The sequence below is a fragment of the Alligator mississippiensis genome, chromosome 5, assembly GCF_030867095.1.
Source record: "Alligator mississippiensis isolate rAllMis1 chromosome 5, rAllMis1, whole genome shotgun sequence".
In the NCBI taxonomy this organism is placed as follows: Eukaryota; Metazoa; Chordata; order Crocodylia; family Alligatoridae; genus Alligator; species Alligator mississippiensis.
The window spans coordinates 178,849,864-178,921,952 of NC_081828.1; the positions used below are offsets into that span (position 1 = coordinate 178,849,864).

At 42.6% G+C, this 72,089-nt stretch overlaps 1 protein-coding gene and 1 long non-coding RNA gene across 3 annotated transcripts; both read left to right on the forward strand.

Moving 5' to 3' along the window:
• Positions 1-22,385: 22,385 nt before the first annotated feature.
• Positions 22,386-29,085, forward strand: LOC132250936 (uncharacterized). Of its 2 annotated transcripts, none has more exons than XR_009462658.1 (3): positions 22,386-22,605; positions 24,654-24,787; positions 28,613-29,085. It is a non-coding gene; the product is annotated as an uncharacterized LOC132250936 (long non-coding RNA). The 2 variants fall into 2 exon arrangements; XR_009462657.1 differs by lacking the exon at positions 28,613-29,085 and adding an exon at positions 27,505-27,890.
• Positions 29,086-32,437: 3,352 nt separating this feature from the next.
• On the forward strand, positions 32,438-46,996 carry STEAP4 (STEAP4 metalloreductase). The gene is given in 6 exon segments (XM_059729026.1): positions 32,438-32,456; positions 39,439-39,896; positions 42,374-42,901; positions 43,542-43,622; positions 43,624-43,707; positions 45,953-46,996. Coding segments are annotated over 5 exon segments (1,410 nt in total). The 5' UTR covers positions 32,438-32,456; positions 39,439-39,440; the 3' UTR covers positions 46,214-46,996.
• Positions 46,997-72,089: the final 25,093 nt, after the last annotated feature.

The following is a 72,089-nucleotide window of genomic DNA, read 5'->3' on the forward strand; positions in this document are numbered from 1 at the left end:
TTTAAAATCAGCTATGATGCTTCCTACTGTACATTTAAAGTCAGAGACCATATTTATATCTGGCCTGAAAAGATCAATAAACTTTCCCTTATTGATCCCATGCCTTTATGGAAGAACTATTTATATTACTGTAGACAGATGAGAGATACATTCTGATAGCAGCACTGGATATCAGTACAGTCCTCTACCATACTTTCTTTCTTAATGTACCTGTTTTCTCATTTCCAGAAGTAAGCATATGGCTAGGGATCCAAGGAAGTTCAATAGCAACAATCAATTTCAATTGTTCACACTGGGTGTGTCTACATGTGCACTTGACCCAGGAGCAGTTTACTCACAAGTAAACTCACAAGTAAATGCTCCTGGGCAGGAGCCTACACATGAAGATAGTCAGGAACAGATTTACTGCTCATCGGGACATCCAGACAAGTGCAGTCATGTGGTATGAGGCACTGCAAACACACTTGCAGCGCTACATATTGCACCATCTGGTGTTCTCCACGCTGCAAGGGCTTGCTGCCTGAGCTTGCACTGAGCCAGGATTTTTTTCCCGTGGGTTTTTTGGACCCCTGGATATCCAGGGGTCAAAAAAAAAAAGCCATGGGTAACTTGCCACATGCCAAAGCTCGCATGGCATGGGCACTCCCCAGGGACAAGAAGTGGCAGTGCAAGGCATGCCACTGCTACTTGTCCTCAGGGAACCAAACAGCCACACACATCTGGACGCACCCCATGGTAGCAATCTGCTCTCACTCCTGCCGGCCCTGCACCACCCCCTGCAGCAGTCAGGGGGAGCTCTAGGCTCCCCCTGGATGCTAGCCCAGGGGATGGCAAGAAACATGGGGCCAGGACACAACTGCCTCCTGGCAGGGGCTGAGACATTGCTCCTTGCCCCTGGCAGGCTGCCTGCTGCCAGGGTTGGCTCCACCACCAGAACCTGGGCAGGGACAAAGTCCTCCTACCCCAGCAGCAGGGAGCTCTTGGCCCCCATTCCCCAAATGGGGACAGGGGACTTGGAAAGAGCTGCAGGGGTGGAGCAGGTCCCAGCCCCCTGCTCCGATCCATCGGTGGGGCAGCTAGCAGCAACTCAATTGCCTGATCAAGGCATGGGACTGGGACCTGCTCCTGCCTTGCACAGGCCCCAGCCCCCACTCAATGATCACAACCTATTCCTCACCCAGAGAAGCCTATTTCCCACCCAGCTCTCTGCCTGTTCTCCACCCAGCTCCATGATTATGCAGCTGGGCAGGGAACAGGCTCCCTAGCCCCCACCACTAGGGAGCTTTCAGTTCCTGCTCTGAGATTAGGGAGCAGGGGCTGGGAGATCCTTACCTCCCAGGACCAGCTTTACAGTTGTGGGGCCAGCGCTGGGAGATCCTTATCTCTCAGTCTCAGCTCTGTGGTCACAGGGCCAGTACTGGGAGATCCTTATCTCCCAGCCTGAGCTCCACGGTCACAGGGCTTGGGCTTAGCAATAAAGATCTCCCAGTGCTTGCCCCGTGACCATGGAGTTGGTGCTGGGAGATAAAGGAACTCCCAGCCCCTGGTCCCTGATCGCAATGATGAAGCAGGGGTTGGGAGATAAGAATCTCAAAGCATGGAGCCAGGACCTCCCTGATGCTGGGGCAGAGGGACATAGTCCCCACCTGGGCTCTGGTGACAGAGCCCACCCCAGCAGCAGGCAGCTTCCATTGGCAGGAAGCATCTCCCTCCCCCTGCTGCCCAGGAGCATATTTGCTCTGGGTCAGGTGTCTACATGAGTGCTACTGTGCAGTAACTGATTGCAAGTAAATTTGCTACTTTGCACATGTAGATGCACAGGCTTATTCTGCAGTTAACTGCTCTACTGCACAGTAAAGTGTCTTGTGTAGACGCAACCACTGATACATAACTCAAAAGCATATCCCCGATCCTCTACTTTGGGTTAGTAACAGAGACCTGACAAAATTCTGCAGGATTTTATCTGCTTATGTGTAACTACCTCAAGTGTAATATTAACTTACAAAGTTCCAACTAGGCTAATTACACCCAGGGTACTCAAGGAGCTGGCAAGCATCATAGCTCAGCCCCTAGTATGGATCTTTGAGAACTCCTGGCACTCTGGTGAAGTGCCCGAAGACTGGAAGAAGGCCAATGTGGTGCCTATCTTCAAGAAAGGGAGGCAAGTGGATCTGGCAAACTACAGGCCTATCAGCCTGACCTCTATTCCAGGGAAGGTATTAGAAAAGATGATCAAAGAGGCCATTCTTAACAGACTGGCTGATGGCAGCATCCTGAGGGATAGCCAGCATGGGTTTGTTGTGGGTAGGTCTTGCTTGACCAATCTTATTTCCTTTTACGACCAGGTAACCTATCGCCTGGATAAGGGGGAAGAGATTGATGTCATATATCTTGACTTTAAAAAGCCTTCAATCTGGTATCCCATGATCACCTCTTAGCAAAACTGGTCAACTGAGACCTCGGCTTCACCACGATCCGCTGGCTGGGGAATTGGCTCCATGGTTGGACCCAGAGGGTGGTGGTTGATGGAAGTCAATCATCGTGGTGCCCTGTGACCACTGGAGTCCCTCAAGCCTCTGTTCTTGGGCCAACACTATTCAACAACTTCATTAATAATGTGGATATTGGTGTCAGACGCAGACTGGCCAAGTTCGCCAATGACACCAAACTTTGGGGTAAAGCGTCTACACCTGAGGACAGGAGGGTGATCCAGGCTGACCATGACAGGCTCAGGAAATGGGCAGATGAGAACCTGATGGTGTTTAACACCGAAAAATGCAAGGTTCTCCACCTTGGGAAGAAAAACCTGCAGTGCTACGCTGGCTAGCACTACGGATGAAAAGGACATGGGTGTCATGATTGACCACAAGATGAACATGAGCCTTCAATGTGATCCTGCGGCTAGTAAAGCAAGCAAAATACTGGCTTGCATCCATAGATGCTTCTCAAGCAAATCCCAGAATGTCATTCTCCCATTGTACTTGGTCTTGGTGAGGCCACAACTGGAGTACTGCATCCAGTTTTGGGCTCCACAATTCAAAAAGGATGTGGAGAAGCTTGAAAGAGTCCAGAGAAGAGCCACGCGCATGATCAGAGGTCAGGAAAACAGACCTTAATGATGAGAGGCTGAGAGCTATGGGACTCTTCAGCCTGGAAAAGTGCAGGCTCAGGTGGCCACACTGATCTGGTGGCCACCTATAAGTTTATCAGGTGTGCTCACCAGGATCTAGGGGAACATCTGTTCACCAGAGGACCCCAGGGGATGACAAGGTCAAATGATCACAAACTCCTTCAGAACTGTTTCAGGCTGGACATAAGGAAGGACTTCTTTACAGTCCAAGCCCCCAAGGTCTGGAATAGACTGCTGCCAGAGGTGGTTCAAGCACCTACTTTGAACATCTTCAAGAGAAATTTGGATGTTTATCTTGGTGGGATCCTATGACCCCTGCTAACTTCCAACCCCTGGGGTGGGCGGCTGGACTCGATCATCTTCCGAGGTCCCTTCCAGCCCTAATGTCTATGAAATCTATGAAATCTAATTTAATCACCTAGAACCAGATCATGCAGTCCTAACTCAAGCTGGTGAACACTTACTTATCTAAGTAATGGTAGTGCAAGAACGATGTTGTAGCCATGGCAGTCCAGAAGTTACAAGAATGGCAAGGATTTCTTTGGGTGAGCTAGTTAGAGAAGCTTTTCAGGTCCTTAGGGGCATGATGAAGAATACCTGGCATTCAAAAGCTTGTCTAACTGTAGCCCAGCTATATAGGAACTTGATGAAGAATGTCTTGCATTTGAAAGCTAGTCTAACCCTAACCTAACTTTATAGTTGGGCCAATAAAGGATATCGTTCTAAGAAATCCTTGCCTCCCATCTAAGTAAAACAAACAGGTAGGAGCTCAACAGTTTTAGAAGGGCAGAACAAATTAGTCTTTCTGAACCTGCAGAAAAAAATTGCCTTTGATTTTATGGTACCATAATGGGACCCTTAATTCATTTGTTCCCTTTGCCAAAATTACCTGCATGTTCAATGATAACAGCACTTCCAAACTACTACCCCCTTTAATATGAATTCAGCAAATATCATTGCAATACTCATTTCACAGTTTAAAGGACACAGGTTAATGTCTATGTAGAGATATCTTGTCCATACATACTATCTATAATCATCTTATCAGCACATGCATAAAAACATAGACTGAAGTTATAGTGGTAAAGAAAAGTTATAGTTTCTACTGTTTCCCTCTTTTAATTTAAGAATTTACAATTATATTTACATACATTTCTATGTTTCTTCCAGCTAGACATTAACAAATGAGTTCTTCATTAATATACAATAAAATAGTATTTATCTTCAGCTACTAGGCATTTGTCATTCCTTCAAATAAAATGTGTTTAAGGAAATGGGGCTCTTTTCAGTGTCCTGTTTCTGAGTAGTCTAAAAATGGACTCCGGGTATGTGATACCTTTAGTAATGATTTTAGTAAAGATTTCTATAAAATGATGATTAGGTGGAATTTTCAGGGAAGTAACTTCCACCCACATTATTTCACATTTTACATTTACTTTTTATTAACTACCACTAATGCATGCAGAAAAAATCTGGAGGGAAATGATTACTTTCTAATGGATTGTTCAACAGTATTTCCTATTAGCACTGTAAGCTAGGCCTGCTTAATACAAATCCACATGATACAATGGGTATTACTTAAATGTAACCCTGGTAGCTCAGCTCAGTATATTGTTAGACTGAAGTAATTAGACTCTCCAAACAGTTACCATTATGGTCTAATTTTAAACTATCAGAGATAGAAGTATAATGGCTAAATCTGCATGTATGACAGAGTGCCAACAAATCACTTATGACCTCTCAGCTTTTCTGATTTTAAGCACTGACAAAGATAAAATTGTAATACATTGAGATTTACTATTTCAAGTTGAACCTTACTTACAGTACTCATTATCAGGCTGGAGCTCCTTGTAATACTTTATGGTCCCAATTCTCTATTATAACACATTCTGTTGTTGTCAGTTAAACCAGTGCAAAGTTCTACCACATCAGAATGGTAGTATTTTGCAAACACTCTCTGTTCATGTAAAGGTATAGTTACATGTTACAATTAGCACGTGCTAACTCTAAGGAATGTTAGGCAGCATTAAAGTTTGCACATGTTGTGCGCAGTCACATGTTGGTAATACCCTCTCTAACTTGCAAAGCTCCAACTTACCACTAGGACTAGGGACAGAAATTACACATAAACCAGTATAAATGATTGGAAACCAGTTCAAATCTGTAACACAACAGAAGTTCATTGCACAAACCACTTTCAAAATATCTAAAACTGGTTTAAGATAAACCTGAATAGATGTGGTATCAGACTTAACTGATTTATGTTAAATTGGTTTATTGAACCTCTGTCCCAGATCCTCTCCAGATTCAAGTTAACTCATAGTCCCCAGCATCCCACAATGCTCTGCATCTCCCCCACAAACTCACCCTAACAGGATGGGTGGGGTAGCCTTGGTCCAAGCTGTATACACCAGTGAGCAAGAAAGTATGCTCTAGTTCCCCCTGGCTTGTGGCCTGAGCCACTGCAGGCATGTGGCTGCATTTCTGGAATCAAAAGTGAATGTCTATTCACTTGCTTATCAGCTCAATCTATGCAGTTTAGACTAACCTGCAAAGATTGAATTGATTCAGCCTTGGGCTTTTTGACTGTCTGTACTCAGCCTAGAGGATTACTGAACATGGGCATGGCTAGTCGCTACTAAATTTGCTCCATGACCACGCAGTTCTCTGGCTGACTAGTAGCAGTATAGGTTCTGCTCCAGGATCAAGCCCGTATCTTCCCCACATACCCGGATCTGAGCTGTGCCATCCCAGCCTGGTTGGATCAGGCCTGCATTGCCCTTGCCAGCCAGGATTGGGCCTCTACTAGCTACAGCTCCCCGCTCACCTGCCCTTCTTTCCCTCCCATTCCCCTGCCAGTGACAGCTCCCCACCCCCTTTCCACAGCTCCCCATTCACTCACCCTTCTCCTCTAACAGCTCCCTGCTCCTCACCCTTTGCAACTCCCCATTCACCTGACTTCCCAGTTGTCTGTCATTCTGTCAAAGTAAGATAGTCCACATAGAGAGGGCTGGGAGAGGTGCATCCTGGGATACCAGAGGATTGCAAATTACTGGTATTAGCCTCTTAGCACAGCCTGATGTTACCACACCTGAAGAGGTGTACCCCAGAGATGCTCAGAGGGTCTTTAGCACAAGTTTTCCCACTTTAATATGGGGGTGCTTGTGTTTTAAGCCCCCTTAGTATGGTTTAAGTGTAATGTATAACAACACCATAAGTTATATAAGGTGCAAGGCAACTGAGAATTGAGCTCTTTGTCTCTTATAAAGAAGCATGTCCATTGCCCTAATCATTTACTTCTATTTTTGTGGTATTTTATAGCCTAGAATTTTAAACCAAACTTCATTTTAACCATATATACAAACTACATATGGGTTTCATATTCTCCTACAGAATAGGAAAAACCCTCAATATATAAAATACTGACCATTTAAGATTACATTAAGAACGCTGATTCAATCATTGACTCTCAATCTTTTTACACTTGAGGCACCTGGGGAAAATGCCAGCTCTTTCACTTGTTGTTGACCACAGAAAAATGATAGAGAAATTCTTCATTTGCAAAGAACTCAGGAAGACCACAACAGGACAGAATGTTTTTAACACTACAGATTCCTATCTCTGGTGTTAAATGTCTGGTTTTATCTTGTGAATCATGGTTGTACACCTAGCAGTGTTAACATTGTATGGCACCTCATGGTACGCTTAAAAGGATCTCAAGGCACCCCAGCATGTCACGGCACTCTGGCTGAGACTCACTGGATTAAATACAACCATTCACTATGATGCAAAAAACTCATGTTCATTGTCACTGAAGAAGCAATTTAACGCTAAATGTTTTTCTGTAATTTTAGAGATAATTTTAAGAGTTTCATTCTTTCTGGTGTCAGACAGAACAGCAATAAATTGTGTAAACTGGCTATAATAAACCAGCATGAGTTTCCATTGTGCCTATAATATTTATTAGGACACTATCTGGAATTGTTGCTTTTCTTATTGGCAGATGTTTTATGTTTTATCTAATTTGTTGTGCCAGAATTTCACTGTGTAGTACTACTGTTAATGGTGTAGATCTTCCCCTCCTGCCCCCTGCAGAAAATTCTATGGTATACTTCTCAGTAAATCTTTGTGAGGATTCTCCTGCAGAGATCACATCCTACACATCATTGCATCAGGGCACAGATTTTGCTCTGTCATGAAGAAAAGCTCTGAAGCTTCCCCACAAATGTGGCAGACAGCCACAGGTTAGCATATAGACATTCTGTGCCTAACCAGCACCTCTGGCCCATTGCTATCTCCTCCCACTGCCACCCAGCTCCCTGGGACTGCAACTGTATGTAAGCTATTCTAGCAAGAGCTATATCCTGAGCCAAATTCTGTGTCCCCAGGGAAGAAAACAGCAGCTACTAGATAATGATATAAACCTAGGGCCATATTTGTCTTTTTTTTTCCTTTTTGCTTTCTCATTACATTTACAGAACAGTCCCAGAGAGAATCCAGATAAAATGCCATAGTGCCAAAAGGAAGATAGCTTACATCCCATACCTCCCTGCCGCCAACCCAGTTTCCACCTCCTTATCCAGTACAGACCCCAGAGAAATTGAAAGACAAAGCTGAAGCAGTGAGTATGCAGGTTCATACAAAGTAAATAGTTGGGAGACAAAATGGCACATACACTTATGAAAAACTTTCATTCATTTTACACTCATCCACTGAATCAGCTTCCATATATACAGGTGAACACCTAGAACATAGGACTCAGCAGGATTTAGGCATGAGATGTGCTGAGCTGCTAAAGTAGTTCTAACACTGAGATACACATGTGCAGAAGCACAATTTTATGTGTGCTAACTACAAACAGTCAAAAAGCCTAAGGGTGAATCAATTCAATCTTCGCAGGTTAATCTAAACTGCATAGATTGAACTGATAAGCAAGTAAACAGACACTCATATTTGATTCCAGAAATGCAGCCACATGCCTGTAGTGGCCCAAGCCAGAAACTGCGGGGTGGTAGACCATGCCTCTCTGCTCAGCTAAAGCAGACAGCTTGAGCCAAGGCTAGCACACCCACCCTGCTAAGGGGGAAGGGGAAGTTGTGGAAAAAGGTGTAAAGCATCATGGGATGCTGGGAGACTGAGTTAATATGAATCTGGAGGGGATCTGGGACAGAAGTTCAATAAACAGATTTAACATAAATCAGCTAAGTCTGATACCACATCTATCCAAGTTTATCTCAAACCAGTTTTGGCCATTTTGAAAGTGATTTATGTCAACTGAACTTCTGTCGTGTTACAGATTTGAACCGGTTTCCAATCACTTATACCAGTTTATATGCAATTTCTGTTCCTAGCCATGGGGGTCTAGGGACTACATAATTAGCTAGGGTTTTTGAAGATCTCACTATTGGACATAGGTGCCTAAATTCTTTCTCAGTCCCACTGTAGGTGTCTAAGTCCTTTTGTAGATCTAGCCCTAAGCTGTCACATGAGAGCACCCTCTTTCTAGAATTTCCTATGGATTAGGAGGCTCCATCCTGCTGTAATGAGGCCAGAACAGAACCCTGGACCCAGCCAATACCAATCAGAAGATCAGGACAATTCACCCCCTGAAAAAGCACCACCTGCAGCAAGCCCAGAACAGCATCTTGGTCCCTGCTGGGTTGAATGAGGCAATCAAGGAAACCAATCCCCTGAAGCCACAGGCAACAGGCCCCACCCACTCCAGACCTTAAAAGCCAGCCCTAGCCCACAGTATCTTTATGTAGGCAAAGGTGAACATGTTTGCTCCCGACCCTCTGTACACTTCTTTGCTGGTCCTTTGATTTTTTTACTCCTGGCTCTGTCTCTTGCTTCTGATTCTGGCAGAACCCTTGGCATCCCCTGGTTCCAGTTTTCTGCTCTTGTTTCTGGTTTGATCTCCAGCTCTGGCTTTGGTATCTGATCATGATTAACCCTTGACTTATTCTGTCTCTGGCTTTTGACCCTGGTCTGTCTTGACTGTGGCTACAACAACTTTGGTGCCCCACCCTTAGGTCTAACCACCCACACTCCAGTCCCTAACACTTGCCATGATGGTAGACTGGCCCAGGCAACAGATAATAGTATACCTGGACATGAAGTCATCTGTCTGTAGGAAATGTCAACTTATTCAGCCGTTCATCCCCTTGACTTACTGAGCACATAATACTTGTCTTCTGCTCTCTCCATTGGTTTCCAGCTGAATATGGAGTCAGGTTTGTAGGCTCAGCCCTTAACTTGAAGATGCTTAATGATATGGGCCCAGAATATCTAACAAATTGTTTAATATTCCAGAGTGAAGACCAGGGTCAGCAACTCCATTTCTCAAAAAAAAATGGACATTTCACCAAAAAGGATAAAGCTTGTCCTGATAGAAGACAGACAGCTTTCTCAGTGGTTGATTCCAAACTCACACAGGTTCCAGTACTGTGTACATGATTTTAAAACCCCACCACCAAAATGCTACACAGAACACACAGTTTTCCTTTTAGTGAGAAAATGAGAAAGAAAATAAACTGTTTATAGCTGTCACATCAGTTTATAAACTACCAGAAAGTGCTCAGATATGATGATAATATATATGATGACAAGAATATAGATAGAACAGAATCAGAGAATAACAGTCTTTTCTGTTGCACTGTATTTGTTTTTCATTTTGTGGTTTTGAACTTGATTGTTGTAATAATTGAGGAGGATATATTTGGTTCCAATTTTCTTTGTCACTTACTGATAGATCTGTTAAGAGAAGAATTGACAAATGATTGAGACTGTGTTACAGGAAATCCAGCAGAATTCTAGTCACAAAGAACAGTTATTTGCTCACTTTCCCCGTTTTTGTACTGAATATGGCTTTCTTTGGAAGATGAATGGAACGGTGGTGTCCACTCTGCCCAACCTTTCCCCCTTAGAATTCCTCTGTCCTCATATAACTTAGCAGATTTGACTTTCTCTTCATGGCAAGGAATGACACTTCCACTCAAGCTTCCACCCTTATAGAAGGGCTATAATATCGGGATCTTCCCAGCGTGCATGTTCCCCCAACAGAGACCAGGGAAAGCTACAAAATAGGGTCTGAACCTGGTCAAAAAGATTCAGTGGAGCCACACTCTCTAGAAGCCCATAAACACTATGATCCCACAGTCACAAGACTTCTGTATAGATAGCTTTAGTGTTTATACGAAATGAGAGGCACTATGGAAGTCTATAGGGATCCTCATGATTTTGCTTGGGTCCTATAGCGCTTTCTCTAGGGTGGTGTTACGAGATGATGAATAGGAAATCTCAAAGAAGAGTACAGTGGCACAGGTATCTTCCTAAGAAACCACTCCTTTGGGTTTTATGATTGATAGCTGTGTTTTGGGCTTTCGTCAAAAACTTTTCACTCTCACAATAGTCATACTGTTTGTTATTATTTGTATTGTAGTAGAAACGGAAGGCATTAGTCAAGGATTAGGACTCTGTTGTGCCAGGCAAAAATATATTAAAACAACTCCTAACCCATGAAGGGGGGGGTGGGGCGGCGCGGGGGACCATGAGACAAAATTGGTAAGGAAGTATTGGGTAGGACTAAAATAAGAAGATTATTTAGGCAGAGGTATCAGAACTGCTTAGTTGCTTATTTGTTTGGAAAAATAGACCTGCTTTCTAAAAATGTCCTTGAGTTGGAGAAGATGAGAGCCATTTCTTCACACAGTTCTATTTCAGTAAAGTAACTTCCTATGATGTTACTGGCAGCCTTTTGACCTTGTGTGGTTTTGTGGGAATTTACGTCTATAGGATGTTGTTCTGTCCCTTAGTCCATAATTTTGGTCACAAAGAAAAGTTTTTTTAAGCACTAAAATTAGCCTGGATGGGGATGAAGTTAAAAGGTCTTCCCTGTGTACACATTCAACAAAAGGTAATCTCTCAGGACTGAACCATCTGCTATGACAGGAAACCTTCTGTGACCCAATAATGAGGTTCAGTGCCCGAGTGTAACAGTCAGAGCAGCTAGAGCAAACAGGATTGCTGAGACTTTACAGTAATAATGTCTCAAATGTTTCTAATTCCAAAACTGTCATCCTACCCTCACCCTGAGAATCCTGTGCTCAAATTTACTGAACTGTGTCCTGTTTGAAAAGGTCAGGCAATACAGATGTTGATTCCATTTGCCAGGGGACAGAGTGAATCCTAGCAATTGAGCTGAAGGCACCTTTTCCTCATAAGAATAGTGATAAATATAGGCTATTTTCAGAAACTTTTCCAGAATACGGTTACTAGTCAAATACTAATTGTTCTATCCTAAACATTGGCTCTGCCATTTTCGCTGAACTAATATTAAACAAAACATTGGTTTCAGAAGAAATATATATTTCATGTGACTAGATGCCAGGGAGAGAGAAACGGGAAAGGCTGTCCTTAAAAGTAAAGAGTGGGGAGAGAAATTAAGCAAATAAACCAGGTTAGAAGAGAAAAATGGGGAAAAGAAGGGCATAGCATGGTGGAGAGGAAGAAAGGGAAAAGGAAAAAAGAGGCAAGGAAAAACATTTTCAGGGAATCCATTTTCATGGATTCATTACCATGCAAAGATTAGACCCAGAAGCTTCTGGAAAAAAATATGGCAGAAGTATATCATTGCAGAGGACTTGTCCAAATGCACTGTGCTTTGATCCACATTTAAACTGTGTCAACAGATAAAGCTTGAAACCTTTGCAAATGCATGTCTTTGGTATGACTGCATAGCTGCAGGTGCAGGAAAACGTATTTCAAAAGTCTAACTTTGCAAGACAAGCCTCAGCCCACTTAGGGTTTAACTTCAGTACAAAACTGTTGTAAATGATCAGTACAGGATCTCTGCAGCTAGATTTCCCTAAGCCATGTGTGAGCAGTGATACTATAAAGCCATACTTCAGTCCCTGCACCCTCCCTGGAGTTGCATTCATTCTCCTTAGGCCCCCTAGCAGATGTTACACTTAAGACATGATTAATATGTAGCAAAACCCTCAGTGGTTTTTTTTTTGTGGGGTTTTTTTTTTTTGCATTCCCTTCCCTTCCCCAACCATTTCTGACTTTGTCTCTCCCTCTCTATTCCCTATAGATAAGTATAAGTGAGTTAACACATAGGATAAGCTTCAGCATTTTATTTTGGTAGCAAGTTGTATTTGTTTTGGGTTTTTTCTCCTTCTTTATATTGTATAATTATTATGTTTATATTGATTTTTACTGTTCTATATTACTGTTTTACTGGTATTATGATTTAGGCCTACATATGTAAGTTAGCATAAGTCATGTCAAATTTCCATTTTGTTTGTCAAGTCTCCATCCTGCCACCAGGCTGGGTTGTGTAACCTATGACTCTCACCTACCCCTCCTATGTAACTTGGTTCGTGAATGAATGGGGATGAATGAGGGTACTTGAGAGACAATGGCAGTAGGTCTAAAAATAGCTCCCTATGAATGACCAAACCATCAACACCAATACCTGGACCAAGGACCCAGCCCTTGAAACCACCCTCAGCATACAAGAAACAAAAGATGAGGCAACCCACCATTGTGCCAAGGCTGCACATGCTCAGTAAAAACACCTGGAGCCGGAACAGGACTGACCTTGCCTGGACAGGCCCTCCCACAGGAGACCAGAGGTAGTCTGCCCCATAAAAAGGGGTAGTGAAGACTGACTCCCTGGGACGCCCTCTCCATCTGGACCAGCACCATGCCACACAACCTATCCACCCAGAGGCCCTGCCAGTGACCCCCCTCTGGACAACACCTGCTGGACAAAGACCCCTTTCCAGCCTGGATAGGTAGCTATCACCCCTACCCTCTCTTCAACCAAGGACTTGGACTCTGCTTCTCTTCCCTACCTGGACTCCAGCCCTTTCACTGAGTCTCTTTCTCCTGCTGCCAGTGTGTGTGTGTGTGTGTGTGTGTGTACGTGTGTACCAATAACTTCATGGGGTTGTGTAGCGTGTTGTCTGTTTAATAAACCTGTTATTTGGACCGCTGAGTTGGGTTTTGCTTTACTATGGTTCAACCCTGCTCCAAGCTCTGCTCCTCACCCCTCTAACTTCTGTCTCATTTCTCCCTCTCCTGCTTCTGGCTCACTGTCACATCCAACACCTGTCCTGAGCTCCTCTCTGCCTCCAAACCCCCTGTTTTTTTGCCACTGTCTTATTCCCACTGCCTTTTCCCCTGAGAAACCAGGTTTCTACCTCAGTTTCTTTCCTGGCTGTCTCCTCCTTGCCACCACTTATCTGCCCCCCCCACCCAATATCTCAGCTGTCTGCTTCAGTTTCCAGCCCCAAGCTCCCAGGTTTCTGTCTCTCTCTCTTTCCTGGCTGTCACCTCCTTGCCACCAGGCTTCTTTTTTTTTTCCCCTCCCTTGCACCAGTGACCTCGAGTAACCCTGGGACCACTTGATCTTAAATTAAACCCAAGCCTCAGTTCCTCAGCCAGCTTCTCTCTAAACCACCGGTTCTAATCCTGGTTTTGGCAACTTTCACTCCCTACACTTTAACTCTCTCTCTCTCACTTTAACCTTCCCCCAAGTATCCCAGGTACCCCAAACACACACATACATACCATGCCATCCAAGTTAGGAACCTATCTATGTGTAGGTGGGTTGTATATGTGTGAACTGGTGAGAGAGTGTGTGTGTGTGTGTGTGTGTGTGTGTGTGTGTGTGTGTGTGTGTATATATATATATATATATGTTATTGTGTGCATGATATATAAATTAGTGATCTGTGTATGTGTACTGGGTATGGACAATTGATTTTTGTCTAACTTTTGGGGTGTATAGCGTATGTGCTTGAATTGGTGATAGGTGTGCATGTGCCTAGGCTAGTTTGCATGTGTATGCACCTGAGTTGGCAGTGTGTGTGTGTGTGTGTGTGTGTGTGTGTGTGTGTTTGCATCCAATTGATTTGTGTGTTTGTATATGTGCAATTGTGTCACCCCCTCCTGTCTAACAGCACAATATTAAGATCCTGAGAGTTGGCCTGACCCCAAAGGGCAACAAACCTGTTAAAGCATACCATATATAATGACCCTGAATTAATTCAGGTAGTATTAATGGCATAACAAAATGGGAAACCAGCCACAAACAATGTCTAAATAGAATATGTGACAGGATAGCCCCACTGTGCAGCCCAATACCTGCTGCATTGCAGATCTTGCTTGACAGATCCCCCTGTCAGCAGGCTGACAGCTGTAGGCATCACCCTGCTGTTTTCAGGTGCCAGTTGGAGGGGAATCTATCAGCTGGGCTGGGGTGCTGAGTCAGGGGGATCTACTGGCCTCCCTGTGACCCAGCATGGTGCCTGCCTTGCCCTGAAACTCCTATGGGGCTGAAGAGCAAGGCACATTCTGATGCCGGGTCCTGCTCTAGGACCAGCCCCAGTGGGATCCCAGGGCTGGGACCAACAATTGACAGGGAGCTGCAGGACAAGGACATCAACCTATGAGTTGTGGAGTGCCCCACATCTCACCCCCGCATGACATGGTGCTTGCCTTGCCCTGCAGCTTCCATTAGGGTAGACTAACAGCCCTGGGATTGCAGAGAAAAAGAAAGAGATTGATCAGTTGGACAATGTTTTATTTGATATATTTAAAAATTTAAGGCAATTTGGAAGCCTAACAGTGTCTCTATTATCATAATAAAATAAATTCTAAATATCTATATATTTTGATGTTTGCTTTTGGTTTCCTTATCATAGTACAATTAGAGATGCCCCTGACCCCTTCAACTAGGATGTGGGGACAGCTGCCCCTGCAGCCACAGCTTCTGCCGGCAGGTTTCAATCTGTCTGGAAGCTGGGCATGCTGGGTGTGTGATGAGGGGCTGTGGGGTTTGCAGGGGTGGGGGTGGGAAGGGGTATGGGGGGATGTGGGTGGGTGTGTGTGGAGGCCTGTGGGGGAGCATGGGGTGTGGGTGGATTGTGGAAGGACTGTGGGTATGGGGAAACTGTGGCAGGGAGGCTGCTCAGAAGGGGTGGGTCCCCTGCCCCCCCCATAGGGCACAGCCCCCCAACACAGCACACAGACTGCCCCCCTGCAGGGCCCAAAGCTCATCTTCACAGCAGCAGCGGCTGTGGGGCACTCAGGGTCCACTACAGCCAGCACAGCACAGCCCTGATCACCTCAGAGCCAGCGCTGCCTGTGTCACCTGTTGTGGGGCCCAGCCCCGCTTGCAGGGACTGTGTGTCACACCAGGCCAGGTCCTGCCTCCACGGAACCAGCTTGGCCCAATGGCGCATGGGGCCTGTGGAGGCATGGCCCAGCCCGATGCAACACAGTCCCTGCAAGCAGGGCTGAGCCCCGGGTAACAGCCTGAGCAGCCCCAGTGCTGCCTGAAGCCACATGCCCCCCACACTGCACCAGGCCACATCCGCGACAAGTAGCACAGGCGATGCCAGGTCTGAGGCAATTGGGACTATGCTGTGCCATGGGAGGGCTCTGGCTGCAGTGGGCCCTGAGCGCCCCACAGCTGCTTCTGCTGTGTGGGGGACCCACAGCCCCCAACCAGCCCCCCACACACAACTCCCACACATCTACAGCCCCCTCCCACCCACAATCTCCCCCACCCACAGTACCTACTTACCAGGGACAGCATCCATGTCACAGCCTTGCTCCACTCCTGCTTGCCCTGGCATGTGAACACAGAGTGCTAGGGCAGCAGGGGGTGCCATAGAGATGCTCTGGAGTTCCGAGCCCCAGCTTGCCTCAGGGCACAGTGTGGAACAATGCCCTGTGCTGCATTTTTCCGGGGTATTTTTATTTGATACCTGGAAATCCAGGGCAGGGTAGGGAACATTTTTTCGTTCTCAGCATGCCTCTTGCAGCGTCTCAAACTGGTTTGAGATGCCACAAGAGGCACGTGCACACTCGGCTGGATGCACCCATAGTATCCAAACACAGTGTGCATATATGATTAAAAATAAATTCTGGCCAAAATTCCCAGTCTTTTACCCCATCGTGGGATACTGTTTCCTTCTTAGGTAGATATTTGCCAGGAACATGATGAACTTTCTTATACAGGGAATACCTGTATATAAATCTACCCAGTCCTGCAAACTGTCAAAAGAAAGGGCTGCATCAATAAACCAAGTGAGTCCTATTGCCTTCCTACCTCATTTTTTAAACAATCAACTATTAAGCAATTTTCTAACCTTATCACATGACTAGTATGTAGAGAAACCTTAGCAACTGGCATGAATATGTAACTCTTAAGGTTCAAAGTAAATACAAACAAGGATCTTGGGCCCAGTGTTTACTAAGTACTTTTTAGAAAATCCAAATATAGCTGTTAGGTGTTCAAAGCATCACAGATTTGTGTACACACACACACACACACACACACACACACACACACACACACACACACTTTTTTTTAATTCTAGTAGTGGGACAACATCTTCCATTATGCTTCCCCACTTGAAAACTTGAGTTCCTTATTTATACTTTTCCAATCTTAATGCTGTTTTTTATACAGACATGTCTAGAATTTTTTCCTTTCAAATGTAATAATACTGAGCATAATAGCACTTTTAATTTGCATATCGTTTCATGTGCATTAAATAATTAATCCTTGCAAAACCCCTTTGAACTAGGTATTATTATCCTCACTTACAGATGCGAAGACTAAGATCAAAGAACTTTCTTTTTAGTAGGCAGCTTTCAGTTTTGCATATATAATTCTGTGCAAGGATATGCCCATATTGCACTTTGTTTATTAGCATGCACCAGAATTTCCAGCATACAACCCATTTCTCCAAATACATCTTGCAGCTGCATCCTGCCCTCATTGGTGATTTCTACTTCACATGAAATTTTAGCCATGAAAGCATAAGTCCAAATTGTAGGTGATCCTCTGAAACACCCTGAGCACCTCAATGTTCAGCGAACAAAACTGACTACATCTCCTAATTAATTGAATCGCATCTACTGGCATAAACATGGTAGTAAGTGTTGGTCTTGAAATTAAACTTAAACCTAAAAAAAGCCTCAGATGGATTTCTCCAACATCCTGAACCTAATTTCAAAAAGTTAGTATTCACCAAGATAGACAAGTTTGTAGATTATAATAAACATATATTTGTAACAACCCTCACTTATATAATACTAGCCACTCAATAACCCAGAATAAGGTAAGACATATCTCAGAGGTCTCATGACATTACAAATCACTCAGGCACTACACTTGTGGTTGTCATGCTGTCATCAGAAATTATTTACCCATCTTAGTATAATCCATTCATTTTGGTTTAGTCTTATTATAGCTGGCAGTTACCTATACAAAATAACATGTCCATCCAATTAGTTGTATTATCAAAAACTTAACATTATATATCAACATAAGTCCTGTTGAAGCTAGCTCAGCTCTAATTATATGAAAGGAATTATACTAAGGTTCAATTTGGGCCTATGTCTTTGTTTTAACTTATTCCTTACTTGAAAATAAAGATCCTGTTTTCAACATTAAACAAAGGAAAAGGAAATGCCAAAAAGATGCTGTCTTGAAAAATTAGCCTCCAAATAGGATGCTTTTCAAATTTTTCAAGAAACCTTCAAGTCAGCTTGGAGCTTCTTAATGCCAGAAGTTCTTGATAAGAAGTCAGTAACGGGAAATGAATTTTCTAGGAACTGACAGCAGGAAGGATTAAAACATATACATTGTACACTACATGAACAGTAGCGTAGATTCACAAAAATAACTTACATGCTGCTGCATCATTCCACCTTGTGGAATTCACAGACCTACATAAGACATCTAAATGCCTAGTGCATGGCGAGACTCAGACCCCCAAGAATGTAAGTCTCCATGGCCAGCCTAAACAAGCCAAGAGGAAACATTTGGAGAGATATGAGGCCTAAAACCTGGCTCTCTCAGGGAATCAGAGACCTAACTCTGGATGGAGTGAAGTGCTCTATCCCTACTTGGAATTCACAACCATCCTGTGAATCCTTTCCTATAACTCAGTGTCTAGGTCCTTCACTCAAAGCTGAAGAACCAATCAGTCTTTCCTTTCAAAAGGTTTTGGTCTTCTCCCACACAAAGCCTGCTGTTAGGGGAACTTACCCTAGATCTAGAAGCCATAGGTCCATCCACCTTCTCTAACAAAGGGGATTTGAACCACATGTCACATTCCAGGTAAGTTCTCTAGCTCATGACTAGAGGATATGCAGAGCTGGGACACTTTCAGTTGCTCCTGTCACAGATAGTTCCACTTGGCATAAAATACTTAAAATTCACTGAAGCCAGGACTGGGACACAGGTCTGTTCCAACCCCCAGGAGCATGTCCTAACTGCTGAGATAAAGTCCTTCATGTTCCCATTTTGATCCAATGAAAAATTCTTCTATACAAAGTGCAACAGCTTCAGCAAGATGTATACAAAGCAGCCTACCCCTGAATGACAAATAGCTTGGTGGTTAGAGCCTTTCCCTATGAGGTGGGAAACATGGGGACAAATCTACTCAGAAGAGGGCATTGAACTTGGGTTTCCCAGGTAAGTGTCTTAGTCAGCTAGCTATTACGAAAAGGAAAGCACATCATAAATGCTAGTAGAACAAATGATTGGATGATACCCAGTTCCAAAGCTTTCACATCCCAGCAGCCATGTTACATGAATAATTTGAAAACACAGGTCAGCAGGATCTTACAATCATTCTCCCTCCTTACAATGGCCCTAATATATTTACTGCATTGTGTTTTTACTAACTATATTTAATACCCATGAAAAACCATTGGGAAGCTGAGAAATTGGCTAAAGGCCAAGTAATGAAAAGAGCAATGGAAGTAATGGAAAGGCATACGCTGTTGCATTTTCCTATCCATGTGCTGATGTAACATGATCTCCTCCATTGGCCATTTATGTAGGTTTACGGTTCTGGACATAGTATGTCACCCTGTGACACCACACAGATACAAATGAACAAGTGATTATGATCCCACCTGCTTTCCAGGAATTACCATACCTGCTGTCCCCAAGGTCTATAACCTCAAATAAACAACATTGTAACTGGCTCCATAAGCATACCAACAAGAGCAGTTTCTTTAGTATGAGGCACTAGTCGGCAGTGTTTGGAATGCTTGGTTTTCTTTTTCCTTTCTAATTCATTGCCTTATAATCAGCATGCAACCCAAGGGAGCTAGCTTTGGCAAAGCCTGGGACTTCAAAGTCCTGTACAACAGCAAATAGAGAAGTATTCAAACATTATTGACTTCTTTTCCCTTACTGTGTCAATTTGATTTAAAGAAAAAAAGGATTGTTTCCCCCACCCCCTCACTTCTTAAACACTTCGTCCAAGAGAGAACCACAGTGACACCCTAGATATTCCGGATCAGTGAACAGGTTGGGCAAGACCCATGATTGATATAGACGAGCATAGCTAGGAAAAAAAATCACTTCACTGCTCAAAAGAACAAGATATTCCCTGCTTTTTAACATTTGATAGTTCCCCAGCCTCCGTTTATATTTTTTCTGGCCAGGATTAACATTTGTTAAACATATTACGAAATGCTGTTTAGTTTGTTCTACAGCTTCGAGACATTTTGTGCTGCTCACCCACTCAGTAATGGTCTCTCAGTAGGAGTTCTGCAAATAAATCACTGGGGAAAAAAAACAAAGCACAACAAAATGATTAAATTTTCTCGAGTTTGTATATAGTGGTAAGTCAGAAATTTCATTGCTGTAGCTTCTGTTGGCACCCCAAAGCATCAATGTACACAAACATACGGTACACAAACAACAGCAGAAAATAATTAAGGGGATTATAATATGCATTAAGGGGATTATAATATGCATTTAGAACAGGGGTGGACAAAATATCTGCAGGCTGGATCTAGCCCATCAAGGGATTTTGTCTGACACTTGCTAGGTCCCTTGGTCTTGCTTCCTGGAAGCCCAGCCTGTCCACCCCACACACACCACTAAGGGTAGGACCCACACAGACACAGTGTGCAGACAGACAGATAGGATGGGGCTGCAAGTGGGCAGTGAGCGGCATCTGGGAGCATGAGAGGTAGGTGGGGCTGGGATCACAGAGCAGGATCACAGAACAGTGGCAGTGTGGGGCCAGGGCACAGAGAAGCGCTGTTATCTGCTGCCCACACATCCCTGCAGCAGACACCAGTTCCGCAGGCAGGGGTGTACAGTACTACAGGAAGTGGATCACGGCATACAGTCATGAGCAAGGGTGCAAGAAGGTACTTCTACTACCTTACAACCAGGGCTAGCCATCCAAGAATCCTGCCACATTATGGGACCCTTAGGGAGTTACAGTGAGAATAAATACTGTGAATTTGTAAAGGCTACAAGGACCCCAGTTTTATTGTTCTTAGGGACTAGATCTTAGCTTGCCCCTATTTCTAAAGGCAAAGGCCCCGATTCTCTTCCTGCCAGTTATGCCTGATAACGTGAATTTTGTGGGAGATGGTAAAGAAGATAGGACACAGCCATTTTTAAGCTACTGTTCCACAAGCCTTATTTTGGACCTATACAGAAACTTACTCCAACCTGGCAAAACCTAGAAGAGATTCAAGGGCAGCTCTGTGCTTCATGGCATTCAGTTAACATTCAGGAACAGATCCTGAAAGGTAGGCCCTTAAGAGACTAATGTCTACAGATGCTAGATGCCTAAAAAGAAGTTAGGTACCTAGGAACCTTTGAGGATCTCATCCTTGGTATTTATTATGCTTACAAGATATCTGTATTATACAATATCTAGTTCAACTGACTGTGCATTGCAACAAACAGTGCACCGTAGTACCCACATGGGCCCCGTCTGGGAAGATTAGCCACTAAAGGCACAATCCCACATCTTTCCTTCCTACCCAGAACTTAATGATAAAACACTCAAAAACCCACCAAATACTTATAAGCAACCAACTAAGCAACTACATGTATTAATGTTCAGTTAGGTTTTGAGGTGTTTGCAACTGCCTCTTCGGACATGCAGACTCCATAGAAAACCAGCACTACTGATATCCAGTAAATTTGTAACTGTTGTTCCACATCCTGGGGCCATGTCTGCTTGTCCTGTTATGGATGATGCCTGAGACCCTCTTGGGCAAAATGGCAGGCTCAGTGTCCTTGTCTCCTGCCCTTATGGGACGTCACCTGCAGGGGGGAGCAAACTCAGCACTGTAAGTCTGGAGTGTTACTCATTTGCCCTCCATTGTCTGTGGATTTTAAATGACAAGAGTGTTACTGACACCAAACCAACTTGTATGTTAATATCCAACTGTCAGAGCACTGGCCACCTATCTAGCCTGGGTGACTTCCACTGCTTGGAAAAGTCTAACTACTTTGGCAAGGATCCTCTAGGAGACTGACCCTAAGATTTTTGTTCCACTCCCTAATCACAAGTCCCTTATCAGAGATGCAGCTCCTCAAAGACTGGCTTCTCAACCTTAGACCTCAGTCATAATTTATATGATTTCAACTCCTGCTCTCTATTTGAAAACATATCACTCGTGTTCATGTTTATACAGAAAACACTACTCCTCAAATTCTTTAATACAACTTCATAGTTAGTCTCCTTTACCTGAGTTAACTGACAGGGCAGGATAGAACTTTAGAGATTAACCCATTTAGGAAGGCATAAGCTTTTGTAGGCAGTAGTCTTCTTCATCAGATGCTAATAGTCCATTCTTGCACTCAGGGAATTTTCTTAGTTCTTTCTTACTCCTGGAGCCAGGTAGTATTCAATGATTGCTCAATGCTTAAGGTGCCTGTAAAAGATCTGTTTCATTTTGCTTGCATTTCAGATCTGCTACACAGAACAAGAAGAGCTTTATAGTCATCAACCCATACTCCCAGTCATTAAACTCACAGTCTCCAGTACCTCCTGTGTGGCTGCTTCTAGTTCCCTAGGACTGTTCTGGCAAGCGAGAATAGCTAGGGGACAGGAACATGCCAACCCTACCCTTTTTTTTCTAACCACTCTCTCCTCACAAGACTGACAAGTCTCATCACATGCCTGGAATGGCACAAAATGGCTGTAATACAAAGGAGAATCTGGCCCTACATACTTGGAGTGGTTATGTCCTAAAAAATTCCTGTCTTACACAACTGCATCCAGTGACTTAAGACTGAAGGTGAGCAGCCAGACCATAATACTGGCTGACAGGCAAGAGGTATGTATGTCGATGCCAGCATAACAAAAGCAACCTCAACTTCTCCTCAGCCTGTAAATACTAGGTCTGGGGCTTTCCCAGAGCCTCTGACAGGAAATTCTTTCACTCTTCTCAGACAGTCTTGCAACATCAGCTGATATCCCCCACCCCTTCTCCCCTCGTGTTTCCCTCTGCTTCATAAATGGTTGGGAGGCTCCTAGGAATCTTTTACTCTGCTTCAAGCAATAAGACGTGTGTGGCTCCTCAACCCAGCTGCTACTGCTGCAGCACACCCAGCCTCTCAGCAGCTGAGGAAGCGCTGATTTGCCTAAGGGCATCACTTTAAGTTGGGTGTGTAGGTAAGTTTTTTTAAACACATTTCTCAGGTTTGCTACTGCTAAGAGATGGAAAGTGTTTGTGAACCTGCTTGCCTACCCATTACTCTCACTGAACTAAAGTAATTCTTTTGCCAACCTTCTTTGCATAGTTTAGATGGACAAGGACTCAAATTTTGTATCTCCTGCATGATTTTGCTTTAGCTTCACTCACTACTATAAATACAGAAAGATCTCTTATTCCCTGTCTTTTTAGTTATTTACTACTCAAAGAAGATGGTGAAAAGGGGTATTGAGATGCAAGCACATCTTTATGACTTTGTTATCTAGAAATTAATGAAGAACAGGAAATCAGATACACCTGTTAGTGCTCAGAGGTTTTACACAGTCTGATACCAAAGTGTATTTAGATTTTAAGTCACGTGCCATATTTAAAGGATGTGAACAAATCTCCTGCAATAAAGTCAGTTAAAAAATAAAAGATGAGACTGAAAAGCAGATTTTCCAAAATACAGCACCAAAAGTTTTGGTTTGGATTTTGGTAAATAAAATAGAGAAATGCAAGTGATATTTGTTTCTTCCCAAAATTATAACTCATCAACTGTTCAAATGAAAGCTAGAAACAGGCCTTTTTTTTTAGATTTATACCAGATTGCATTTTTATCCTTCTCTGTTGAGAGAAATCTCAATAATAATCTTGTTTAAAAAATAAATTTTGTAGGTGGATAGGAAAGGGTCTCTATTGATGCAGATGAGAAAGGATTTGTCTTTTTTATTGTCTTGTATGGTATCACATTATTCATTCAGAAAACACAGCTGTCAGAATTGTCCTTTGGCTTTGATATATGAAAATTTCATATTCCCTGTAAGCCTTCAACATAAAATGTCACTCACACTGCTGCACATTTGTTCAGACTGTTGTAATTTTATAAAACAGTGCACTTAGCTGAAGCTGTAGCATTTTTTTTAAAGATACAGCCTTTCTGAAGCTTCCAGATTTGTTGACATCTGTGATTTCTTACAGTGGAAAAATGTAATAGCTAAGTGCTTTAATGGATCAACAACATATTCAAACAGTCCATGTGAAATCAAAACACATATCATCACTTTCTCCTCCCAGATTAAGAAACACTTTAATGCTTGTTCATCCTAGGGGCAGCCACATGTTCCTAAATTATTTTTGTTTTTAAAAAAGATGGATAATAGGTAATTGGCTAAAGTACTATCTTTGGGTACCACCCTAGTGTTATATAAGAACATTATGGGGTCACTGAGACTTCACAGGCACAAGACTGTAGACGAGAACAGTACAAAGCCTCTTGCATTAACTCTTAGTCTGTTTTTACACATCCAGTTTATTAATTAATATTTATATTGTTTCTGAGGTACTCCTACTACTTTGTTCCAGGCACACTCACTAATAAAAGTTGTAGGAAAAAATGTATTGCATAATTTTCGGTGTTTTTGCAGAAATTTTTCCAGGTATCCTCAAAGTTCTCACTTCACATTGGTTTTGAAAATTATTTTTGATTTTCTATTGTATTTCTAAATTTCTTTCTCCCCCCCCCCCGCCCCCCCACACTTTCCCCTTGGCTTTCCCTTTTTGCTTCTGAGAGCACAAAAATGAATACATGTCCAGGAACCATTCCCCCATGGTTTGAATTATACTTTGACTCTTGGGTCTGCAAAAAAAATTGGGCTGCCCATCATGATGCCCGAATAAAATCAGAGGGCCTCCCCCCAGGTTAGGATTTTCAAATCTTATAGGAGGGCTTGCATCTCTTGGGGGGGGGAAGTCAGCCCCCCTGAGCTCCCCATAATTCAAACCCTTCACTCCCCTGATTCCTACCTTCTAGCTGCACTTCTTCCTTTTCCACACTAATTTTTCAAGGCATTTCCAACTTTGGAAAAGTCACCCAGTATAAAGAAAAAAAAATATGAAAATCTAGCATGGTATCCTTCATCAATGAGACCTTTTTCACCCTTTCCCTTTTGGATTCAGGTTCTGGCCCCATCCTGTTGGCCACACAGCTGATAACTCCAGTTCTCATTCTTGTTGCAACTTTCTATAGGCAGCAACCCAGACCCCTTGTGTGGGTGGCACTCCCAAATAAGAACAAATTACAGTTATGCTTCCTGGTAGCAGAGGAGGAAAGGAAATAGCTACCGATGAAGAAATAAAATGACTAACAAACTACAGTATCTTGTAAGTAATCTGACACCCTCGCCTAAAGAATGTACCGTGTAGGCCAGTAGATGGAACTTAAGGCCAGGAGATCACTTTTTCTTTCTAGATTCCTGACAGCTATATGCTGGTCTAGTTGCCTGAGGACAGCTCTAAGTTTTGCCAGGTATCAGTACTTCAGCTCTAAGTCTCAGGAGAGAAGAAAGGAAAGAGTCATATCTGCTTCCTCGCTCCCTAATATTGCTATGCCAGATCAGCTATCCTGCAGTGTGCTGCTCTTTCAGGTTAAGAACAGACAGTCAAAAAACACAAAGCTGAATCAATTCAATCTTCGCAGGTTAGTCTAAACTACATAAATTTAACCGATAAGCAATTGAAAAGACATTAACTTTTGATTCAAGAAATGTAGCCACATGCCTGCATGGCCCAGGCCAAAAGCTGGGGATGCTAGAGCATGCCTCCTTACTCAGCTGGAGCAGACAGCTTGGGCTAAAGCTAGCTTACCCACTCACCCTGCCAGGTGGGGTTTGCAGGGAAGATGCAAAGCATTGTGGGATGCTAAGGGATCATGAGTTAACTTGAATCTGGAGGGAATCGGTAGATGTTCAATAAACAGATTTTACCTAAATCAGTTAAGCCTGATATTACATCCATCCAGGTTTATCTTAAACCAGTTTGGGCCATTTTGAAAGAGAATCTAGCCCTTAATCCTTAGATGTGGAATTGTATAACTCAGAGATTGCTTTGGAATTCATAGTGTCTCAAGGTTAAATCAACTCTGAGGCCTTATATAGCAAATTCTAATGTTTTCCTAGAATACTTTTTCCTAATGCAGAGTAGAAACATTGGCAAATATTAAGTGTACAGAAACCAATCAACATGTTTAGTCTCAATGCACAGCATGACACTCTGAAAAAAGAGAAATGACTAATACTAAATATATTTGTAAATGTAAGAAACCCGAACCTTATTGTAGCTTCCTATTATTCAACACTTTAAAATAACAGTAATTATAATGTGATAGATCATACGAGATCAGCCACTAAATACTGGTTGAAAAATGGCATCAGCAATTAAAGCAGATCCTCATCTTATTTCCACCAGTTTTAATTCCAGACAAATTATTATAGTCTATCTTTTAATCATATGTGATATCAGCTTTATAAATAAGTTTCTTTAAGAAGAACTCTAGTTATGCTGTCCTAAACATGGAGAAACTCCTTGGAGAGGTTATCTGCTAGACATTTAAACACTTGCTAGCATCATTCTATTTTAAGGATATTTTAACAGGGAGATTATGAAGGAACAGCACTACAATCTTAGAACCAAAAGAGCAGGATTGGGCATTAAGTGAAGCTAGGATTATTCACAACAGCTTGGTAATTATGCAATGAAGTAATAAGACTATTAATAAGGAAAGCATTTATCAAAACAAGTCAGACATGAAGATGTCTTGCATTTGAAAGTTTGTCTAATTCTCTCTCAACTATGCAGTTGGTTCAATAAAAGATGTCACCCAAAGAAATCCTTGCCTCACACAAACGTTATGAACATTTAGCCAAGTTAACAGCCTGGTATCCTTGGATTTTTTCCAATTCCAACCCTATTTATAATACAAAGTAGGTAACAGTAATGGCATGAACCTATCAGCAGGACATGTACAACTCTGGCTGAAGTCAGTGGGAGTTCAGACCCTTAAATATGGCCTTATGGCATTTAGATTTTTATTTGCTCTCTACTAGTGTTGCAGATTTTCAAGCCTCTTAGCAACTAAACTAAACCATGTTTTTGTGTGCACAGCTGCTTTTAAATCCAGCCTGTTAATTCCATTTTGAAAGAGAATTTGCAACACTCCTGGCTTCACTGCATTTCTGAGACCAGGAGTCTCTCATATGCTGGTGGTGGAACTGCTTCAGAATTTTTACAGAAAACTTTTCTCCACTAAGTTTCAAGGAAAACAGAAAATGTTATTCTGATGCTTTTTAATGGGAAACCTTACATTAGGCACAAGTCCAGCACTGTGTTTTGTAGGTGCAACTTGACCTTGTTATGTTCTCTTCTCTGCAAGGGAAAACAAATGAGATGTTCAGGGTCATAGCAGAGACAAAGAAAATGAACAAAAGGGGGTGGGGGGGAAATACACTAGTGCAGGGGTTCTCAATCCCTGAGCCACAGCCCGGTGCCAGGCCACAGTGGGTCGGCTGCTGGACTGGAAGTGGCCACGGACTGGCAAACCATGGCTCCCCAGAGCTGGGTGGGGAGGCCTCAGCTCCTTCCTCAGGGCCCATGGCAGCGCAGGGTTTGGCCCACTCCACCCCGCCTGGGGGGTGGGATATCTTTACCTGTCTACTGGCTGGAAATTCTGGCCATGGTCAGCTGTGACTGCTGAGCCGCGGTTTGCTGGGTCACAGCCACATCCAGGCTGTGGTTTGCTGAGCCACAGCATAAAACTTTGGGAACCCCTGCACTAGTGTGTTTTATTTCAGAGAGTCAAAGATGCTGATAAAGTGTGCTGTTGAAACAAATATCTTCAAAAACAGTATCTTCTTAGCATTCCCATGCACACCACTGTCAAACAAAAGTACAAACAAAACAAAATGCTGTATAAGCAGTTCTGGACTGTATCCAGATCAAAACCAGATCACATGGTCAATTTGTTTTGGCAAGCCCACCACTTGTTTGTGCCATTTCTCTTTTAAAAACTCTAAATTGTTCTCCCTTTTCTTCCCACTCCCCAGCTTGAGAGAGAACCAAGAAACCTGGGTGAAACCTCTCTGAAGCAGCAGGTAGCCTACCCTTTGACTTAGCTGTTCATCTCCACATGAAAAGTAGTATGCAACAAGTCAGAATAGGTTTGATTTTCCCCTTGTTTATGCAAGCCAAAGCTGCTTTGAAATCAACAGTTACACTTATATAAAAGGGAGAAGAGAAATCCAGCCCAGACTTTTTGGAGCTCAATCTGAATAAACTGGTTTAACTCTTTGCTTTTTATTGTTTGCAGTGTCTGGTTTTGCACCTGTGAGTACTTATTTGATTGTAAGAATATACCCAACCACCTTATATTTTATGAATGTGCCTAACAGAGTCCTTCTGAGAGAGTGCCAATAAATACATTGTAAATGAACCACTCCTGTATCATTCTTAGCATTTTCTTGCGAGGCCAAAAGGATATGAGTCATAATTCAAATTCACTTTGCTTTTAATGAGTAGAGAATACAATATAAACACATACAATAGGCATTTTTAGGTTGTCCCACCATTATACTATCACTAACTAAAAATTACTTTATAGGTCTAGCCCCATATTAAGGAAAATGCAGAGCTTCACAGGCCTGACCAAAACCCCTAAGACTTCTGTTTACCAATACACAGGTAATTTGAAAATGTAGGTTTAAGTGCCTAAGGTCCCAGAGCAAATTACTGGCCTAGCTGAGCTAAATCCCATGCCACATAGCCCTGTAGTTTAAGTAGGCCTCTCTCATCTCTGAAGCCTTAAAAAAGAAGATTCCACAAAATGCCCATTCAGCATGCAGTTGACTAGACTGGATGAATGCTTGATGCCTTTAAACACAGAATGGGTCAACACCCTGAAAACGCAGAGAAAATTACTTGACTTTTAGCTGGATCTTATGTATTTATGGGAAAGTCTGAGATGGTGAGATTTGCAGCTCTCTCAATACTTTGTTATGATTTGGACAACATTAAGCACATCTATTTAGGCCTATGCTTCATATGTTTCAAGAGCCTCCAGGCAGCTTTAGTGTTCTCCTGATAAAAGAAGAGATGTAGGAAGCAGAATATCCTCAGAAGTAGGATTTATTATCTCAAACAATTTGTTTTTATCAGTTTTGTCACAGCTCAGGACCTTTTTGCTGAGAGAAGCTGCTCAGAAGAGAACCTCATTTACTTAGAAGTAGGTTGGCCAATAATTTGTTGCAACATGTTCTTAAGCACTTGATCCCTGTCACTTTGCTCTTTTCTTTGGGGCCTAATAGGAGAAACAGTATAAATCATGGTACAATAATGCAGTTTAGCTGTGTATGTCTCCCAGCTATTGACAAACTAGAAGACAGAAAAAGCAGTTTATAAGTGAAGGCAGGATTTGTTTTCACATTTTTGTATCAGTAAGTAACTTACTGTGTATTATTGTGTTTTCATCTGTGACAGCCACAGAAGTAATATAATTTCTAAGTGAAATTAGCTCTAAGTGAAACTATATCTGAGGTGACAGGTTAAAATCGGAATTTCCGCCTTCTCCAAAAAAACATGAAAATGCCCTGATTAAAATACACATGAGAAAATTCTTAATACAGATACATGAATATGACAGTAATCATCACTGAGTACAGGTATAGTCTCTTTTTCAAGTTGTTGCTAGAACATTTGGCTTTAAGTAGGTTTGGTGAGGCAGTTTGTCAGACTGGCATCTCCAGATTTCCAGTTCCTTTTGAAAATGAATTGGAAATGACTTAGGTCTCAGACATTCCAGGAAAAAGACAGGCATCTACAAAAGCAGTCCAGGATTACTGCTGCTTGCGAATAACCTACCTACAAAGTGATGAGGGCAGAGACTGTAGGGCTCGGAAGGATAGAAAGACACAAAAACTGCCAGCCAATATTGGATGAATTCCCAAATAGAAATGTGTAATCCATTGCTCAGAAGACCAAGTCAGGGTTTATCCAAACACCACACAGATGACAGGCACGTGGAGGGAAGAATGCAAAAGGTACACTCCACACAGAAGCCAGGTACAAGCACAGCCCCTGTTCTGCCTAGCTATAGGAAGTGTCCTTTTCTAGACACACATAATATACTGGATGAAATAAGTGAAAACCTTCAGGAGATACAGGCAGCAGGTGTAGTGAGCTCATGGAGCTGCTGGGGCAGGGAGTGTTTTTTGCTGTAGACCATGGGCTTCGATAATGCAGCAGCAGCCCTATGGGACTATGGAGCAGGCTCCCTAGGTGCCATCCCCCGTGCTCCGTTCACGTCCCCTGCTAAATACATACATATTAGATGCAGGGCTGTACCTCCTCTGGCAAAGGCTCCCCAGGGTGGGAGGACAGCACCATTTTACTCACCTCACTTTCCACCTGCTCCCCACCCCTAGCTGGCAGTGACCCTTGGAGGGATTCTGATGTTCCCTCTTAGTCTGTGCCCAGGGCTGGTGCTCCACTTGCCCCCCAAGTTACACTACTGGCTGTCAAGAAGCTAACTTGAATGTGTTGCTTAATAGGAAGATCACAGTTTTTTCTTATTTGAACACAAGGTGACATTTATTTAGATCAAAATGAATGTTGGGGTAGGGATAGATGTAACAGTCACCAATGAACAAAAGTATGACCTTGAATGCGGGCTTCCTTCCTTGAAAAAACAAAACAGGTTGCTCCTTAACTTATGCTGGCTAACCTGAGCTACACAACCCTGGTTCAAATCATAGCGAGGACAAGGCAATAAAAAACCATGTTAACATATTGAGAGAAACTGTAGTGGAGCCCAGAACCTCAAGCCAATAATGCAAATTGAAACTCCATTTACCTAATCTTCACTGCTCTTTTATTTGTAGTTAGCCAGCTTGGTAATGCTAACTCAAGGTGGCTTTATTTCTTCCCAGTGTAGACATACCCCATAGTAGAGATCAGTAGTTTAGTAGCCACACAGCAGCAGCGCAATAAATTAAACTCAGTGAGAGCACTTAGTTCCAAGGTGACCTCAAGAGATTTTTCCCTGTGCTGCTAGGCATAGGGGAATAAAAATAACCCTTTTTTAAATATGAGGAAACAAGTTTGAGTGACAAAAGCAAACTCAGCATACAGGGGCACAGACAGAAGTGACATTTTCCACACAATCAGGCCCCTGAAAGCACTCTAGAGCTGTGACCTAACATGCGCACAGCTGCAGAGCACTTCTAAAATGGCCAATTGTGTGAAAAATTAACTCTTATCTAATCAGGTAACACATTAAGGTGCTCTGCTTTAGAGTGCCTTAGGGAATTTGTATGCCCTTGAGAGTTAATTTTTCATGCAGCCCCCTCACTTGCCCCCCAGGGCTGTCAGCAGAGAGGGAGTGAAGGGAGCAGTAGTAGCTGCAGGGCTGAGTCCCTCACCTCGTGGGCCCCACTCACGATCTCTGCTGAGGTACTGGGGGGAGCTGGGCTGGGACCCTGAGGCGAGGGGCTCCATTCCATCCATCCCCCCCCAGTTCCAGCTGGACTTCTTGAGAGCTGCAGAAGCAACTGCTGGGCAAGCCTGGCCTGAGCTGGATGGGGCAGGGTGGGTAGAACAGAGCCCCCTCATCACAAAGGTCCAGCCCAGCTCCCCCCCCAATACCGCAGCTGGGGTAGCTTGTGGGAACCATGAGGCAAAGGGCTCTGTTCCACACCCCCTTGGCTGGGGGGGGCTCTAACTCATGATGCTTTCTGTAAAGCACTATGGGTTAGAGCAGGGCCCTGAACATCCGTCAGTGTCCCAGGTCTGTTGTTGTTGGCCTGTTTACCATGACTCCTGTGTGACTTCCTATGTATTTACCCTGGCAAACCTCAAGCCCTGAATGTTACAATATTGTTGCAATAATTTATACAGGTCTTTGCTTCCTTCTGAGGTATCACTACTAAAATGACCAACAAAGCTATTCCGATGTGGTGCCTCTGTGGTTTAGCACTGTTTGTTATTAAGCAGACCCCTATCATTCATACCTAGATGGTCTGTGACCCATGCAATTCTCAGTGGGTTGCTGAATTCTGAATTAAGGATGAGCCGCTCAGCTGTTCCTGAGGGTTTTATTTCAAAGGTCTCACTTCCCCAGTCAGCTAGAGCTCATCATTTGCTCCACACAGCTGTTTGCTGCAGCTCTGTAAACCTCCAGATATTTTGAAAGTCTCGTCTTCGTGGGGGGTTAGGAACTTAGGAATTCTACTGTATCACAGAACGGCAGTAGCCCTCCTCTAGCTGCTTACAAGAACATGGAAATAGAATTCATAGCTTGGGTAGAATAAGTTCCCCATGATCTTTGATGTACTTGACACCTCTTCTTTTGTAAATACTAGAGTTCTCTTTTTGCCACTCTAAGCATATCACTTCACTTTCTGAATCATTGTACTGCTTTCATCGGATATTCTGTAACAAAATACAGCTGTCTCCTCTTCACCATCAAGGTTGTACACAATTCCCTCCCAGCCTTCATCTCAACCCTCAGTTCTGTACTTTCTCCAATTGGTTCTGCTCTTACCTTCACTACTTCTTCCGAACCAATACTCATAAAGAAACTCCCTATTTTTCTTATATGCCAACAACCTTCTTTCCATTCAGAACCTTCCATAAAACATAATTCTCCTATGATGCCTTTCAATGTGAATTGACCAAAAATATAAAATAAAATACTTTATTAAAACAAAAATAACTGAAGATCTAAATTGTTGAATGAAAGGTTGTACCTTCATCCCATGCATCATATAGGTATGTACTTGGTGATTGCTATCAAATGTATATTGTTAGCATTTTGGGTCAAGAATAGCATGTTCCTATGATTTTAGTTCCTATACAGAGTAGTGGAACTTAATGAAAAGCATCTTCCCACCAACATCATAGGACAAAAATAATAAGCAGCACATCATTTTGGAGCCCACATATGGATAGAGGCAAAGAAGTCATATGAGTTCAAGCTCCACAGAAAAAAAATACAGAAATGGAGGTGAGACGAAGTGTATATATTGATGTGAGATTCTTTGGCATTTGTCTGTATAGGGTCTGAACACTTACATTAAAGAACCAAAAAAAATTTTCTTGGATCACTTTTTCAGGAAAATATTGTGAACTGTTTCACACATCGAGGGAAAACAGGGTTCTGCTGCCATCTTCTGGTTAAAAATAAAAATGAGGCTTCCCTAAATGGAATCTAAAACTTAACAACACACCACAATCTCAGTCACACAGGGTAATGAGGGTTTGGCATTTCTTTTTAAAAGAAACGATCACAAGCATAAGATAAAGATCAATGCAAGTAAAAAGTTCAGGATTCAGCTGAACTATTCACCTTCCTCTTCCTGTAACTGAAACCATGCCTGTTTGCTTAGAAATAGCTGGGTGAAGAAAGGGCTTTATCATCCCTTCCTCTTTTTACTATCTGTTGTTGGTTTACACATGAGCCTGGGATCACAGCATGTTGAGCAGGGGCGGTGGAGCCCTGGCTGGCAGGAGGTCCAGGGGGGTTAGCCTACCAGCTCAGAACTGCTCCACCCCAGCTCAGTGTGCTGCAGTGGGGCTGGCTGGGCACAAGGGTGCTACAGTGCAACGCTAGCTGGCAGGCAGCCCTGCACTGTAGCACCCTTGCAGCCTAGCCAGCTCCAGTCACCATCTACACATATGTTGTGGTGGAGTAAATAACTCCACTGTAGGCTAGTACTTGTGTCAGGCAGTACTATCCTATGGTGGAGTTAATTAGTTTACTCCAGCCTAATAACACCACATGCGTAGACAGTGATACTTTAGAGCTGATTAGTCAATTCCACAGTAAAGCACGTGTAGATGCCCCCCACAGTAGATCTTATTCACTGGTCTATGTGCATCCATCATTAACATTGTGGAAACCAAAGTGATGTAGTGTCAGAACCGGTTTAAAAAGGAAAAACTATGCAGTGAAAAATTTCAGGAAGTTGAAGTAATTTCCATCTTGAAGGTTTCAAAACGAACTGTATTTTCCATTTTGAAATGTATTGTTTCCCTTCTCTCCCCTTCTCCTTTCCTTCTCACTTCCATTATTCCTTCATGATTACCACTGAAAAAGGGAAGGCAGAAGGAGATAAAGGGTGGGATTGAAAATAAATCAATAATATTTTTTAAATTGTTCATTAAAAATTGCAATTTTGAAAGAAGTTCACTTAAACTTTTTCAAAAAATTTCAGTCAACCGTATGTACTTTTCCTGAGCTTGAGTTCTTAATAGCTATAGAGGTCTAGAAGAGCTGGCTCCTTCTGCTGTTCATAACCTTAAACAATTGGACTAAATTCCCTTCTGGTTTTCTTCTAATTCTGTTTATAAAAAGAAAAGACACCAAGGGATGTTTCACATGGAATTACTTTCCTTAGCATTTTTCTCAGAATAGGAGAAAGTAGACACCACTTATTGAAATACTGAACTAGACCTGGAGATACATATATACTGAGTTTAGAGTCCAAGAAACAAAAGAATAAAATAATTCCCCAGACAACTGTAAGATCACCAACCCATGTAAGCATGTTTAGAGCAATTAAATAACATCTTCACATGCATTTCTGTAATCCAGGCAACATAAGTGATATGATTCACAAATACACCTGAGGAATTGCGTGCAGTTAAGTCTGTGTATGTAATAGCACTCAATCACTTTGCCTTTAACTCCATTACATAACCAACTACTATTAGGAAAAATTTAGAGAAGATTTGATTTGTTCCAGAACAAGGTAATCTTTCCACAATTACTGGCAGGGTAACATATAAGGCAAGAGTTATAAGGTAGCATGAGTATCCTGATGTAATAGCCAATCCTCAAAAAACCCATTGCAGGGATCAGGGTGTGAGATCATCATATCAATTCTTCTTTATAACATAACAGGGCATTCCATATTAAGTCCTAATTCTAATATCCTTATTATTTTTTCATATCAAGTTTTAAAACAGCATGTCATACACAAGCTTCCATGCTTCAAGGCAAAATGTCTTGAATTATTTACTATCAAAAGTAGAGTGTAGATCCAAAACAAGATGTAATAGTGCTACATTTAACATTAGTTTGCAAAACTCTCCTGCAAAGCTGTCTCCCTGATAAAGTATCTGTAATTTAGTAAGCATCTATAATATATCATAATGGCATACGTTTAAAGGCAAGTAACTCTAAATCTATTACCATGAGCTTTTTTTCATGGCTTCCTCCTTTGCTGAAGCTATTTAATAAGACTGCAATTCATTTTAATTGAATGCTTATTAAAGGATGCACACATTTCTAGAAGGCTCAGAAGAAAGCTTAATTTAAAATGTGTATTTTTTTCTATCTAAATTGTGGAATAAATGATAATGTGAAATCTGTAGCATTAACTAGATATTAATTATGCCTCTTTTATGGCTATTTTGAAAGATTCCATAATATAATATTTCAGAAAGCCCACTATTAATATAACAAACTTTGTGTTCATCTTTTTTCTTTTTTTAATATATCACTATAGCTCTTAGAGGCTGCAGCAAAGATTAGAGGTTCTGTGATGCAAAGAGATGTACATGCTTATGGCACAAAATAGATCCTGCTGGGTGGGAAAAACACCTTACAATTTAAATAGATAAGATAAACAGAGGATAGAAGAAAGGAAATACTATTTTCCATACAATAACCCAGGAACTGAGGCAAAGAGACATTCAGTGAATTGGCCAAGGTCAGACTGGACCAGTATTACTGGTTAGATTGAACCAGTGGGCAAGTGGGGCACCAGCCCTGAGCAATACTTTAGATGGGAGGCAAAAAACAGCAGCCCCAGGGAAATCTACACAGCAGCAGTGGTTGTGGCAGCAGCAACCCATGTGTGGAGAGCTAATGACACCACAGCAGTAGCAGCCACAGCTGGGTCAGGTAAGGCTTCACTTGCATCCCCAGCAGCCAAGGTCAAGTAAGATTCTGGCATTTGGCACACCACCCCCATCCTCTGTCCCCACTCCCTGGCACCTCTGCCCAGAGTGCCAACATTTCTAGTTATGCCTCATTTTGAAGCACAGGGATGCTGATACACAAGACACTGCAATGCTTTGATTAAAGCAGTTCTCGAAGCTGCTCTAATTAAAGTGCTGCCTAGAGCACATGTAAAAGTGCCCTTATTTAGTACTAGCTTATACATGCACAGTAAGCACTGCACAGTAGTGTCTCGTGTAGATGGCGCCCTCTTTTTATATTCATACCAATACTCTAATTGGCTACAACAGAACTCATTGTGAGAGCATGACAGCAGAATTTGACCCGTGTTTATTAAGGCGTGATCCTACAAGGTAGGAAACAGCTTCAATTCCCATTAACTTAATTGGGAATTGAAGATGCTCAGAAATTTATAGAAAGTTCCTAAATTCTTTATACATACTGCAGGCATAGGGCCCTAAACTATGACAAAAGGAGGAGCATTGAGGGTTCTTTTTTTCTTCTTTTTCCAGCACTCTCCATTCCCTAGGGCTGTGCGAAACACCATCATTTTGTTTCAACGTCCATTTCACCATTTCGAAGGGACAGTGTTTAGTTTCATCCTTTTGTTTTGTTTTGAAGCACTGTCCTGTTTTGTTTAGTCAAAACTGTTTTGCTGTTTCGATGTGTTTCAACATTTCGCCCATAGGCTATAATGGGAAATCATGAAAATGCTGAAAACTTTGTCATTTCTTGCCTTGTCATTTCTTGCCTTGGACAAAAATTACAGGGATGGTAGCCCCTTCTGAGGGCATGAAGCCTGCCAAGTTTCAAGGAGATAGGTGCAGAGGTTTCTGAGAACCTGCACCTCAAACTTCAAAAAGCAAAACTCATGATGCTTTCCAACAGCGGCAGCCTCCTGTCATCCGGCACACAGATCCAGAAGCCCACACCCCAGGGCTGCGGGGCTGTGCTGGACTCCTCCCGGGGATGCAGGCCCCTGGATCTGTGGCAGATGACAGGAGGCTGCCACTGCTGCCTTGGACCGGCACTGCACGCAGCCTGCACACAGGAAGATTGCTGCTGCCGCTGGCCCCAGGCAGCATCCTGTCATCTGGCACACAAATCCAGGGGCCCGCACCCCTGGGAGGGCTGCAGGGCAATGCCAGACTCCTCCCAGGGGTGCAGACCCCTGGATCTGCGCCAGATGACAAGAGGCTGCCGCAGCTGCCTGGGACCGGCACTGGAAGACTGATGTTGCCTCTGGCCCCAGGCAGCAGCGCCAGCCTCCTGTCATCTGGCCTGGTGGCAGGAGGCAGGAGGGAGCCAGGGCTGCTCTCCGAGCAGCTCCGCAGCCCCACAGAGCTCAGCTCGGCAGTGGGAGGTGGAGCACAGCCCTGGCTCTGCCCACCTCCCGCCACCAGGCTGAGCTCCGTGGGGCTGCAGAGCCGCTCGGAGCACAGCCCAGCGGTGAGAGGCAAGGACAGCCAGAGCTGCACTCTGATTGACTCTGCCAGCCCTGCGGAGCTCAGCCCACCAGCAGGAGGCGGGCAGAGCCAGGGCTGCGCTCCACCTCCCACCGCCAGGCTGAGCTCCATGGGGCTGCAGAGCTGCTTGGAGTGCAGCCCTGGCTCTCCCCTGCCTCCCACCACCAGGCTGCTTTGAAACTCAAAACGTTTCCAGTGCCCTCATTTCATTTTGAAGCTGTTTCAAGGCTTTCTGTTTTGTTTTGATTTCATTGTTTTGAGCTCTAAACACATTGAAACAGCTTCAAAACAAAACATTCGGTGAAATTTGCATAGCCATACCGTTCCCCTACCCTGGACAAAAGAGTTCAAGGCATTTTGGTGGAGAAAATAGAAATAATCTTCCTGCTCCTGAACATAATGAAAATTAAGAAAAAACACCTATTGACGTCACTGCAAGTAGGATTGGCGCTGTAGTAACACAGTCACTTCACCATCCTTGCCAGTTAATCAGTTATAAGCCTAATAAACATCTATTATACATTTGACACTACAAAATATCTTATTGTCATTTTCTGTGCTAGTGTCCAATTGCAGCTAATGGTATCCTGCAGATTTAGAAAAGATTAGATTCTCTTAATTCATTTATATCATCCCTCTGACTCCAGTTCTCAAGAATCCTATGACAATGCCTCTGTGAGGAACTTTCAGCTTTGTATGTGCTTGGCCTGTAATTGGAGGCATTTACAACAGAAAATGTTTACACTTTCTAAGGCCAGGTACAGACAAGTACACTTTTTCTGGTAGAAGTGATTGGAAACTGGTCTATACCTATAAGAGAAAAGAAGTTTGGTGTATAGGCTGGTTTAAAAATGGTGGAACCTGGTCTAAGATAGACCTGGATTGATACGAACTCAAATTAATCAATTTAGGTGAGACCAGTGAGTCAAACTTCTGTACCAGATACCCTAGCAATTCATATTAAGTTACATCCAGGCTTCTTTGCGGTTCCCTGCTAGCCCACCCCTACAGGAAGGCATGTTAACGCTTGCCCCATGCTCAGCAGCTCCAGTCGAGTAACCAGTGGACCCTGCACCCAAGCTCTCACAGAGCCGAGTCAGCGCAGACCCTTTCTACAGCCCTGCCTCCTGCCTCTGCCCAGTGGTCAGCTGCAGGAAGCACAGGAGGGAAGGGAAAGGCATCTATGTCCCTGCATGAACCCTATCATGAAGCACCCCACACAAACCTGACACTGAGCCCAAGATAACCCCTGCAAACGGGTACAGCACCACAGAGCCCAATTGGCTGCCGGGCATGAGTGAGCCCATGGCTAACAGATGACATGGCAGGAGGAGGGGGTGTGCTCACCCATGCCCAGCAGCCAATCAGTGGTGGCCTGGGCACTCAGCTGTACTTGGAAGTCTCTGGAAGGCTGGGGAGCCTGCGAGGCATGCAGGAGTGCCTGTAGCCTGCTGGCCTCAGCCACTGCAGGCAGTCTGCATGCTCTTCTCCCAAAGAGCAAACATGTGTTCTGTTCGCTACCGATCTAACCTATCCCACTTACAGAAAACTGCATAACTTAGAGTGATTCTGACTCAGGCTTTTAAAATGTCCGTGCTTAGCCAAAAACTCAAATGTCAAATCATTACTTGCTGGATAAATTGGTCAGACACTTTCCCCCAAATCATCAGTAATTAGATGCATGATATGCTGTTTTAAAAAAACAGAGAAAACAACGTGTAAATTTACTTTTTACTTCTGAATCCTTGATTAAATTAAATACATTTATAATTTTAAACAATTCTGCATAACACACAGTGAGTATGATTTGGTTTCCATTCAAGTCACAGTTAGGAGGGCCATGTTTTACAAGTCAGAACTGGCTTTCTGACCTCTTAAGGTCCAATTCAGAGATTTCTACTAGATTATTCCATATTGCAAGAAAGGTTCATACCCATTGTAGTGGATAATGTGCAAAAAATGGAAAGTAGATCCTTATTAGGTAATGACTGAGAGTTATTTATGAGTATTACACATACATCTCTTCTGTTCTCCTTTCAAATAAGAAAAACTAGAAAAAAAAAATCAAACCTATCAGAGTTATTTTAAACATGTCAAAAGATGTAATCTCACAAACCAGAGCATGCAAATAGGTCAAATAAATTCTTACAGTCCTCTGCTGATGGGTTGCTATCCCTTACTGTTATGCCCAATAGGTTATTTTTATGGATTACTTTTAGAGGAATGATTTGCTAGTGGTAGGCTGAGCTTGTGACTTAAGACTAGGAGTGAATTCTCTAGTTTTTCATAGATTTTCTGTGTGACCTTAGATAAGTCATTTTGTTTCAGATCCTGAAAGAAATATAAGCTCCTTTGTGTTCCAGCCAAGATGCCCCCTAAACTATAAGCAGTGATGCATCAGTTGGGTGACTTGGGGACAAGGGGAATATGCAGCTAAAGTTTTTAAGTAGCAAAGATAACTCAACTATACATTCTGGGTGCACTCAGAGTATTCTGATAGTTTGACAGTTTCAAAGTATTCACACTTGTTTTGTTTTTTCCTCATTATTTTTTAGAAATGGAGAAAAACTCTTCCAACATGATCCATCTTACTGCAGACTCTCCAAATAAACCAGAAACTGTGTGTATTTTTGGAACAGGAGATTTTGGAAGATCCCTGGGACATAAGATGCTCCAGTGTGGTTACTCTATAGTGTTTGGAAGCCGAAAGGCACAGACTTCTAGCCTGATTCCCAAAGGTATAGAGGTGTTGAGCCATGCAGAAGCTGCGAAAAAGTCCAACATAATTATTGTAGCAATCCAAAGAGACCATTACAACTTTCTGTCAGAGCTAACTGAAGTTCTCCATGGAAAAGTATTGGTGGATGTAAGCAACAACCTAAAAATAAACCAATATCCTGAATCCAATGCAGAGCACCTTGCTCAACTGGTGCCAGGTGCAAAGGTGGTAAAAGCCTTCAACACTGTGTCAGCCTGGGCCCTGCAGTCAGGAACACTAGATGCAAGCCGACAGGTAAAACTAAGCAACAGGAGTTTCTTGTAAAATATATCATTGGGCAAACACATATCAATGAGACAGAAAAGAATCTAAGACTGATATGGAACTTTCACGATAATCTGCTGTTTAAGTCAAATAAACTGAACTAAAATTTACCTTTAGGCAGAAACATGATATGATTGAGCTTAGCCCAGAAACAAATCTCTATCTGTTAACAGATCAGAGGAAGGAACCTGCTCCTAGATACCAACAATGTTGGGAGGATTTTTAAAATTCACTAAAATGCTTTGAGCTAGAAAAATAAGAAACAGCTTTAGGGAAAGAGGATTATGGGGGGGGGGGGGGGGGGGAAATGAGCAAGAATTGGGAAAGATAGCCTGAGAAGCAAAGAAAAGGGAAGGAAAAGGCTGGAAGATGAATGAAGAGATGACAGAAAGAAAAGAGAAGAGAATCAAAATGAGATAATAGAATGGACATGGATGATAGGAGGAGAAATGAGATGAAAGGGGAAGACATGAACCAGGTTGTCTAAATCAAGTTTCCATTCTGGCTAGTATGAGGTAAGGGGTATCTACAGGAGCAGAGAGGTGCTCACTGAATATAAATGCATGACCTAACTTATCCAGAGTGTTTACCTGGGGTGAGAGGTTTCTGGGCCAGGTCTTTAGTGCCCACTACTTAGGGAAACAGACAGAGCAGCAATGTCTGAAAGCCGTCCTGGTCGTTCTCTGACCTTTGGCTCCTGAATGCTAGACAGCATTCAAGAGCAAGCAACTGAGTTGCAAAGGAGAAGCAAATGAGTTGCCCCTATAAGGCTGTTCTAGCCTCAGGAACCATGGTAAAGCCCTTACTCCAAGGGCGGGTAATTATTTTGGGTGGAGGGCCACTTACTGAGTTTTGGCAAGCTGTTGAGGGCCACATGGGTAGCCCCGCCCCTTGACAGGTGCCCCGCCCCCAGGTTGCCATCTTGGGACCTGAAGTCCTGCCCCCTAACCTCTGACCTTTGCCACTGGAAGTCCCTCCCCTTGGCCCTGGAAGTACTCCTTTGGGGAAGAGGGTTTGCCATCTTTGGGGGGAAAAAAACACATTACATACTAACAATCAAATTACATACTAACAATATATTTTAATTTAACTAAAAATATTTTTTTTGTCCTGATTTGTGTGCGTTTGTGTTGTATATGCAGAAATGATCACATATGGGGGTTTGTGGGGATGTGTGGATGTGTGTGGGGGTATGGATGTGGGTATGGGAGCCATGTAGCACACAGTGGCTGGTCGGTGGGTGGGCAGGAAAGAGGGAAAAGCAGCAGGGGGGGAATGGAAGTAAGCAGGAGCATGAGGCTTGCCCCAATGTCGCAGGGCCCAGAGCAGGGCGATAGGAGCACAGGGTGTGGGCTGGCAGGGCTCTGTGGAGCCAGGCTAGGCTGCACCAGCACTGAGAGGGGGGAGCTGACCCGGCTCCATAGAGCCCCTGTTGTCTGGGACCCTCTGACCCAGCCCTGTAGTACAAGAGGGGACGGGCACACAGCCCCAATCCTGCACGCCCGACGCTGCCCGTCTGGACTGAGCAGTGGCAGTGGGGAATGAACTGGGGTTTCAGCATAGGGAAAAAGCATTCCACCCCACCCCCGTGGCCAGCACTTCCTGCTGCAGCCACTCGCAGCCCCCACGGGGTTATCCTGCCTCTCTGCCGCGTCATCTGGCAGAGGTAGCAATGGAAAGCAGACACAGGCTGCCCCACGTGGACTCTGAGTGGCTGCAGCATGAGGCGCCAGCTACGGGAAGGGGGAGCAGCCACTTTTCCCCCGCGCTGAGCACCAGTTCGTTCCCCACCACCAATTAGGCTTAACAGAGACAAGATTGCTAGCTCCACAAGTCGTCATACTGAGTTAATAAAAACACAAGTTGATTCTTTCCTCAGACTCTGAAATGAGTACCTACTACTCTCCTGTCTGCCCTGTGCTCCTGATAAATGCCCGATGGTGAGGGAGCTTTTGTATTACCCTGAACACCTGTTTGAGAGATGTTCCTCCACTGTGTTACCTCAAAGGCAAATATGCATTTATTTTAATAAAAGGTGGTCTATGCTCCTATGACTTGTGTCTTTGTTGCTCTAGGAACCTTGTGAACTGTTGTGAGGTAGCAATGGAGGATTGTGACCATTTATGTAAAGTCCAATCATCCTTTAACAACACAATACTAATATGTCTACAAACCGCTTGATGGAGTTATCTTCCAAAGTGGTTGTTAAAATCCAACCATTCCAGCTAAATGCTTATATCCAGCATATTTAATTTTGCTGTTTTCATATATATGATAGTACTACTTTAAGTTATAAACTTTCCTTAGGAAAGATTTTACTTCTGAAATCTGTTTCAGAACATATTACCTTTCACTATTGTATAGATAGCAAAAAAGCCAGTAGAAGTTTGTGGTACTGTTATACAGGTCAGTAATAATGATTGTCACAATGATTTCTGTCACTACAGGTGTTTGTTTGTGGAGATGACAGCAAAGCTAAAGAAATGGTGATGGGTATTGTTCGGACTCTTGGTCTTACACCACTGGATCAAGGCTCTCTTCTGGCAGCCAAAGAGATAGAGAATTACCCACTACAGCTCTTTCCAATGTGGAAGTTTCCCATCTACTTGTCTCTTGGCCTAAGTGCATTCCTCTTTTTCTACTGTTTGATCCGTGTAGTAATCTACCCTTATGTTTATGAAAACAAAAACTTTTCATTTTTTGTTGTAATTTCCATTCCTAATAGGATCTGCCCAATAGTGGCACTCATCCTTCTTGCCTTGGTTTATCTTCCTGGAGTAATAGCTGCAATTATCCAGCTACATAGAGGAACAAAATACAGCCGTTTCCCAGACTGGCTGGACAAATGGATGCTCTGTAGGAAGCAGCTTGGACTAGTGGCCTTGGCTTATGCTTTTTTACATGTTTTGTACACCCTTGTTATACCTATTCGCTATTACGTAAGATGGAAACTAAATTCGTATACCATCTCTCAGGTAGGTTTCTCCATTTTTTTCTTCCTTCTCCTCACTCTCCACTTTATATGCACTATTGTGTAAGTGGAGTTTCAGAAATTCATGTTGAAAGTCTTATTTTTTAACCTTATGCTAATTATGCTACTGAATTTATTTTTCATTGATTTAGTTGTGTTTCCCTTATGCCTCTATTTTTCATAAGTCATTGATGTGGTCAGATGGGGGAGTTCTGATCACATCTTATTTCTAATCTTAACAAAGTCTTAACAAAATAGAATAATTAGTTGATAGGAATAATTTAAAGAAATATTTTTCCTTAATTCTGCACATCCCTTTACAAGTTGGACATTCACTAATGTCAGGAAATCACACATTATAGAAAAAGAATCTCCTTCCTGTCATTTTCAATGTGTCTACAGTATTGTACAGTGTACATTAAAGTGCAGTTAATGCTACTTTAACACTCCCATCTCAGTAAGCTACACATAATGGCAGTTTAATACATATTACACTGTTCAGGAAACAGTCTGCTCTTTTTGATTGTCTTAATATATTTACAGAAAACCTTTCCCATTTATCGTAAAGTAATCCAAAAGTTAGAAAATATTTTTCTACTCATTGACACTGCAATTCTAATGTTTATCTGATGTTTTTTCTTCAGATACAGAACAACAGAACAGATCCATTTAACTACTCTATGGGCTGGCATAGTGACTCTTATTTGGCACTGGGGATCCTGGGATTTTTTTCTGTTCATCTTGCTAGGAATAACTTCCTTGCCCTCAGTCAGCAACAATGTCAACTGGAGGGAATTTCGATTTGTACAGGTAAGAAATAGACCTTTTTCAACTTAAAAACTATCCTTATGTCCCTTTTCTTTCCTGAGTTCCTGGTAACTTCTGTGCTCCCTTGTAGTCTATGAAAGAAGCATTGGGCTTACCAACTGAATAAATTAAAATTAGGGAAGTTGAGCTAGTGGGCTAGGGACAGAAATTATACATAAACCAGTAGAAGTGATCAGAAACTGGTTCAAATCTGTAACACAGCAGAAGTTTAGTGCACATAAACTGCTTTCAAAATGGCCAAAATCAATTTAAGATAAACCTGGATGGATATAGTTTCAGACTTAACTGATTTAGGTTAAATCAGTTTATTGAACTTCCATCCCAGATCCTCTCCAGATTCAACTTAATTTACAGTCCCCCAGCATCCCAGGATGCTTTGCATCTTCCCTGAAAACCTGCCCTTGCAGGATGGGTGGGCTAGTCTTGGCCCAAGCTGTCTGCTCCTGCTGAGCAAGGAAGCATGCTCTAGCACCTCCCAGCTTCTGGCCTGGGCCACTGCAGGCATGTGGCTACATTTCCGGAATCAAAAGTGAATGTCTGATCACTTGCTTATTGGGTCAATCTATACAGTTTAGACTAATTTGTGAAGCTTGAATCCATTCCGCCTCAGGCTTTTTGACTGTTTGTACTCAGCCCTAAAGGGCAAATGAAAAGCTGCAGTAGCTAAAGGTAGCCCATAAATCAGAGCAATTGGTTATATCAAGCAAGCCCCCAGAATTTTCAACTATTTAATAAAAGACCATGTTATTTAACTAATTACAAGGTTCATAAATCCAGTTTGACATTTCTGTTACAATATGGATGGAAAAGGGCTGTCACATAAAATAACAGTTGTTGTCACTTTTAAGTGCAAACAATATGTAGGCAACATACAAACAACTGTGCTGCCACCTTTTGATATTTCATGAAAGAAAGGTCAGTATTAACAACTCAGCTTCCAGCTTGGAATAATGGATAATAATGTCTGACAGCCATAGGAAAAGGCCTTTCTTCAGAACCTCCACTTTGAGAGCTTATAAGCATTTCAGAAAAGGAGTTGAGAAAAAAAGGGTCCTATCTTTAGAACAAGAAACCACCATAAAATTTGAGGTATTCATTAAAAGTAGCTTCACATGCCCATAGACAGGTGAAAGTGTTAGATTTTTCTGAGATTCATTTATCCTATTATCAGATACTCAATTTGGACATGCTGCAAAGGCAGTGCTGTTTTAAAATCAAGACAGTTGCATGTAGCAGTACTGATGCTACAGTGTACTTTAGTCAGATAAGACTTCTGTGTTCCATTTTTGGAAGAGAATTTAAATTTTAGTTATAAACTGTAAAATGGTTAATCCTTCAGGGTCAATGGCAGAGAACATCTTTGAGTGCAAGGTACTGACATAATTTGGAATAGTCATTAAATAGAAATATTAACAAGTCTGAAATTGCCTCTTTTCTCTCTCTCTGCTTCTTCCTGCCATTCAACTTCTTTATCCTTCTTCTCCATCTTTAATTATTTCTGTCCTTTTCACTGTCTGAATTTTCTTTCAAGTCTATCAGTAAAGGCACATCTCATCAGGCACTCAACTGCATTATCTGCCTTTGCGGCCCCTTCATCATAATATGGTATTGTAGTTCCCATCTACTCAAGTCTAGACACCTATAAAAATAATCCTTCTTCAGTGGGTCTCATCTATTCCATGGTGCTACTCATGTGTAAGGAAAATAGAATTTGAATCTGAATTTCTGGCAGATTGCATCATTATGACTATCGACAGTATAATCTTGGTAATAGGACACCACCCTTTGTTTATATAGAACACTTAAATCATTCATTGGTTTAGTCTTCAGAACACTCTTCAGAACTAGAGGTGGGGTGAGAGTGAGTGGTCTATTATCAAGAAAGGTTTTAGACACTGAAAAAGACTGAAATGGTATGATTTTTTTCTGGACTAGCTCTAAAGCCTGTTAAAAATTATTCACCAATTTTCCTGTAGTTTCATGAAAATTCCAGGCAGATGGAAGTATGTGTTTCAGAAAAACATTATCAGGATACCCAAGAAACAAAGAGGTGTTTTCTCAGTCTCCATTTGAACTAAGCTTTGGTTAAGAACATGAGCCTTATATAAAGCAACTTTACCTAAATGGTTTCAGATCAGATCCAACACATAAATAGGTTGTAAATAGTATTTACTAGGAAGTTTAACTGACAATCTTAAATTTATACTACTTTTTTCTTTTCCCATAGTCCAAACTGGGATACCTGACACTGATTTTATGTACTGCACATACACTGGGCTATGGTGGGAAGAGGTTCCTCAGCGCTTCATTTTACAGATGGTATCTTCCAGAAGCATATACGCTTTCACTCATTGTTCCTTGCATTGTACTGATCATTAAATTTGTTATTATATTCCCATGTTTAGACAGACCCCTCACACGAATTAGGCAAGGCTGGGAGAGGAACCCACAAGAGTTCAAAAATTCAAACTACAACTCTGCTGTATAACCATATAGTAAACACCCAAGCTGTATCTCATTGCAATGTCTAAACCATTTAAACTTCTATACTAAATCAATGCCTTTTTCTACCTTGCCTGAAAGAAAAGGAGCAAGGGGAAAATTTAGCTAGGCCCTGACCATATGTATCCAAGGCTAAATTTAAATGTTAATCAAGAGGCCACTTGGGATGCTGCATACCATGCATGCTCTGAAGTCATGCGTTCACTGGATTTGCCTCTCATGGTATCAAGTTACCACAAACCTTTCCCTCTTGCTCTCCTGGCTGAGAACCGGAGAAGGAAAAGATGTCTAATTTCCCTCCTTTGATGGTAAGGAGCCCCAGTCTGAATAAAGTACCACCACTTGTAAGGTTAACCCTGACTTGATCCTTGGCAAAGAAGAGCTCAGCTCTTTCAAGACTTTGTTTGCCCCACATTAACCTTGGCAGAGGAGATCAATAGCTACACCCAACTCATACCTTAGAGTTGACTGAGGTCTTCCATTGTTAGAAATGGCTAGGCCATGATCGTTGTCATACTGAACTACTAGAAACTCAGCAAGCAGGCAAGAAGAGTATTTCCAAAATTCAGCTTTGGCAAAGAGGCCTGGCTCAGGAAAAGACTTTGGTCATTGCAGTCACAAATATAAGCTTTTCTACAAGTACAGATGAAGGGTGACCAGTAATTCTATGCTTGTAATATGTTATAATTACTTATGGAATATGCTATTGTACTGGAATTTTTGTTTAATATGTTCAATAAAAATAAAGACTTTTTCTTTCCAAAATATACTTTCCTGAGTTTGAGATGACCATGTATTGCCCAGCAGTTATATTATGTGTATTTTAGTAACAGTAAAGAAAGTCCTTTCTGTTAGGAAAATAGTTCTTTCTTTGGGATCTCAAAATGTGGATATAGCTGCTGCTGTTCTACAGATTTCTACTGAGCCCCTGAAGTTTTCCACAACTAAATATGTGACAGGTGGACAGGGAGGAGGTGGCATACGATGACTTGTTGAAAAAACAAACAAACAACTGATTTAAAAAAAACAAAAAAGAAACCAACCCCTCTACTTGAATTGGAAGTTTGTTTTTATAGAAATGTATTGGCTCACTGGATCATCTCTTTGTTCTTCTCTCCACTGTCCCACCAGACAAATAATTCATTTTAACCCATTTCCTCCATACAAAAAAAGGATATGCACTAGGATCTCAAGAACCTGTACAACAGGTGGTGTAAAAGAGCCACGTGATTTGGCCCAGCCATATTCCTTGCATTTAGTTTCACAACAATGTTTCTGCTACCTACAGCTACCAGTACACATTTGGCACTCAAAGTATCTTAAACTACATGTACACTAAGTGCAATTAGCTTTTCTTTTACCTTCTAATATATAGGATAGGGTGAAAGGATGTTTCATTTCATATTAAGTTAATGTTTAAGGAATGAGTGATTGAAGGAGATGGTCACAGGCAATGTTCTTTTTTAAATAAGGTAATCCCTAAACTTTTATCCTCAGAGTAATGTTTGGATGAGGAGAGGTAGAGAGGATAATGGACATGAAAAAAAGTAGTGGATTAAGTAGAAATCTTTACCATATGGAGCTAAATTCTACTCTCAGTAATATCTGGTTTAGAGTTACTTCACACTTACTGATGGAGTTAAGAACAGAAATTGTTCCAAGACACATCTAATGATAACTTGTTAGTTCAGGAATTTACTTATAAAAGCTCTGAAAATTTGGGTGTATTTCCATGAAGGCCTTTATCTTTCACAGCACAGTGCTTAGAAAATTATCACTGGGTTAGAGCATAAACTCCAATAACATACATACATGCCAATAACTTTGCTTTATCAAATAAAACAATGCTGGGTTGCATTATTTTATTTGATAAAGCAAACATTGCCTGTTGTTCTTGAGAACATCATTTTTATTTCAAAGCCCTTCTGTTGGGGTATAAAAATCAAATCCTTCAATCTTTATTCCCATCATGAGGTAACCCCCTTTTAGTACAAAAGAAGGCTCCCTGGCTGCATACAATCTTTATGCTCAGTGGGTGCATCTACACAAGATGCTCCATCACTGTAGCAATGCGCTGGTTGCTATGGCAACATAGCATCAGCAGGCATGAACTGTGATGCTGCCACTACTGCGCAGTAGCAACGAGCTACTGCACAGAAACAACCCATGCAGTGCTGGGGACTGCACAGTACCAGCGCTTACTGCTCAGTCATTTAGTACTTGCTAAATAACTGTGCAGTAACAACTGCGCAGTCAGGTGCATGTGTAGATGCACCCAGGAAGGACCAAGTTGTCCTTTCAGATGTATGTAGAATCATAGTGTATATATTTATTTCATCTCACTGAAGTAAGGGCTCTTTGCTGGAAGAATGATATTGGATTGGTTTTCTGAATCTTAATACATGAAACAAAACAATTCAGTTATTTTTAGGAGTAAATATTTTTGCTGAAATGTTAGGTAGCTTTTGTTTTCAATTTTCAGTTTAGTCTGAATTGTATTGAATTACTCGCACAGGAATAAGTATAAAGAAATAAAGTGCCAGTACCTGGTGTGCATATGCCAGTAAACGACTACATTTTGTTCACATCAGTGGAAAGTAATGTCAATGAGGCAAGCCCTAGGGGCCTGATCCAAAAACGACTTTCAAGTCCGAAGTAGTCTTCATGGAGAGGTAACAGGTCAACCTTCCATCAAGAGAGTTTCCCAGGTTGATGGAGTGGAATAATGTTTATATTTTCTTGATCTTGGGCAATTGTGGAATGTTTCAAGAACTACTGTAACAATTTATTCCTTATATTACAGAAAGGATAATATAAATGTCTTACACTTACTTGCTATACATTTATTTGCAATATACTTACATGTTCCCTTAGTAATCTGTACATGATATTTACCAGTCATTTGTTTGATATCAAGTATAAAGTTCAACTTTATAAAACTATATTTGGCCAATAATCATGTACATACATGATAACTGGCCAAATTTTTGTATATTTTAAATAGGTTTCTCAAACCACCTATTACATTTTTAAAATAAAACTCAGAAGTATTGGTAAATAAAATACTTAAGAGAGTTTGAGCATGTGCTGTGGGTATCTAGAATTATTTTAAGACTGTCTACTGCAGCATTACATTAGCTATCAAAATACAGCATTAAATGGAAGCTAATAATTAGGCACTTATGTGAAATGAAGCCATTTAAACAAATATTAAAATAAAACACGTGGACATTAGTGTAAGTTTTATGTTTTAAAAATATGGTGTTAAAAGAAACTCAACTTGGATTTCATACCATAGAAATGGTTCATACTGATGCACAACATATCAGCATAATCTGTTAAAGTCAAGGTTAATGACTCTGGCTCCCCTCTCTCTTCCTCCCTCTTTTGCTCCACCCCTTTTAACCTTTAACTTGTTTACCACTAAATGTAAAGGGTAAGTTTAGGGAATGTTTACTGATTGAACCAGAAAAATAATATTTTATCTACTCATGAAAATAGGTGAGAACATTTTTAATTAACTCAATTATTCCTGGGCTTAACACTGTAGCTATGGTGGTTCAATAAAAGATACAACCCAAAAAATCCTTGCTTAGGTCTTAAGTTATTTTTGGTTTGTAACACATGCATCAGTGCCCAGGTCCTGCTGTTAACAAGCAGTTATCACTGGGGGAACCTAGCCGAGTCAATTGCTGGTTACATTTGGTTCCATTACCATTCCACAGCAGCAGTTTGCACCTTCTGTGATCCTCAAACAAGGCTCCATGCTGGCTACGCACTGACTTAGCCAAAATTCTCCCTAGCTTTTCCATTCCCTTGCCATAGCTTACCTACTCTTTCTTTCGTGCTCAAACTATCCATCCAAATCCAAGCAGTAACTTCCTGCAGTCCTATGCATGCAGAACCCTCCTCGCCAACTTCTCAGGGTTTTCTTAAAGCTCCGCTGTTATCATTTCCAGTAGATCAGGCACATTAGAAAATTCCCAAATAGGAGTGGCATTTTCAAAACCAACAGCCTAAACCATAAAGACATAATGGTATGAATAAAAATACAGGTAAGATAATCATTAAAACTGCTCTTCAACACTCCCAGAGTAACATAGGATGAACAGATTTTTCTTAATACTGCCCCTCATAGCAAATTTTTTACTCACCAGCTGCCTTCCTTGAAGAGTTTCAAGAATATAATACTCTAGATAACCTTCTATCTGGGATGGTTATAGAAACACCAAATCCTGCATTTGTGCAGAGGATTATACAGCATAACCTCATAAATCAGATATCAAAAATCCGGCGCTTTTTAAAACTACATTCCATCAGGGAGTAGCAGTGGCCAGTCCCAGAGCAGAGGAGGGGGAAGCTTGCACGCGGCAGCTGCTGCCACCATCCACCACCCCTGCTCTGAGTGTGGCCACTGCTCCGGGACCAGCCGCTCCTACCCTCTCCCTCCCTCCCCCCGCTCCTGCTCCAGGACGGGCCACCACTCCGGTTTCAAAAATCCAGAATTTTCACATTTCCAGCAGGTTTTCAGTCCCGATCATGCCGGATTTATGAGGTTGTACTTTACTAGATGACCCTTGTAGTCCATTCTAACACTAAGATTCCATAGAACAGCCCCAAAGAGGGTTTCATATTCTATTAACAAGTTTAATGTCTCTTATTTACCTCTATTAACTCTCTGGGTATTTTATTTTTCTCTCACTGCTAAAGCTTTTCTTGAAGTAACTTTCCCCTACTCCCTCCCAGTTTAAACACTTCTTCTATGAGCAGCCACTTGCTTCTAATTCCCATTGATAAACTAAACAAACTCACTTAAGAAAGGCTATATCTCACTAGGGCCAGTTGGCATCTTATAAGGCAAATAGTACATACCTTACAGTTGCAGTTTATCCTAATTTAACTGTTCTCAGTTTTGGGCCCAGAGTTGGCATGTGGAAGTTGTACAGACATTTTCACATAAATGGTACTCTTGAGAAAACTGGATCATTGAAATATTGATTTCTGAGGAGGACTATGTGAGCTACAAAGAATAGTACTTTTGGCCAGTGTGTCGGTATTTCCTATGGGTACAATTTACTGAAAACCAGACAACTGTAGGTCTGCTTTTTGTTTCCAGTCCTGAAGAATATTGTTACCATCTGTCTGGAAAAGGACCAAGAGTGCTGGAAACAGTAAAGAAGAATCTCTTTAAACCCATGAAGAAAGCAAAGCTTTTACATGTGCATAGGAGCCTGACTAGCCTATGACAACAATTTGTTTCTAGCCTTAAACCAAAAAACAATCAACCAGAACTGCACTTTAAAGTTGAAATCTGCCTCCATGAATGCCATGGGAATATAGTTATATAGGCCCCTGACAGAGTTTCAATTTAAAATGTGATGGGGTCTAATCTACAATCCCAACAATTGTGCCTCCTGCAACACTACGTATGCATTACAGGAGTTGTGATTTTGGGATTGTGCTTTACCTGCTGATGGAGGGGGAGCCCAGGATCATGAACCTGGGCTCCTCCTGCACCAGCAAGAAGAAACAAGGGTGCCTATAATCAGCTGATTGTCAATCAGAGCTGAAAACCAAACTGATCCCCAGGCCTGGCCAACTATCACCTGATTGTCAAAACCCCAGTTGGGGTCATAGAAACCCTGGGATCAAGCTGCCACAGGATCCCTATGTGCTGGAAGCTATAAAACCACATATGCCACCCAGATAAGCAGCACATGGGATTTTGACAGGTCCTGGTGAATGGGGAGACAAACATCAGACTGCCACAGCCCAATGCTAGGCTTCCCATGCACCTGGAGCTATAAAACCCCATGTGCTCCCCAGCTGGATGGCACACAGAGTTTTGACAAGTCCTGTGCACAGGTTGCCAAACGTTTAATTTAAGGCATGATACAAATGAGAAACAAAGTTATTATACGTTAAATATGAAATAACTTTCTGGCTCATTTAGTCTGTTATCATGCCTTAAATTGACTTGTACACGTGGCCAGGTGTGATAAGTGGGACTCCTCCAACCAGTCACAGTACTGGCCACCCACCTGCCTATGGGCATACCACCCGTCCACTCGCCTTGTTCATAAATAATTAAACTGTTAATTAGGCAGGAGGCTGACCTTGGAATGTCCAACTGATATAGGTGGTGTGTACATGCTCCTACCTCCTCTTACACGTGTCCCATGCCTCACAGATGTGCAGATGTCACGCTGTGTAATGCCTCTCCGGCCCAAGGGCGGGTCAAACTAGGCACACATTGGGTCTTTTACATGCTGCCCTTACGGGCCACACACACACCACCTCCCTCTCACTGAGGCCTCTTGCACTCCACCGGCTCTCACCTGGTCTCTTTCACATGGCCCTATCCCAGGCTGCACTCATGCCACCCTACTCCCATAAGCGAGCCTGGAGGCCCATTAGGCTTCACTTTCCCCTCTTTGGACAGCCCAGGCATAGTCTTTTGGGCCTCCCCTGTGACCCTCACCTGAACAGAACTGAGCGATTACTCAACTATGGGCCTACTTCCCCCCTGGCCAGACCACTCTGCCCTTCTCTCAGGCTAATATTTCACCCCTATACTGGGGCCTGGGGTCTTCCACCCCAACAGGTTCAGGTGCTTCTTCCTCTAAGCTTGCCTGACCTCCACTCTGCCCTCTCTACAGGGCCGCAACTTACTCGCCCCACTCTCAGGGTGCAGAGTCTTACACCCAACAGACTCAGGTGCCCCATATGGGCATGCCTGGCCCTATCTCCCTCCCATGTTATTGCAACCCACCAGGTGGTGGGGGCAGGGGTTTAGGCACCTCAACCTGCCTTACACCTGGGAGGTTCTCAGTCCTGGTATTTAAGTGGCCCTTCCCTGCCACAGGCAGGTCCACCATGCCTCCCTATCGTGGCAGGGTGCAGTTTTCGGTCGTGCCGAGGACCATGAGGCCTCCTCCTTCCCCAAAGCCTCACCCTTACCTCTGAGGTGTCCCTGAGCAGCAAGGGAGCTGGGTGGTGCTGCTCCCTCAGCTACTGGAAGCAGACTGCTCTCCCAGCCCTGGGAACTGGCTCTAAAATGGCCACCTTCATCAGCTACCTGCTGATTGCCTGCTTGAGCTCTTAAAATGGCAGACACGAGTGATGCGCTGCCATTCACTTTCCCCTTAAACCGGTTCTTCTGGGTTTTTCCCTGCTGCTCCTCCAGCAGTCTCCCTCTGAGCCGGCTGCCACCCCTACGTGGCAAGCACTTCCACTCTGCTCTGCCACACCAGGTTACTGTTTATGGCACGATTAACCACATCTAAAATGTTAAGTGTGTCAGAACCATAGTTCCTTGATTAGACTCCTTTGGGGAGTTATGATGTAAGGATATTGGTAAGGAAGATTTTAATTATCAATGGGTACGTTAATAGAGAGAGCTAAAAGGAAGTATGAGTAAAATAAAAAATGCTGTGAATTTTGCTATTTCCTGCTGTTTTATGGCCTCCAATTTTTTCCCAACCCCAAAATCATTTTACCCTTGTTTATATAATTGAAATAGTAGGTTATTATTTCTTTCCCTTTATCTAGTTATAAACTTGAGGGTCTCCTGATAATCAGAGAAAACACTTCTTAGGGAAGAGGGAAAGTTTAGGATTCTGCACGAAAAATGCCATTAGTTTTTTAGAACGAGGACCTGGTTTGTTCTGTACCTGAGATAGGTTCTTTGCTTATTTTTCTTTGATCTTGTCTTTCTTTGATCTTGTGATCTCCCTCTGGACATTAGTTAAAGCTTACCACAATGCTTTTTATTCTTCACTACACTCAGCAACTCAGGTAAGCTCTGGCCAAATAATTGTTCATTGGCCTGTGAAATAAATTTGAAGATCTCCGTTAAGTTTCAATGAACAGTCTTCCTGTGGGAAATGTGAGTTTGGCCAAGTAGGCTCCTAAACCCAGATGACTGACTGCGCCTCCATGAGCAATCTTGGAGGTTTGTAGCTCAGCAGATTAAGCCTTCCCCTAAAAGTGTAGCTCACAAAATCATCAACATAAGTTTGGCATTTTTGGCCAAGCAGGGAGCTCAAGGACTGTGCGAATAAACACAGAGACTGTACTTACAATTAGCATTCCATGGATTTAAGTAGTGAAACTACTATGTTTTCACATTTTAAAAAAATGTAACAAGAAATATGCAGGATATGTGTATTTCACAAATGCACATGAAACCAGATAATATTAAAACAGTCACTAGGTTTTTTTCCCAGATTGCACCAAAAGGTAAAGAAAGCTATCATTGTTAAAATGCAAGCTATGGATGAATTGCATCATGATATTTCCTCTAACAGTAGTTAACATCAATTGCTTATTTGCTTTAGAGAAATAAAAGCTAAGTTTAGTATGTTACAAAATCAAACTCGAGCACTTCCTGTTATGTACCCAGAGGCAAATACAGCTTTGTTACCTTTGTTACTATTTAGCAGTGAAGGCAAATCTTACATTGGTCCACTGTACAATAAAATTTAATTCAAATATGTACCTTTGAGACAGTAAAGTACTAGCAGACAGGTAGAAGAGAGAATATGGGTTATATATAAAGAATGTTTCTGGGGGGGAAAATGTGTGGGAAAGGAAGTAAAATAAAGACTAAATCAAAAAACATAAAAAAAAAGAATTGAAGTGGTTAAAGACCAGTGAATTCAAAGTAAAAATGAGGTTTGAATAGTGAGGATGATTACCCCACAATAGGACTGATGGAGAATTCATCTCCAGACAACTTAAAAAAATAATCAGTCTCTGTATGCTTTTATGGAAAATATACTTTAATCAAACACATGTGATTGAGCTTAATACAGCAGTGACCAGATGTTACTTAGCCTGGTCTATACAGGTCATGCTAGATGCTTTAATGGCTGTTTTGGGCCTTACAATCTATGAAAGAATCTAACTGCACTGCGCATAAACAAAGACCTGGATAAATGCTGAATTTGCTACAAATTAAGATGTTCTGCCTGTCTTAAAAAAAGAAAGAAGGAAAACTGAAAATGGCCAAAAATCTGGTTTTCAGCCATGCTATTCCAGCATATGCTTTCTTCCCCACATGCAGCTAAATAAAAATAAAAAAACCTTTCTCAAATAGTCCATTTTGCCACAAGTGTACATTATGCATAAACCAAACTGACATGGATTTCCTCCTTAGCTCTTCAGAAGAAAAAGCTTCAGGGATCAATCCAGAATTCTCTCTTGCTGCCAGAGCTATGTTAATAAAAGTATTTACTCAAAATAAGCCTTTTAACAAACAAACAAAAGCATAGTCTTCTAAAAGCAAAGCAGTATTTTTTACAAAATAAGACTGGAATTATTTCAGACTCTTATCTATGGGTGAAGAAGGAAACAAAAGGATCTGAGATGCCTGTGAAGAGCAGTCTTGTAACAATGTGATTTTAAATGCATTTATGTCTTAAAACATAAAGTTTGATTACTTCTGCTAAACATTCATTATTCCTAGTAGATGTGTTAATAAAATTGTACTAAGTGCTGAACATTTAGGGCACTTTTACATGTGCTCTGTGGGCAGTGCTTTAATTAGAATGGCTCCAAGAGCTGCTCTTATTAAAACACACTGCATCTTGTACATCAGTGTCCCCATGCTTAAAAATGGTGGCAGAGACACTTGCACTAAAGCTTATTCAGTGAGTTTTAATTCAAGTGCCTCTGACACCATTTTTAAGCGTGGGGACGCTGATACACAAGATGCAGGAGGCTGCTGGCACGCAGTAATTGCCATGCTCCAGCAGACTCAATTAAATCAAGGCTGCTCCAACAGGCTGGAATACTCTGCACTCGTGTATAGGCACCCAAAGATTTTACCAGCCAAATAAATAGTGTGAAAAATGAAAAGTTGCTATTTCCATTAGCACAAAGTTAGCTTTCACTTACTTCAGTATAATGTACATATGAGTAGGGGTTTTTTTTATTATTTCATGTGATGAAAATCACCACTCTTATTTATACCATTTTTTAAATGGTTCAAGTTCAAAATCCTTTTTCCTTGTAGATCTTAATTATGGTAGCATCTTTGAGTTCTTGAGAGACAAAATTTTATCTCAGTATTTGACACATGTAGACTCTCAGTCAAAATTATACACCCTTACTGCTGAAATACCATTTGATTCTAGAGCTTAGCAATTCTTTAACTTCTGCACGGCAGTTAGGATTTCCTGTAAAGTAGGTTTGTGGTCTAAAACATTGTTAAAACTTGTCTGGGGCACAGTGAGCAGATACTTTAGATAGAGTATTCAAAATCCTTGAAATGCTGCTGCCACCACAATGGGATGCTGATGGGATCAGTAAACCACACTTTACCTGGTTTACCATAACCATCTTCCACTTGTGTTGCTATGTCACAAGCAGGACCATCACATTCATTAGCCCTGCATAGAACTGCTGCATGCTACGCACATCAGCATGCTGTTGCAATTTATTTGCTTTAGCACACTACTGTTTGACAATATTGAGCAAATCCTGATCAATTCCTGACCATTCCTTTTGTAATCCTGTTGATAGACAAAGGAATCAGGATTGTCAAGAAGTTTTCAACTCACTATTCTCTTTTTGTCTATTTATGCCTTTTGGATAATGTCATTTTTGTTGAACTAGTCATGATGCATCAAGTCATAGACCATGTACCATCACTGGATTAAATGTAGCATTGTACAGAAGGATTAAAGCTTTGTGTAGCAAAGTAGTGTATGGAGTCATATTCATAATCACTGCACTGATAAGAAACCTTTGATTGATGTATTCTTTGGCTGAGATGGCAAGATTGATTGGCCTGCTATGGCTTGGCTAGGTCATTCCTGAATCACGAAACTTCTAACAATGAATTGGTTTGTGTGTCCATTACTCAGACTTGTCTGGTGTTTGGAAATATTTAATCTCTCCTTGCCTTGGTTCCCTCATAAATTGGGGACAACAAGTCTTGATTCCTTACACTCAGCCCATCCTAAAAATCTTACTATCCAAACAGACAGCCTCAGATGCATGTTCAACATTTAATATTTTTGCATTTTACCAAACTACAACCAGTAATATAAGTGTGCGTTTAAAAGAAGCAATCCAATTTGAACATGTGCATGCACATTTGTGCATGCATGTTCATGTGTTGCATGCATTTAAGGCCTTATTACACCCAAGATGAGGTCATTTTTTTACCAGGTTGGTCTTTCCAAACAAGGATAAATTACCATGAATTATCTTTCATTTACTGCAGAGAAAGAGCCATGTTGCACATTACACTGATGATGTGTTATCTGCACTTAAAATGCAAGCATCTGTGCATTCAAGCAGTAAAACACATGCTAAGTGTGACTGTATAGTAGTAAAGTTACAATTTTTCATGGGAGGAGTATCTCAAGATTAGATTAACTAACATATGTTCAGGAATTGTCAGACTGCTTCATGGAAATAGAACAAGTTCAAGACTCCAGGTAGGTATGGGGGCTGGAACCAACAATCAACTGATTTTTGGTCCCAGGTCTGGCACTTCATTGGAGCCTTTGCAAGACTGCTAGCACTAGAGACCCAGCTCACCCCAGCGTGCCTAGGGCAGGCATTCCCAGGCTGGGCAGTGCTGGGCACACAGCGGGGAGGGTGCAGGCATTGGGCATGGGGGGTTGTATTTCCTCATGTGTAGACAGTGCGAGTCCTTGCCAGGTCACACATGTTTAAGATGACTAGAGGTTGGAAGTCTCTGGAATATCTAAATTTCTGACCTTGATGATAATATTACCTACTTTTGAGAACACAGCATGCACAGTTCAGACATAGTTATGTAACCAAAGAGTGGGAACTTTATGTTCATGAGTTCTGTGATAGTGATAGATGTGAGTGGTCCACGCAAAAGATACTATTGATTGACACTGATGGACTGAGGTATGTAAGCAATGACTGGACCAGTGTGATTGCTGGTGGCATGAGGCAGCCACTGCAAAACCAGTGTGAGCCAATAACTCAGCATGCGATTGGTCTGTGGTGTCTGAGCATGACTGATTGTATCGAGGTGCTTGTGCGTTGTGTTAGATGACGTGTGTGTGAGATCGAGTTTATGAGTGAAATCCAATAGAGAGTCCAATTGTGTTGTTGTCTGAGAGACTGTGGACAGTGGTAGTTGAGCGTATCAAGTGTAGTGTGTGGGAAGCAACCTACAACGGATATGCTCCACTCAGGGACTTACCTGTGAACCTACCTGCCTCATCCTCACGAGTAGGGTAACGTATCACCCACCCTTTTCTGAAGTGCTTAGTATCCACTGAGTGAGGGGACAGCTAGAAATCCTCAGCATGTCAGAGGCTGTGTAACAGGCTGGTATTGATTACTTCTTGTAGATATTATGAATAGTGTTTTACCAATTGCCATATTGTGGATTTGTTATTGTTCTGTTGTGATACTGACTTTATACCATACACTCTTGTTAATCTTAATCTTGTGTGGAGTATTCATTGGTGTTTTACTTCTCTGGATGGGGCCAGGCTGCAAGTCGATCTCCGGACAAAATTAACCCCAGGGTGCCTTCCAATCATCTACAGGTAGCTGGCAGGCTATAGAGGCCTAACAAACCTCTGGACATATAATAAGATTTCTCCTGCCAGGCCTGTCTTCTCATGGACAGACTGCTAGCTGTACCACCTGGTGCCAAGGTCAGTGCTGGGGGAGGGAACAACACAGCCAGCTCCAGCCCTGTCCAGAGTTGGCTGGGATCATGGGAAGCATTACAGTGCAACCGCTCTGAACACATTCTAACTTTTAATATGGGACAATTGTTCTGTTAGTACAACTGTTCTGTTAGGACAGGGATAGGGTTGCAATGCTTGCTGTCTGTAAAGAATCAGGCCCCTTAAGTCTAGATCACCTGTTACTGCCTCAGGATTTGGCTCTTTGCAAGTGCACCAGTGCTCCTGTTATTTCATGACCTTTATTATTTTCCTGTGGATTTAATCCTGGAAGGTGCTGTGCACTCTAGTCCTGATGCAGCCACAATCTTAAATACAGAAGATACAAACCTTGAGTTAAAAAAATCAAAAGATTTGCACTGCATATTGGGGAATGTAAATGGAAAACAGAGACAAAAATAGAGGAATGGGAACCAAGACACACAACCTGTGAAGGTGAAACAAAGAAAAGGAGATGACAAGAAAAAAAACAAACCAACAGTTTGATGAATGATGATTTAGCGTAATTAAAATCAGTAAGTGATATTTACATTATGGAAATAGCTCATGATTTTTAAATCAGTGACTTATTCAAATGTGTTTGCTGGACTCATGGATATGATGTGATGAAGGATGGATTCCATAACAAAGGAGGAATGTGTACCTGGAAATTTGGATGCCTGCAGCAAAGAAAAACAATGCAGCTGGAATATACATGGGAATTGCGGAAGAAATCAAACTTCATGTTGTGGTTGTATTAGAATTGGCAGAGCCATCTAGGTTTATTTAAAGCTATACAAGTGATCACAGGGAGAGTTCTCAAAGGAACTCTGACCTCTACAAATTTACAAGCATATTTATACTGTAGACAGCGAGAAAAAATGCAGGGTTCAGACAAAGCAACCTTGACAGAAACAAAGATGTTGATCATTCGTTTGTCACACGTAAGCAGTTTACTTATTTTAAAAAAACACTATGTTTTGGGAACAGTTATCAGCTTCTGGTTCGGCAGAAAGGAGGTTAACATCTGCACACAGACAAAACAAGGCATGAAGGTTTTTCCTTATCTTAGAACATTTTAAAACACATAAAAAAGATGCTGATGCTCTCTTCTTTCTCTCTCTTCTTAGTCAAGTAAGAGGCCTGGTTAGACTTATTTCCACATTCCCCGCTTTTGGGCCTTTTTGGCCCAACATATTAGATATTTATAGCCATGAGCTTTTTAACTTCTAATTTTTCTTTTTTTTTACCTTTTCACTATTTTAACATACATATCACAAAAGTTGTCCAATTAAGGGATAGAACAATCATGGGCACCCCTGCCATTGTACTAGGAGGCAAGTGGGAACATACCCAACGTTTAGAAACATTTAAATTCTTTGCATATTGATAAGACAGTTGAAGAAAAGCATTTTGGTGAGCATGCCAGTGTGGGAGTGATCTTTTTGACCTGTTTTGAAGTCTAGTCTGATTTACAAAGTTTCTTTTAGCTGCTGAGTCTTTAAGTTCATATAAGATGATCCAAAAGGAAAGACTGAGAAGTACTCAAGTCATGACTAACCAACCCCACCTCAGGAACCATGAACTAGGTAGAGGCCTTTTTCCTTTCCCAAAGGGCATAGTGGTGTCGTTGGGGTACATTTTCTTCATTCTGTAGTGGCAAATCCTCTTCGCCAGTAGGCACTTGGCTCACTACTGGTCTTGAGCTCTCCTGTTGGCAGGCGCTATAGGCTCACTACCAGTCTGTGGAGGCTGCTTACAAGGTTGATATGGAGGAGACTCTAAATTCTAACGGGGCTGATGTTTTCTTAGTGTGTGAAGCATGGATGCACGGTTGGAGTCCTTGACATTTTATTGCAGTGTTGGTTGTCAGGAGTACCTGGAATGGGCCTTTCCAGCGGGATTCCAGCGATGACTTCCATTGGTGGACTTTTACATGAACCCAATCACTAGGCAGGATGGAATGGCATGGCTCATCTGGTTCCTTGGGGAGAGTTGCTTGTACCCGTGAATGAAAAGCCTTAAAACACTTCATTAGTGCTGTACAGTAGTCTAGAATAGTATCATCAAGTAAATGTATATGGCAAAAGTGGGAGGCAACAGGTGGCGAGGCAGGGAGCCTCATGGGTTTTCCCATCAGGATTTCATGTGGGCTAAGTCCGGTCTTTCGATTGACAGTAGATCTCATACTCATAAGGGCTATGGGAAGTGCATCTGGCCATTTCAAGTGAGTTTCAGCACAAATTTTGGCCAGTTTATTCTTTAAAATGCCATTTTGGTGTTCTACTTGGCCCGAGGCCTGTGGATGATACGGGCAATGAAAGTTCTGCTGGATTTGCAGGACTTTGCAGACTTCTTTCTTTATCTGCCCAGTAAAATGAGTTCCTCTATTGGAGTTTATGGATAAAGGAATACCAAACCTTGGAATAAAGTCTCTGAGCAACTTTTTGCTCACAGTGATGGTATCAGCTTTTGCACATGGGTAAGCTTCTACCCATTCAGAGAACATACATACAATAACAAGAACCTATTCATAAGAACAACATTTCTGCATTTGAATAAAATCTATTTGTAAATTTACAAATGGCCCCCAAGGTGGGGGATGTGCTGCCTTTTTTGTTTTTACAGGTTTTCCCACATTATGGGCTTGACAAATAGGGCAGGTATAACAGTATTGTTGAGCTACAGATGAAAAAGTTGGAGCAAACCAATCAAGCTTAACAGCTTCCATCATCCCCCATTTGCTCACGTGTGTTATGCCGTGGTGTATGCGAGCAAGATAGGGAAGGACTGTTGGGGCAACCAGGCAGCCGTCTGGGGAGCACCACAAATGGTCAGGGTGTAACAAACACCCAGCCAGTCTCCACGTATATTTTTGTGGTTCTGGAGCCTGATCTTGGAGGAGGGCAATACCATGAAGGCTTGCCAGTGGAGACTGGTTAGTTGAGATAGACAAAAACACAGGTGTAGCCTGGAGAGTGGAAATAGCCACAGCTTTGGCAGTGGAGTCTGCCAGAGCATTTTTACATGTAACATTATCGTAAGGTTTCTAGTGAGCTTGGCATTTAATAATAGCAACAGCAGAAGGTTGCATTTAAACAAGGCATTTACATATGGACCATTACTAATTTTGGTACTTCTTGACATGAGGAAGCCTCTTTGCTTCCAAAGTTGACCATAATCATGTACAATACCAAAGGCATAGCAAGAATCAGTGTAAATATTAACAGAGGTACCAGAGGCTAGGGTGCAAGCCCTGGTAAGGGCCACAACCTCAGCAACTTGAGCTGAATACACACTGGGCAAGTGATGGCTTTCTATAACATCATATTGGGAACATACTGCATATCCTGCAACAAGAGAATCTTTTGAGTTTCTTTGACATGACCCATCAACATAAAATACTAGATTTGGGTTTTGCAAGGGGGTGTCCTTTAGATCAGTGTGGGGCATTGTTAGGTGGGCAGTAACAACAATACAATCGTGGGGTTCACCATCTAAAGGAGTAGGCAACAGGAAGGCAGGGTTTAAAATAGGGCATCTAGTTAAAGTAATATTTCCAGCAGAAAGAAGCAACATTTCATACTTAGTCAATCTAGCATTTGAAAGGTGTTGAGTTTTAGTTTTTAGTAAAAGGGCTGCTACAGCATGTGGGACAGCAACAGTAAGGGGAGAACCTAATACAAGGGTACAGGACAGTTCAACAGTAATAGCAGCTGCAGCTACAGCACGAAGACATGGAGGAAGTCCAGCTGCAACTGGGTCAAGAGCAGAGCTATAATAAACAATGGGACGGTGCTTGTCTCTATGTGCACAGCAAGTGCAAATCCATCTTTTTCATGACAAAAAAGAATAAGTGGTTTAGTATAATCAGGAAGGCCTAGGGCAGGAGCTTGCGACAGAGCTTGTTTAAAAGAGGCAAAAGCGGCTTTGGCTTCTGAAGTCCAGGGCAAAGGCTCAGGGGTATTAACAAGAGTCAGGTTTTGCAGTGGCTTGACTATAGAGGCATAGCGGAAATATTGACCCAAATAGTGGACATGAGAGAGACAAAGTTGTAGCTTTTCTTTAAATTCCTTATGGCCTTTTAGGGCAAGAGAGGTGAGAAGAGTTAAAGAATCAGCTTTACAGGCTGTAAGGGAGGTAGATGTTAAGAGCAAATCATCAACGTACTGCACAAGCACAGAATTTTCTTTAAATATTATGTCATCTAAATCCTTCTTCAGAATTTGAGGAAAAGGAGGAGGGGATTCAGTATAGCCTTGGGGCAATCAAGTTCAGGTATACTGAAGTCTCTGATAAATGCAAAGAGAAACCGGCTATCAGAGTGTATAGGGATAGAGAAAAATGCAGAACACAAGTCAACAACAGTAAAATAACAGGCATTAGGAAGAATACAGGACAAGATAGTGGCTGGATTTGGTACAACAGGAAAAGTAGGTAAAACTGCAGAATTTACCACACAGAGGTCTTGTACAAAGCGATAGGTATTCTTTCCAGGTTTCTTTACAGGAAGAATAGGTGTATTACAAGGACTCTTAGTCGGGACAATGATACCTTGCTTCAAAAGGGCTGTTATAACAGGGACCTATCCCTTCTTCGGCTTCTGGGCATAAAGGATATTGAGCAACTTTAGGTAATGGCTTAGCTGGGTTTAAATCTAATTTTTACAAGCTGGGCAGTATGAATTTGCCCTACTTCATTAGTATGTTGGGACCAGAGAAACGGAGGGACAGCCTTTATGATTTCCTCTTGTAACAAAGAAAGATTAGGGGACTCAGGCTCAGGAGGTGAGCTATCTAGGGTAGCAAGTACAGCCATTTCATTAACATAGGGAACATCCAAATAAACACCATTAGGAGAACAATAAATAGTACAGCCGGGTTTACAAAGCAAATCTCTGCCTAACAAATTAACAGGAGAACAAGGACTGAGGAGAAAAGCATGTTGATCAGAAACAGGGCTGAGAAAAACATGTAAGGGTTGGGAAACTATCTGATTTGAAATTCCTAGAGTTTACAGCAGCAGAGGAGAGGGGGGCTGTAGAAAATTCTTCAGTTCGGAGAGTAGAGCGACTTGCGCCAGTATCTACTAAACATTTTGTAGGAGTACCACTTAAACAGGAAACAAAGGGATCCTCTTGATTAAGTAAGAGAAGCAGGGCTGTGATGATGTTATCATTCCTCAGGCTGTTCTAACAAGAGGCTTCTTGGTTCAGGACAGAAAATTGAGTGAGAGGAGGTGGTGGCTGGTTAAATGTCATCCCCGGCTGGCCAGACCGGTGAGGACATTGAGCCTTCCAGTGTCCTGGTTGGTCACAATAATAACTGTCATTATCTTGGGACTGAAATTTTCCTCGTCCCATCCCACAACCACGACCCCTGCCTCCGAATTGTTCTCGATAGAAACCTCGGCTTCTACCTCTGCTAAAAGTTTGTATTTGTAAAGACATTAGCTTAGTTTCCATGGATTCCTTTTTCTTTTCTTGGCAGGCTGCAGTGATTAGCAATGGTGACTAGTTCTGTAAGCATCTTAGTTTGCCAACCTACAGCAATTATACACAGCTGTTCCTGGACTTTAGAAAGAAGTCCTTGGACAAAAGCGGCAGCAACTGCTTCTGGGGCAGTTTCAGCTGCATCTTCAATGCTAGAATGTCTTTTAATTATAAGTTTTAAGCGATCCATGTAGTCTGCTGGGGATTCTCCTTTGTTTTGCTTACAGTTATTTATTTTGGCCCAGTCAGTTTTCCTGGGGCAGATTTTAAGCACGGCCTCGAGAGGATGTTCTCGGGTACCTACTAAGCAACCTCCCATTCCGGGGTCTTGAGGAGGCCAATTAGCCTGTGCAATGAGGCGGTTATGGACCTCAGAGGGCAGAACACTTCTCATTAATTGGTTTAAATCTGCCCATGTTGGCTTATAACAATTGATTACAGTTTCCAATTCCTCTCTAAACTTCTGTGGTTCTTCCCTGATATTGGGGAATTGCTTAACAGGGTTTAGGAGATCTCCTGGGACTGGTATGGGGATGGCACACTAAAAAATCAATTATGTCTTCTACAGATTCATTCTCAGTCAATTGTGGATAAAGTTGCATTGGTGCTGATAATGTTGTTGATGGGGGATCCCCTTTTGGTGCACTTTTCTGTTTTAATTCTTTTATCTGAGATTTTAGTTTTTCTTGGGAGTCCTTCAGGCTCTGAACTTGAGATTCTTGACGTCTTTTGGAAGCTTCTGCATACTAAATCAAAAAATATGTCCCACTAAGTCTGTGGTGTTTTACTGCCTCTTGACTCAAGGGCTCCACGGAGATGAAGGATTTTACTTAAATCAAATGTTCCCTCGAGGGGAAACTGCAAGCTAGCATCATCTCTGGTATATCAATTCCATTTGCCTAGAAACTTACAACTCTTATGGCCATAGCGTGTGTACATGTACAATGCTAGAGTCCCTTCTGGCAGAGCCGGTACGTCTTTAGACCCTCCGCTCCCCATATCTTTAACCTCAATTCACACAGGTGAGGCTTATTGAGGGTGTCCGGTCAGGTCGTGAGATTTGCTAGCGGCACAGAAATGCTGTGGCTAATGTCCATAGCACCGGCACACAATGCAGTTGCTCACTGTTAGACATGGCTCATTCATGAGAGTCGGGGTAGGGAAAATTTGTCACACAACCCTGATCTCTTTCAGTCTAAGAGTTTCCACCTTGCACCCTTGCTTTCGAAGAGCACACAGTCTGGTGCCCTCGGGGCGGCTGCACAAGGTTTCCACTCCTAGCTTCAGAAAGACCTCATAGTTCTTTGCAGAACTTAACTCAATTCACATGGGGATTCATTCACTGACAACAGCAGCACAGTTTCTTTACTCTTTTCTTTAACCTTAATTCACAGTTCCTACTTACATAGTGGGTCTGACAATTCTGCCAGCAAAACGGTCGGATAGGGTAAGCCTCAAGCAGCGAACAGGAAGACACACAGGCAGTCTTTCACTGAAAAACCCCAATAGAGATTTCAAAAGGCCTCTTACCTTAGTTTGGCTAGCCAGGGCATCAGTGAGGAGACAGTCTGTATCTCAACCAATCACTCCGGGCATCTCTATCCGAGTCACAGCACCAAATTGTGGAAGAAATCAAACTTCGCGTTGTGGTTGCATTATTATTGGCAGAGACATCTAGGTTTATTTAAAGCTATACAAGTGATCACAGGGAGAGTTCTCAAAGGAACTCTGACCTCTACAAATTTACAAGCGTATTTATACTTTTGACAGCGAGAAAAGATGCAGGGTTCAGACAAAGCAACCTTGACAGAAACAGAAAGATGTTGATCATTCGTTTGTCACACGTAAGCAGTTTACTTATTTAAAAAAAACACTATGTTTTGGGAACAGTTATCAGCTTCTGGTTCGGCGGAAAGGAGGAGGTTAACATCTGCACACAGACAAAACAAGGCATGAAGGTTTTTCCTTATCTTAGAACATTTTAAAACACATAGCATCAGCATCTTTTTCTCTTCTCTTTCTCTTTCTTCTTAGTCAAGTAAGAGGCCTGGTTAAATTGATTTCCACAGTATTTAAAACACTTTTTGTAGATTTGTATTCTAGTAACAGAAAGAAATAATCAGGATGAGAATATAGCATTATAGAAAACTACTGTTAGAATGGACCTCAAGAAATTATTTACCCTAACCCACACTCTCAAGGCAAAATAATACTTGTCTAAATTACCCTAGATAAGTGTCCATCTAAACTGCTCTTAAAAACTACCAAGAATGAGGATTCCACAACCTCTGTTACTTGTTCCAATGCTTAATACCCTCACAGTGAGAAAAAACTTCCTAATCTCCAAACTAAATTTCCCTTGTTGCAATTTAAGAGCCATACTTCTTGCCCTGTCTGCTGTGGTAACAGAGAATAACCAATCACCAAACTCTTTATAACCATCTGTGGCAGGGCACTGTTGGTGCCTGCCACTTTAAGACCTGAGCCAAGCAGCCATCAGGTGCTTGATTGCGGCAGCCATTTTAGATCCCTGGCTGCCTATATATACAGATCAGTTCCCTACTGGCAGGCTAGGCAGCAACATTGCCTGGCTGCAAGGCTTCATGGAACACCCTGAAGGTAAGGGAGGAGCTAGGAGGGGATGGCTGGTCCTGGTCTAAAACTGCACCCTGCCAGGAGTGGGTGGCCTGGTGGGGCTTTCAGTGGTGCGGGAGCCCCCAGGAAACGCCAGGCCAGTTACCACCCTGGTGAAAGGTGGGTCAAGGTGCCTTAACCCTAGCTCCCACAACCAGATGGATCACCTGCTAGTAGGGTTCAGAGGGCAGACCCCAGAGAGAGAGTGGGGCTAGAGGCTCAGAGGCCTGACAGAGTATCCTTTACTGGTCAATGCTGGGGCCAAGACCAGACCAGTCAAAAGGGCCAGAGGCCCACGGTGAGGGATGCCCAGAGCTGAAGGCCTGGGGTCCTGACTAGCCTTGGAGGTGAGGCCAGGACCTCTGTGGCCAAAGGTCCTGGGGGGCCCGAGAGGGGAAATAGTTCAAGGAGGTAGGTGGCCCTGAATGAGGATGGGGTAGGCTAAGAGGGGTCCTGATTGGAGGATTCTGGGGCCCAGTGTGGGGCTGATGACTGTAAGAACTATGGATGCCATCTGCAAGGCATAGGCTGTTGTGTAGGGGAGGAATGGAGCCACAGCTAGTACCCCCTGGCATCAGGGCAAGAAAATGGGCAGCCTTCTGCCTAACTAGGATCATTAATTAGATAACAAGAAGGCGTGGCAGGAAAGAAGGCGGTTGGCCCAGAAACAGGTGGGCGGGACAAAGATAAATTGGCCCAGAGTAGGCCCCCTGTTACACCATCCTTCAGATATTTAAAGATTGTACTCTCCCTTCAGCCTTCACTTCTCAAGACTATATAATCCCAGTTCGGCCACACTGTTCTCACGCATCATGTTTCCTGAGACTCTAATAATTTTTTGTTGCTGGACTCTAATTTTTTTCATGTCTTTCTTGAAATGTGGTGTCCAAAACTGGACTCAGTACTCCAGGGAAGGCCTTAGCAGTGCAGAATAGAGGAGAAAAATCACTTCACCTGCAAATAACACTCCAATTAATATAAACCAGTATGTTGTTTGTTTTGGTTTTTTTTGCAATAAGAGCAAGCACACTTAACTTATATGCAGCTTGTAGTCTATTATAAGCTCCAGGTCTTTTTCAAGTGTACGGGCACCTAGCTAGGTGTACCCATCTGAAATGTGTATATATTTAAAAGGTCCTAAGTGCAGGACCTTGTACTTCTCTTTTCTTTTAAGTTTCAATTGCTTTATCTTTCTGTACCACAAAGCCTGGCACCAAATCAGGTTGGTCAAGCATGACTTGCTCTTAATGAATCCATGCTGGCTGTTCCTGATCACTCTGCTCTTGTTGGGATGCATAGAAATAGATTCCTGGATGACAAGCACATTACCACTTTCCAGATAACAGGGTCAGATTGTTGTTCTTTTTTTTTAAGATACTTTCCTATATTTGCCCTCTTCCAGTTATTCAGGATCTCACCCATCCTCCGCAAGTTCTGCGAGAGAACAGCCAGTGGCTTTGCAATTAATTCAGCCAATTCCTTCAGTGCTCTACAATGAATCTCATTGGCTCTGCTGACGTGAAAATATCCAGCTTCTCTAAGTAATCTCCAGCCTGTGCTCTCCCTATTCTAGGCTGATTATTTCTTCCCCTATCCTTGCTATCAACTGTGCTTATCATCTGAGAGCTGGCTGTATTTGTGAAGACTGAAGTAAAACAGGCATAAAATACTTTAGTCTTCTCAACATATTCCATTATTAGGTTGTCCTCCGTCTCTAGTGAGGAACTGACACCTTCTTTGGCCTTCTCATTTCTAACATTATTCTTACTTGCAGCGTTCTTACAGAATGTTTTTTGTTTTATTATGTGCCTTGCTAGCTGCATCTCAATTCATACCTGGACCTTCCTTATTTTTTCTCCCTCAAAGCCTCCAGCAGGTCTTCAAGTAACCCATTATGAAGCACTAGAGAAGAACAAAGTGATCAGAAACAGCAAGCATATATTCACCAAGAGGAAGTCATACCTGACCAATCTGATTTCCATCTATGATGAAGTGACAGACTCTATGGATTGATAGAGAGCAGGGTATGTGATATACCTTGACTTTTGCAAGGATTTTGAAACCATCTCTCATAACATTCTCATTAACAAACTAAGAAAATGTAGACTAGATGAAAGTACTGTACAGTGGATATATAACTGGTTAGATCATCATGTTCAATGAGTTGTCATTGATGGCTCATTGTCTAACTGGGAGGAGGTATTAATACTGGATTCTCCTGAATCCAGTATTAATATCTTCATTAATGACTTGGATGATGGGATCAAGTACACATTTAGTAAATTTGAGGACATCAAGTTGGGTGGAGTTGCAGACTCTCTGGATAGCAGGGTTAGGATCTAGAATAACCTGAACAGCCTAGAGAAATGGTCCACAATCACTCAGGCTAGGGACAGACATTCAAAAAGCCTGAGCTTAAATTGATTCAATCTTTGCAGGTTAGTCTAACCTGCAGAGATTGAACTGATTTGCAAGTGGACAGAAATTCACTTTTCATTCTGGAAATGCAGGCATATGCCTGCAGTGGCTCAGGCAGAAGCCTGGGCATGCTACAGCATGCCTTGCTTCCTTTCCACAGGGAAGCTGAGCTGAGGGGGGAGTGTGGAGGGGGGTTAGGGGGGGTGTTGCCAGGCCATGACAAGCCTGAGCATAACTGAGGAGAGGTTTAAACCCCCACCTTGGCCTGCAGGGTTTGGAGGGTGTGGGAAGAGGGAATGTGGCCAGACAGGGGCATGGCCAGACCCCTGTGGTGGAGGAGGAAGAGGAGGAGAGCCCTGGCCACTTCAGCATCTCCCTGACAGCCAGGAACAATCCAGGCACACAGCTCCACTGGCCAGCCCCAAAGTGGGACTCTTTCCCCCTCCTCCTCCTCCCACTGCACAAGTATAAGCAGAAAAAGTTTGACAAGGGTGACCATAAGGGAGAGCATATCTCCACTGCCCGACTCAATTCCAAATTCTGAATGAAACAGCCTGGCATACCTCTGCCCCCAAAGACCTATGGTACTGATTATTTATGATGAGTGGGGAAGACCATTGGTTAGTGTCAGTTTTGGAATGTTTTTGATATTGAGAGGATGCTGTGGCAGAGGCAGTTGATGCTGGTGGATACTGGTGCCAGTTACAGTCTTGTTAGTTGTGAGGAAAAGCCATTTGCAGATTGGGCACCCAGGGAGATTAAAAGCTTAGAGGGATTTAATGGCTCGGGGAGTGAGATTTGAATTCTCAGAACAGAGACTATACTGAATTGGATCTCAAACTGGGAAAGCAAAATTCAGCCTATGCAAATTACAGGACATAAGCATAACTGGCATGTATTCTCCTAGGAAATTTGGGACTTGTTGTGGATTTGCTCAGCCATGTCCTACATATCACTGGAGAGTCAGTGGAGTCATGAATGCCTGTGTGGCATTGTTGTACCGCTCTGAAGGCTGCAGAAAAATTACATCTGCCAGCATGGGAGGGTGACATAAGGTAACTTGCATTGAGTGTAAAAGTAGTATGGGCTGAGAATAAACTGCACGGTAGCAAAATAACTGCTGTTGTTAACATTGAAGGACCAGAGCCTAAGGCCCAGCAGCAGTACAGATTCTCGTGCAAGGCAGAGGAGAGCCTCAGTGAAACCATCCATGCACTGGTAAACCAAGGCATGCTAGTCAGCACTCACAGCACAATGAACAGTCCTATATGGCCAGTGAGGAAGCCAGATGGTAAAACATGGAGGCTAACTGCGGACTTTAAACAGCTGAACAAGGTAACTAACTATGATGCTGGCCCCAGTTGTAGCCAAATATCCTTAAGTCTTAGCTAATATTTCGCATAGAGCCACATGGTTTTCTGTGCTGAATTTGTCCAACACCTTCTTTGCTATCCTGGTCCATGAGGACTATTGGTATAAGGTTGCTTTTAATTTTAGAGATCACCAGTTTACATTCACACGACTGCCCACGGGTTTTCATAACAGTCCCTGTATAACAGGTATCAGCTCTGGGCCGAGCTAAATGTGGCCCGCACACCTGTTCCTGGGGCAACCGCCCGCCTTCTCATCTGCCATGCCTTGCTGTTAATTTATTAATTGATGTTAATTAGCAGGAGCCTGCCCTCGTACTGCCTTGCTGCCAGGGGGCACTATCTGCAGCTCCGTTTCCTCCCCTATGCTGCAGTTATAACATCTATTCCATCGGCGATGTGAGGTCTCATTCTAATTACGATCTGGCCCCTTTTTGTCCTTTCTGGGCCTCCTCAGTCACACCACCCCCTCTCTAGGGCTCCCCAATAATGCCCCCTCCTCTGGGGCTCCTTGGCAACTGCCCCCTCTCTGGGGTTCACCACGCCCACACTGGGGCTTATCAGTAACTGCCCCCTTCTCTGGGGCTTTCACCCCCTCTCAGGGTGCTCCTCAATACTGTTGCCTGCTCTCAGGGCCTTCTCTGTCAAGCCGCCCTCTCTGGGCTCACCATGCCCACACTGGGCTTCTCAATAAGGCTACTCCCTTTCCAGGGTTCACCATGCCCTCACTTGGGCTTCTCAATAATGCCCCCTCTCTAGGGATTCTCAACTTCCCTTCTCTAGGGCTGGGGTCTATGCACCCCAAACCTGTGCCCTCACTGGCACTGGGGTCCTCGCACTCCTCTGTGAGTCCCCTATGAGGCCTCCTCCAACCCCTAATAGCCTCTCCCAAAACACCGGTCATAAACAGCAAAACAAACACAAGCCTCTAGGCTATAACATAACTTAAAGCCGCCCGGCTAAAACCACATTGCTCATACATCCCAGGGCTGACATCCTTTACCCGGCTTAGGCTATACCTGCAGTCAGACTTCTCCTCACATCTTTGCTCAAGGAGCTCCTTCCTCCCCAACTGCTAGCAAGGAACTGCCTCTGGCTCCAGCCCCAGGGTTTATAAGGGAGCCAGGTCCTGCCCCTTCTGGTCAGCTGACCTTCCCTGGTTGCCCCGGCAACCTACAGCTGGGCTCCTTATTCCCTACTAGGGAGGAAGCCCTAGCAGTTTCCCCTCTTTGGGAGCAGGGCACCTCAGTGCTCTGTGACACCCTGTTATTACCATAA